Source organism: Beta vulgaris, chromosome 6, assembly GCF_026745355.1.
Source record: "Beta vulgaris subsp. vulgaris cultivar EL10 chromosome 6, EL10.2, whole genome shotgun sequence".
In the NCBI taxonomy this organism is placed as follows: domain Eukaryota; kingdom Viridiplantae; phylum Streptophyta; class Magnoliopsida; order Caryophyllales; family Amaranthaceae; genus Beta; species Beta vulgaris.
Window position 1 is genome coordinate 71,808,254 of NC_079207.1, and position 70,696 is coordinate 71,878,949.

The following is a 70,696-nucleotide window of genomic DNA, read 5'->3' on the forward strand; positions in this document are numbered from 1 at the left end:
TTAGTTTACCCGTATTTCTTTTGGAATGTCCCTTATTAGTTTACTTCTTTTTTTGTTTCTATTTTTGGAATGAAACTACTAATTTTTCATCACACATATATACAGCTTTAATATAAAATAATAATTTTTCTTTTATTTTAAGACCCACACCATTATTTCTCCTAAAACTCTACAAAAAAAAAAAAAAATTACGCTAATAAAGACCGGAGGGAGTATAACATCAGTATTTGCTTCGACCTTGCTCAAAATTTACTCTCTCTCTTTTTGGTCCTCTCACTTATTTTACCTTTAATTGGGTGAAAATTTACCATTTTGATTGTTGATCTTAACTTCTTATTTTGAATTATTAGTGTAATATTTGGCATCAATTTCTTCTCATATTGTGATCCCTAGCTCAATTCAAAGTTAAATCCACTTTGTACCAAAAGGGGACCAAATAATAGGTGAGGGACCGACAAAGACTTCATTGGGTCACCTATGAACTTAGCAACTTTAAATTAATACTCCCTTATATCCAAAATAATACTCCTTACCTATATTGATTATTGTTTTATTGAAACTCGTATTTTATTAGAAAATTATCCACCAAAATTACTTCTATTGAATTTTTTTTATTTTCGAGGGGTAGAACTTTTATATTTTAATATTTGAGGTTACCTTATAATTTTTTATGCATTAATTTGACTAACTTCTCCCTAGTTATCCTATACACCTAAATTCAAAATTTAGTTCCAGAGAATAGGATCTTAGTCTGTTTATTTAGCAAGAGTCACTAATTCAACACATATTTTCTTCGTTTTTTTAGTCACAATATTTTAATTTATGCCATTATTTATATAGATAATCTTAACATGAGTAATTAATCTTTGAGATACTTAAGATGTTTCATTAAACCAAGAGTACACTTTGAAAAATGATGACCTGTTTTTTATAATTTTTACTGATAGTAAATTTATAATATTTACGATCAAAATGTATGTTGGCAAAAATGTTGCACCTAAAAAGATCCGTTCACCACATATTGTTGAATAACACCTAAACGAAAATGATTAGAATAGGCAAATAGTAAAACTTAGATAGAATTTTATTTACTTCCTAAGACTTTAGACAAATTAAGTATCTCAAAGATTGTATTATCTATAATAATTCCATTTATATAGAATCTAATCATATAATTGTTATTACGTGTATATATTTAGTTCACTTATATGATTTTTTGTTCTTATTAACATAATAATACACTAACAACAGTAGTAACATAAATATAGAAAATACCGATACAATCCAATCATGTGATCCGCTTTCATCATGTACTTAATATTTATCAATTTACAGCCAGTCCATTTCACATGGCCTCTTCTCCAAATTCTGACTCAATTTTAAATTGTCCACCAACTCTAATACTTAATTACTTATTTTACATTTACAACAAATATTTATATTTCTCCCAATTAACAAACCAACCCTTTCTACCTAAAAACCTTAAATAAAGTATCCTCTCTATATATTTTATTTTACTTAAAATCTTAACATTATTCACTATTTAGGGAAAATCTTCTTAATTTTTCTCAATTCGTAAGAAAATTATAGTTTGGTCAGTTTCAATTATTAATTTATTAATATTCAATTATTATAATCTTTTACTAATATAAAAAAATTAAGTTAAAAAAACACACAAGACGCGCATAATAGAGTGATAACTAGTTATTAAGCTCGGCCGCTCGGGCTATTCTCCGGATAAGAAAAAATTTCATTTATTAATAAAATAAATTATAATAAAAACACTAAATACAACTTAGTCATGGATAAGACTATGGTATATGTACTTGAGGTCTCGAAATCAAACCCTATACTACGCAATTTCTAAATTTTTATTATTATAGAATATAGGTGGATTACACTTCATATGAAGAATGTTACATGGCATAGTTTCTTATTTATGCACGCCTTAATTATAAAGATGATAAAAAAAAAAAAACAAAGCAGTAAAATCTTTTTTTATTAAAAAAAACCAATTTTAAAACCCCATATTAATCAAAATTTGGAAACAAAACAAATAATTACCAAATATAGATAATCCCTAAACAAAATTTTCACAGAAAGCAAAGCATCAATATATCACCATCATTATTCATTTACCCCTTACCAAACATAAACTAAAACTTTCCAAATTCCAAAATTTAAAAAAAAAAGGCAAAACTTACCCAGAATCATCGGACACAATCCGCTCAATCTTCAACTTGCGCTTAGAACCTTTAAACAACTCCTCCAAACTACACGCCAACTTATTCTCCATAGGTGCTGCTTTTTTCTCCGACTTACGATTATTCTTCTCATTCACACTCTTACTCTTACTAAACTCACTACTCTTATTATTAAGATCATTAATCTTATCAACATTTCTATAATTAAAATTATCCGATTTCATAGGAGATCGACTCTTATCACTTCCAACATCATCAAAGAAACCATCAAAGATATCATCATGTACTCTAGATTTACTGTACTTAAAACTGCCACCTTTAGTGGCGGAGCCGCCATTTGCGGCGGCGTTTGCGGTGGCAGAAGGAGATGAGACGTTGTATTTTAAACCGTCTTCACCGTACAGATCGTAGATCTGACGTTTCTGAGTGTCGCTGAGAACATCGTAAGCTTCGCAGATCTGTTTGAATTTATCCTCGGCGAATCCCTTGGTGCCACTTGGGTGTTTGTCAGGGTGCCACCTCATGGCGAGCTTCTTGTATGCTCTTCTTAGCTCTTCTTCGTTTACTGTTGATGATACTTTTAGTATTGCGTAGTAGTCCATCCCCATTTTTTGTAGGAGAGAGAGAAAGAAAGGGAGAGTTTTTTTTTTTTTGAGAGGGATAAGAAGATGTTGGTGGTGGTTTTGAATGTTTTGATGAATGAGGGAGAGAAAATCTTAATTATATATGATATTATATCGGACATAAAAAAATAGAAAAAGAAAAGAAAAATTGAGAATAATTAACTGTTTTTTCATTTGAATGAAAGAAGGGAGAAAATAGGACATTTAAACTGAATATCTGAGAAAACAAAATGTTAATTTTATTTTCTACTTTATTTATTAACACACGTGATTATATGTATTGCGTCTATGTAAGACTAGTAATAAACCCACGTTATTAAATGTTTTATTCTTTTTTACACGGTCTCCAAGACGTAATTTTGACCATTACTCCCTCCGTCTTTTTTTATTTGCTACATTTTGCCATTTAGGGGTGTTTCAATTTATTTGCTACATTTGCAAATATTTCTATATATAGTACATAGGTCCCACACTTTATTTACAAATTTGCCATCACTCCCTTCTTGATTTTGTAAATGTTTTCATATATAATACATAGGTCCCACAATTTACCTATTTGCTTTTTTGTTAATTCCATTTATGTCAATGGTCCCCACTCCCTCCTTGGTCTTTGTGAAAAAGTGCTTGTAGCAAATAAAAAAAGACAGAGGGAGTAATATTTTCAATTCTGTATTATTAAAAGGGTTATGCTATATGCATCCCTTAGGATTGCATATAAGACATAAATACATTGCTTAAAATGTAATTTTGTTGTAAATTTATGACAAAAGTTTGCATTAATCTATGTAATATATGAACGGTTAATGTTTGTTTTTTCCATTTTTAGTTTCTTATATGCAGCCCTTAGGACTGCATTTAGCTTTTTCCCTAATAAAAAAATATAAAAAGTTGATATTATGAAACTACACACGGATCTAACAAGATCCCGTCGGAATATGTTTTTTTATATATACAAATGAGAATATTCGGTCAAAAATTTTAAAATTTGACCATCAAAACTAAAGTAAGCACTATATTATGGACGGGGTATTATACAGGTAGAGATGGGATTAATTACGTGTAATTTGGATTTTTTTTTTTAGGAAGGTGGGGTTTTCGAGGAAGACAGGGCGGTTATTTAGGGGAGAGAGAAGGAAGGAGGAGATTGGTTGAGGATTGACACGTGGGAGGGATTGATTGGGGGAAGAGAGAGGAAAGTAGGCTGTGAGATAGGAAAAGGTAGTTGGTTTTTTTAAAACATTTAGTTGAGAAAAAAAAAGGGAAATTGAAATAAATAAGGAGGAAGAATAGATTGAGATTGAGATTGAGAGAGAGGAGAACGTGCAGTGGAGTAATGAGTGGAGAGAGAGAAATAGAAGGGAGGAGAGAGAATCTTGAAGGTCAAGTGTGTCAAGAGAAGAGAGAGAGAGAGAGAGAGAGATTGCGCGTATAACAGAATCTGGTCTGGCGTCGCGGGGTGGCAAAAATAATAGAGAGCTTCTATAGGCTATATGGAGTACTATAATAACTGTTTAGTTAACCGTTAAAACAACTTAATTTGCAATTTCTGTACGACGTCGTGTTGGGGTTGTTTTTTTTTTTTTTTAAAGAGGTACATGAAGTAACTAGTGGAATTCTTATCTCAGGATATTACCACTAGAAACCTATATTTGATGGAATCCCTATCTCAGGGAGAGACCACCAGGAATTTAAACTACAAAAGAAAATAAAAAAACCAGAACCTAAAACTATATCTAGTTCCTAAAAGGAACAAACACAAGCTTCTTGATGAAGCTGGGCAACCACCGTATGATAGGTGGAAATTCGAGGACGGCGGCCTAATAAAAGTCGTTGTCTAGGCTTATAGGGATCTTTGATTTTTTTCGGAGATTTTAATGAAATCATGAGTTTGGAGGAGAAAGAGGGAGGGGTTCCCCGTAGTGAGCGTTTGATGGATGATTTTAGGGAGGCTATGGATGATTGCGAGATGAAAGATTTGGGTTATAAGGGGTGTCCTTTCACATGGCAGCGAGGTAACTCTCCTTCTACCTTACTTAGAGAGAGATTGGATCGAATGATGGCAAATGAAGAATGGTGCAATATATTTCCTTCTTGGGAGGTTCTTCACCTTCCCCGATATCGTTCGGATCATGCCCCACTGCTGTTGACAACGGGTGTGAATGATTCTTTTTGTAGGGGCCAAAAGTTGTTCAAGTTCGAGGCTCTTTGGCTATCCAAGGATGAATGTGGCAAGATTGTCGAGGATGCGTGGCGTGATGGAGTGGGTGATGAAATGGTAAACCGGCTTGAGCGTGTGTCACAACGACTATCTGAGTGGGCCTTGCTCACTTTCGGCCAGTTGAAAAAAAGGAAGAAAAAGGCGTTGCAATTGCTGAATACACTCCAGCAGAGGGTGCCTGACGCGAATACTATAGAGCAATGTAGGGGGGTGTCTAATGATTTAGATGAAATACACAAGCTGGAGGAGTCTTATTGGCATGCTAGGGCAAGGGCGAATGAACTGCGGGATGGTGATAAAAATACTAAATATTTCCATCACAAGGCTAGCCAGCGAAAGAAAAGAAACACAATTAATGGCTTGCTTGATGAAAATGGGGTGTGGAAGAAGGGAAAAGACGAGATTGGTGAAATCGTGACAGCATACTTCCAGAACCTATTCACTTCGAGTAATCCGGATGAAATGGAAGCTGCGCTTGAGGGGGTGCCATGTTGTGTTACGGACTTGATGAATGAGTCGCTGATGGCTCCTCCGACGGGAGATGATATTCGTGCGGCACTTTTTTCTATGCATCCTAATAAGGCCCCTGGCGTTGATGGGCTACATGCATTATTCTTCCAGAGGTTCTGGCATATTCTGGGGGGAGATATAATTTCCTTTGTGTTGAACTGGTGGAATGGTGATGTTGATTTGAGTTCGGTTAATAAAACATGTGTGGTGTTGATTCCCAAATGTGCTACGCCGCTTTCAATGAAAGATTTTCGCCCGATTAGTCTGTGCACGGTCTTGTATAAGGTTCTGTCGAAAACACTTGCAAACAAGCTCAAACTGTTTCTTCCTGAAATTATTTCTACCAACCAGAGTGCTTTTGTCCCACGTCGTCTGATAACGGACAATGCACTTGTGGCTTTCGAGATTTTTAATGCGATGAAACGGCGAGATGGTACAAATAATGGGGTGTGTGCTTTGAAGCTTGATATGAGTAAGGCATATGACCGAGTCGAGTGGTGTTTCTTGGAAAAGGTAATGCAAAGGATGGGTTTTTGTCCGGCATGGATTGTTAGAGTGATGGCCTGCATTTCAAGTGTTTCATTTACTTTTAAGATAAATGGTGCAGTTCAGGGTTTTCTGGCTCCTTCTCGTGGTCTGCGTCAAGGGGACCCTATTTCTCCTTATTTGTTTCTGTTGTGTGCTGATGCTTTTTCTACTCTTCTTACTAAGGCGGCAGAGGAAAAGAAGATACATGGTGCGCAAATCTGCAGGGGTGCGCCGAGGATCTCACATTTGTCTTTTGCAGATGATAGCATACTATTTACTAAAGCTTATGTGCAAGAATGCTCTGTGGTGGCTGATATTATCAGTAAATATGAGAGAGCATCGGGTCAACAAGTCAATCTAAGCAAAACAGAAGTGGTATTCAGTAGGAATGTGGATAGTGGTTGTAGGAGTGAGATTGTAAATGTCCTTGGTGTTACAGAAGTGGCGAAACAAGAGAAATATCTGGGTCTTCCCACCATCATTGGAAGGTCAAAGAAAGTGACGTTTGCGTGTATAAAGGAGAGAATTTGGAAGAAATTGCAGGGGTGGAAAGAGAAGCTACTATCTCGTCCGGGGAAGGAAGTTCTTATCAAAGCGGTGGTTCAAGCCATCCCTACATATATGATGAGTGTGTTTTGCTTACCTAGTGGGCTTGTTGATGAGATTCACTCATTAATTGCCCGATTTTGGTGGGGTTCTAAGGAGGGTGAGAGAAAAATGCATTGGTATAAGTGGGAGACGCTTTGTATGCCGAAATCGATGGGTGGACTTGGGTTTAGGGACCTTCACTGTTTTAATCAAGCTTTGCTAGCAAAACAGGCATGGCGCCTCGCGTTGGTGTTGAAAGCTAGATATCATAAAAAGGTGGAGTTTGTAGATGCGAGACGTGGCTATAACCCCAGCTTCACCTGGCGTAGCATATGGGGTTCCAAGTCATTGTTATTGGAGGGTTTAAAATGGTGCGTGGGTTCGGGGCGATCTATCCGGGTGTGGGAGGACGCGTGGTTATTGGGTGAGGGGGCTCATTTCACGCCCACTCCAAGTATGAATAGTGATATGGAGCTTCGGGAGAGTACATTATTGGACTATGATGAGGGCGGTTGGAATGTGGATATGGTGCAACAAACTTTTGTGGAGGAGGAATGGGATATGATCCTAAAAATTCCCCTATCTCGGTACTGGCCCGATGATCATTTGTATTGGTGGCCCACGAAGGATGGTATCTTTTCTGTGAGATCTTGTTATTGGCTCGCTCGACTCGGCCATATCCGTACATGGCAACTTTATCATGGTGAGCGTGAATTGGCGGTGTGGAGACGTGTATGGAGTATTAAGGGCCCACCGAAAATGGTGCATTTTATATGGAGAGCTTGTAAAGGGTGCCTTGGGGTTCAGGAGAGGCTCTTCTACCGTCATATCCGAGACTCCCCTAGCTGCTCCCTTTGTGGTGAACCACAAGAGACAATCTGCCATGCATTATACGATTGCACCCATGCCAAGGCTATATGGCAGGTTAGTGATTTTTCGCCTCTTATTGATGATGTTCCTCGAACCTCCTTTGTCGAAAGCTTTGAGTGGCTGGTTAGTAAAGTCTCAAATACTGAGTTGAGTAAGTTATGTGCATTGTTGTGGGCTGTTTGGTATTGTCGCAATATGAGTATTTTCGAGTCTCAAACTTTGCGGGGGTGGAGGTGGCTAGTAGCTTTGTGAAACTGGTGGAGGAATATGACACATATGCAGCGAGTGTATTTCGGTCAGTGAGGTGTGGTGATCCCAGCCCAACGTCCTGGAACCACCTTCTACGGGGTTCGTCAAAGCGAACTTTGACGCTCATGTGAGTGCAAACGGCGAAATAGGGATGGGTGTGGTGCTGCGGGACTGTCATGGGGTGGTGAAGTTGATGGCAACCAAACGTGTCGGGGCAAGATGGGATGCTGCTCTCGCTGAAGCTATGGCTGCGAGGTTTGCGGTGGAGGTGGCCTTACGGCTTGGGTTTGTGAATGTTCTGTTCGAAGGTGATGCGCTGGTTGTGGTAAATGTGGTGAAGAATCGTGCTGATGGTGTAGCCCCTATCTTTAGAGTGTTCAATGATATTCATAGATTATTAAATAGCTTTGAGTCCTTTTCTTTTATGCATGTGAAACGAGCGGGTAATGTTGTGGCCCATATGTTAGCTCGTTGGGACTGTCTGAGTAATTCTGAGATTGTATGGCTTGATGCCTTTCCCCAAAGTCTCATTACTTTGGCGGACATTGATTTAATATAAGCATCCAGCTTCCCACTCAAAAAAAAAAAAAAGGGATCTTTGACGGCGGCAAAATTCCACTGAAGTTGGGTATGAAGTCGTGTTGGTGTTTGTTCAATGTTGAGTTGGCTAATTTTGAGGGTTTATTTTTTTTGTAATTTTCGGGTTTGAAATTGGTATAAGACCTTCAAATTAAATAGTATTTGAAAACAAAGATTGAGAGCTTATTAGAAGATCTAAAACAGGTTTTTGTTAATTTAATTACAGAAAACATATTCCTATTACGTGGGGCTTTTCCGTAGAGTGTCTAACTCTATTTAGGTCTTCTTTTTGTTCAACTTATTTTACTTTTTAAGATCTTATAAAATCAGATAAGATAAGATGTTCTGTTAACTTATTTAAAAAACTAATATGAATCTGATGTACACTAACTTAGGTCATGTTTGGCAATAGCGTTTTAGGTAGCGGATAGCAGTTAGACAAGGCCAAAACGCTACTTAAGAAAATTATGAGTGTATTGTGAGGTAGTTGTTGTATTAGCGGGTAGCGGTTGTAGTAGATTATGGGTAGTCGGTTGTAGAACGTTAATACAAGTAACGTTTGAGATTTATAGGTAGCGGTTAGCGAATAAACACTATATAATGAATGTCATTTATTGTATTTTACAATCTCAACAGCTACTTTCATCAAACACTCCTAATTAAACAATTACTTTAAACGCTAATCTCTGACAGCTACTGCCTACTAGTAGACAACTAGCAGCTACCCCAACAGCTAACGCTACTGCAACAACTAACACCTACTAGATACGCTAGTTTTGTCAAATAGTCCCTTGTGCAGTCGATCCATCTCATGGGAGTCGTAATGATTACAACTCTCAGTTTTGTTGAGTTCAGTCTTTCACTATTTCTTCTCTCTCATTCTCTCTCCTCTGATAACTTTTTCTAACTTCGTTCTTTTATAACTTTTGCATTTTCTCTCTCATAATTAACTTCTTCCTTTTCTCTCTTATAAGTTATTCATTTTCTCTCTCATAACTTCTTCATTTTCTCTCTATTCAAGTTTGTACTGTGTCTTTCAGTTTTTTTGTTCATTTCTGTTCAATTTTGAAACAATATAGTGTATTTTGGAATAATATAGTGTATTATGAAATGATATAATGTATTTTGACATGATAGTATTATGTTGAGCTTTTTGGCGTGTGTTTTGCATGACATAGTGTATATTAACATGAGTTCTAAGGATTAGGGTTTATGGATTCGAAATCAAGAATTTGGTCTTCCTCGTCATCAATGCGTAGGTTAGATACGAAATTCGAAATCGCCTCGGCCATAAGCATAGGAGGGTGGCCGCCGCGGCGGAGATCAACCAAATGATAAGGTTCTCTTTTGTGGAGGGAAGCGAGAGTTTCCTTTCCTTCAGGGGAGTTTAATTGCCAGTTCTAAGTACATCGTTGATAATAAAGGAATGTACATAAGGTGAACAAAACAAGCTAGTCTCTTACCCAACACTTACTTTGTTAATTTATTTTTGCTCGTTTTCCTTTGACATTATATGCAGAAATTTCATATTCATTACTATATATCTCATTTTGAAAATTTTACGTGGCTCTACCTTTTTCTTTTCCCATTAAAATTAGTGCCAAATCCTGGTTTATATATTAGTAGGCACACATATAATTTTATTCATTTTAGTAGGTGTAAATGATCAAAATTCTATAGAAAAAACCACAAATGCACGTATTTTACAATAGAAAATACCAAAAGTTAAAATTAAGTGCGTACAAATGACTCCGGACTCTAAATTGTAGCTCTGGCTTTGCTTAAAATACCAGTTCTCTATCATAATACATGAATTTGTGGGGTTCTCTTTTTTTTCTCCTTTTCCTTAATTAACGTGACGCTCCTATAGTCAAAAGTTATAAATAGAGGTCAATTAATGAATTAATCGATAACGATTTATTGATAAGTCGTATATTTACAACCATAATAAAAAATATCTTCCAAGGATCATAAATAAAGATTTGATATAATAATATCGATATTAATTTATTTTATGATCCTGATATGCAAAACCACCCAAAAAAAAAAGTTGAGCCATTATTACATATGATAGGTGCCCGCTAAAAATATCAACGTCTCCAACAAAATCTTCAATGTAAAAATTGGTACCTCTTGAAAATGATTTCACATGCTAAAAATGCAGTCCCACAAATACGATTTAAATAACACCCAATAATTATATGCCATTTGGATGCTAAAAAGAGAGGTTATCTAATTTGTTACTTAACTAGTTGACTTTACGTTTAGGACTAAAACTAGTATGAAGCAGCTTAACCACTTCCATAATTCATGCACAATTTTTTAATTTAAACTAAGTTTGTTGGCCGACATTTAACTTACAAAAAAACAAAACACAGTAAAATACTATAGAATGGTGGGCGAAGGAAGGTAGGATATATAATACGATGAAACTTAATCAAAGACTATATATTATATAATCAAACTAAGGTGGTGGGAAACTCACCTTATAATTCAAGTCACAAGTTCGAACCTCACTACCTACTTATATTTGGGAGTAGGAATTTCCTTATATTTCCTACTCTCACGCATTGACCTGTGTAATTGGACTAACTAACTTGAGCGAGAACTGATCGAATAGGATCCTTCTTCTTATCGGGTCCCCAGTAGGACCCAAAAAAATTATATACAAATAATATACTTTAATATAATAGAGATAAAGTTAAATATATAGTGGGATTTGAGGGAATCAGTCAGGATTAAGTTTGGATATTCATCATACTAGAAAGCAAAAGTTTACAGCCTAGCTTATGAAGGAAAAAGGCGGTACTTTTATTTAATTTATTTTATGATAATGTTCTGTTTATGTTTGTGATCTCATAATCATCAGCTTTAATTTGCTTTGCTGTTAATGTTGTACCATGTTTGACTAAACTTACGAAGTTTCTTCCTATCCTACCTTTGCCTTCATTAGTCTTGAGCTTTTCTCCCTTCTTTCCTTTTGTTCTTTTCTTATGGGATTTTATCGTCTTCTAGTTCTTTGTTCACATTGTTTATTATCGTCTTCTACTACTTCACAATAGACACAAGTGCACTAATACATGTGTGATGTGTGATGTGCCTATGTCGGACATTATATATTACTTCCTTCCTCGACTTTAAAAAGAATGCAACACTTGTATTATTAGAACGAAACTATCAAAAATGAGTTATGAATTTCAACAACTATATAACATGGCCCAATTCTCTTCTTTCTTTTTTTGATATGATCTTATCGTTAAATTCATGTAAATGTATAGTTTTAAAATATATTTTTTAAATAATTTTTTCAATACGTAATTAAAGATATTTATGGTCATAATTGTGTGTATTAGATATCGTGAAAACTCAAATGTTGCATTCTTTTTAGAGCTGATGATCATTATCCAAAAGTATTTACTAATTAACTAATATTTGATGTAGTGGTAAGTGATTTTTTTTTTACTTTAATTTGTATTAGGGGTGTAAGTGGATTGGACTGGATTGGACTTTGCCAAATCCAAATCCAATCCAAAGTTTTTTGGACTCGAGAAATTGAGTCCAAGTCCGATCCAAATATTTTTTGAGTCCAGTCCAGTCCAGTCCGATAATTTTTTCTTGAATCCGAATCCAGTCCAGTCCGATTATTATATCTTTTTTCCCCGATTTAGATTCAATGATTCACAACTTTTTTGAGATGCTTGAGCATTTCACTTATTCAATTATCAATATCCACAAATTAGATTGAAAGCTTAAATTAAAGTAAAATACTATAAATAAAAAGTTGAATTAGATGCTTACCTTGATCTAAGTTGAGAGGAAGCAGAGAGAATGAGAATGAATCTGAGGGAGAAATAGAGAATGCGAGAGTCGAGACAATGATGTAGAAAGCAAATGAAGAGTAAGAGGAAGTGAGTAGTAAAGACTGAGGAATGAAGTGAGAAGAATTAGTCGGCTACTAGCCTACTACTGTAGTATTACTAGTATAATTTACTTATTTAACAAATAGAGCTAAGTGCAATAATCTGGCGCCAAGTAAAATTGTCTGGCGCCAGTTGAAATATTTAGAGAGGGAAGGTTGAAAACTCCAAAATTTTAAAAATTGTATATATTTTTTTTAATATATACATTATATATATATATTAAATATATATTATATATAAAAATATTTTTGGACTGGACTGGACTTATTGGACTCCAAAGGGATGAGTCCAAATCCAGTCCAAACGTATTTGGACTCGAAAATTTGAGTCTGAATCCAGTCCGAAAAATTTTCAGTCAAGTCGAGTCCGACAAGTTTGGATTGGACTAGATTGGACTCTGGACTTTTCGTAGTCCGCTTACACTCCTACTTTGTATCATGCAATTAGACTTCATTTGGAAACACTTTAAGAGTGGGACATTATATATTACTTCCATATGTTTTTGCGATATATTTGTAAACAGAAATCAATAGAGAAATAATATGGTACAATTCAGATGTAATAGTAAGTGTGTTTTTAACTCAAGCTCTAAATTAATATGATCTTCATTACTTACAAGTCATAACTAAGGCTATGTTTAGTTCACCTGAAATTTTCTGATCTGAACTTATCTGATCTGATCTGAACTTATTTTTTCTGATCTGATCTGATCTGATCTGAACTGATCTGATTACAAGATCTTATCTTTTAGATTTTTCTCAATATATAAGAAAAAATATATTCATGTGGGGTCTTGTTTGATTCGTCTCAATGAGTACTTTATTAATATTCAATTATTATAATTTTTACTAATCTGTAATGAAAGATATAATGATTTTTAAATATAAGCATGATCTGAACTGATCTGATCTGAACTTATTTTTTCTGATTTGATCTGATTAGATCTGAAATAAGTAAAAATAAGGTGAACTGAACATAGCTTAAACCTAGCTAGTTTCAAGATCAAAAAAAGTAATATTGATCACGAGCGCTGACCTCTTAAAGTGTTGTTGTGAGCACTAAATATGATCTTTGTATTGTTGCGAGTTCTAAATTTGATATTTGTATTATTGTGAGCTTTCTCTTTTTTGATATTGATCTAATTAAATTTCATTTGCAATTAATAATGTTGCTTATAAATTTCGGTTTAAAGTGCTTCCAATTTCTCCTTTCCGTAGTATTGTACTATCATTTGTTGTACTTTTATCCTTTGTATTAGAAGTAGCTATCAAATTATAGATGATTAACAAGTGGAGCAAACCATGCTGTTTACGTTATTCCTTTTGGTATGTAGATCAATTGATCAAGTTAGGCTATGTTCTTTTCAACTTATTTAAGCTTTCTACTGCTTATTTTAGATTTGATTAGATCAGATAAGAAACGTTCAAATGAGATCAAAAAAATTCAAATTTCAAAAAAAACAAATTAGATCATATCAAATTAGAAAAAATCATATCAGATCAGAAACGTTCAGACTAGATTAGATCAGAAAAAATCAAGCCTTATCTATCCTTAATTTTTTTTCTAATTAATATTATTATTATTATTATTATTATTATTATTATTATTATTATTATTATTATTATTATTATCATTATCATTATCATTATCATTATCATTATCATTATCATTATCATTATCATTAAGTAATTGCAGACTTTTTGTCAATATCATTAAAATTTATAACTCCAACATTTACAACAACTACTACAATCTATTGTAGCATTACCTACTTTTTACTACTAATAAAAGTAAATAATATCAAAAACAATTGTAACCAACAAAAAAAAAAACAATAATAAAATAATGCCTCCAAAGTTCCAAGTCTATGGACTTGTAGCACACAATAAACAAATGAAATTTTATAAGTTGTCTTTGAAGATAATTGAATAGACAATAATATATTCGTTCTTCTTTGAAGATAATTTTTTTTTTGGCATTTGAGTACCAAGATTAATCGCATTTAAAAAAGGAAAGAGAACATGCTTTAATCTTCTTTATTTATAAGTTGTCTTAATTTACACTAATTAAGATAAATAGTAGTGTTTGGTTAGGTAGTGAAAAAATAGCTTTTAGTAGTATAAGTAGTGTATAGTAGTGTTTGTCAAAAGATACAATATGTAGCTTTTGGGTGGCTTTAGTGGTGTATAAAATATATATTGAAGTTTCGTTTTATTTTTTAACTAGTTATTTGTAAATAACTACTTTGACAACTTGTTTTACAGAACATCAATGTCCTATACAACTACTTAGATAGCTAACAGGTACACACCAACCACTAACAACTATCAGCTTAGCTAACAACTATTCTCACAACTAAAAACTATTGTTGCCGAACACGCCTTAAATCTTTATATGGCTCGAAAAAGAGTAGCTAGATATTTCGAAAACAGTTTTACTATAAAATCAAAAAAGTAAAACACCACGTATTATCCATAGATGAAAATATAAAGTATTATGATGAAAACAAAAATGCAAGTTGAAAGAAACCAACGCAATAATTCATATACTTGAAAAGAATAGATTAGTATTTCAAGTAATGAATGACTTTAAATTGAGGATACATATCTTATCCAAAATAAAAATTGAGGATGCATGTAAATGTCTATGTTTCTTTAGCTGAAAACAATCACATTGAATTGAAGAGAGTAGATTGTATTATGGATTAGCAAAAGTAAAAACCAAATTGTCCAAGTACTAGAAATAAATAGGCAACTTGACCAAGTAGCCAAGGACCTTTGCTTAAGTTGAGGATTCATACTACAAGGTGGAGAACAAGATAAGTACTAAGATTATATCCACTATATATATATATATATATGGAATAAAAGTGATACACACTTGCAAAAAATGTAGCTTTATTGGCAAACCACTCAAAATAATCCAGAATACAAGCCGTAAGCAAAGTTGATAACGATAGACCAATCAAACCCATTTTTTCAAAGATTGACTTTAGGACTAACGTTTTGCCATTTTCACATACAAGCTCCCCAAAATTGAGGAGTTCTGGAGTTTTTTTGGACAATTATGTCAAGAACCCAGAATATAAGGTACCCAACACCCATCTTATGCATCATGTCATTTTCTTGGTTTTCTTCCTTCACTTGTTGTTTCTTGTCTCCTATAACTTGCTTAATTTATTCTTAAAGCTTAAGGTTACCATAGTAACGTGGCACAAATTAGGCAATGAAACTCTACCACTACCGTTTTCTAATAGTAATTAATTTCAAATTTCATTTTTTCCCCTAACAAAAACAAAATTTCAAATTTCATTTTGTGTTTTTAGTACATAGTTTTTCCATAATTTTAATTCTACATTAGGGGAAAAAAGCCTAACGGAATTGGACAAATTTTGGATCAGTAAGGGGCGGAGCAGTTAACGAAAGCCATCTGATCCAGTTCAAAATCGGATCTGTTAACCGTTAACTGATTCGCTTTTTAGGTGAAGATTGGATTTGCTAATGGACCGGATTAGTTAACCATTAATAAATCCGGTTTCACCTAAAAACCAGACTTGTTCATATAAATTAAAAAAAGTCCATCAAAAATTCATCATGATATAGACAAATAAATGGCTTAAAAGTGGCCCCCTAAATTGGATAACAGCATATATAGTACAAAATTCACTAGCCATTCTAACATTAAATCGAAAGTTGTTGTGATTTTAAGTTTGAATATATTTTGATGATGTTAATTAAACACTTTATGCTATAACTTGAATGTATGTAACAGTGATCTAAGAATGGTATCGAAGTTGGATGTGCATGAAAGCTCAATCACTTGAAGATATGGAAGCTTATTAGGTCTAGTTATATTAATTTCATGTGTATGCAATGTAATTAACGTATTGGAATTTTGTGCTAAATTAGAAATATGAAATTACGATGATTAACTATTTTCTTAGAGTTAAGAAAATAGGTAATTATATTAATTTCATGTTTCTATATTTAAAGAATATAAAAGGGGATCGGAGTTTTTAATTTTGAAAATATTTTTTATAAAGATTTTCGAAAAAGAGTTTTTTAAAAATCGATTTTTAAATAAAATGTTTTTTATAAAACTTTTTGAAAAAGAGTTCTGGAAAAAAAGATTTTTAAATAAACGTTCTTGATAAAGATTATCGGAAATATTGGTTTATGAAATCTGATTTTTCTAGTTGGTAAAATATAGGGAGGAATCTTTATCTTTTAAAGAAAGCAAAAATAAGTTTTTATTAAATAAACGATAATCCTTGATTTGGAAAAGAAAAGATTTTATCCCTTAGTTTTAGGAATAAAATTATTTAAGAAGATAATCATATCTTTGAGAATAATTCTTATTCAGTTGATAGGCTATATAAGGGATAAAGATCAGAAGAACAATTCACGCTTTCAAATTCAGTTTTGATAAATTTTGAGAGCAGAAAACGGATCCCCATAGCACAGTGTATAGCATAGAGTTCCATTGAGTTAAAAGTTCTATATAACGATTGTATAGTAAGGTTCCTCGATTTGCTTATGTAAGAATCACACTTGTGAGGACTTAATCTTTCGGTGTAGTTTCATTATTATAGAGAGTAGTAACACTTAAGGTTAAGTGTTGGGAGCACTACTAGAGTTAATAGTGGGGGAATCATATTGTATCAAAAGTTTGGTATTTTAAGATTCAACTAATAAAAGTTGGATAGCTAATACTTCTACAATTGTGATTTTATCTCATTTTGAAACATAAGATGAGACAACGAATGAAACACAGAATTCTACCGTTTATCTTTCGAAGACTGTGTGAAAGTTGGATAGCTAATACTTCTTCATAATGTAATCGTTGTATTGGACAGTTTCCTAGTGGGGTACTAAGATTAGCCAGCCTTTGCTTGAGATCTAAGGGAGTAGGAAATGGCAAATACTATGTACACTTCGGTTGCGGAGAAAAGAGGAAATTTACAAAACCTAATTATGCTACGGCCCACTGTAATTGATCTGTTTGATATGATCAAGTTGAAGTTATGAACTTAATGATTTTCCAACTTCTGAAGCATGCATGAGTTAGGTATTTAGGTCTATTCTGGATTAATCATTAGATTTACTAGCTAGCCATCATCATGGTTACACTCCTTGAGGGTTTTATCATTCTTACTTATGCTTTGTTGTTGATGAAAGTGAGGAAGTACTTAGTAATTTTGTTGAGGGAAAGGACCCATAGCGTAGAATTTTTTATATAACTAATTAAAGAAGATTATCATTGAAAATTATCAGGCAACATTTACAATATGTAATAATTTGCTCTAATGAAAGTACATCAAAGTATCTAGCATGCATATCATAAAATTATCATTTTATTGTTGGTTTTGTTAATGTGCGACTAAGGATGGTATGCGTTTTGGACCTGGTTCAGATCGTGGATCTGGACCTTTCAAATCTTGTGAGTCAAATTAAATTTGGAGGCAGAGTATGGCAAATTGAACCTAGATCTCATTTTTGAGATCCATGTCCGACCAACAAATCCGTTTTATATTTTTAAATATATCAACATATATATAATTAAGTGATTATATAATTTCATGGTAATTAAAATAGTCTCATTAATTTTATTAAAATAAACTAAGTGATTGATGATTCTTTTCTAATAATAATTATTTTAAGTACTTTATTTTTTTAAGTAAAGTAAAGAATTTTGTGGACATGAATTTGACTCTTTTGGATTTAGCGGATTCGGGTTAGATTTTGGATCCATGTCTAAAAATACGGATCTGAATCCACTAGGATCCGGTCCGAATTCGATTCGGATTCGACCCGAACCTAGTTCATATCCGATGTGTTGGCATCACTATATATGACTCATATACCATATAACCATCTTGATACTTCTTTTTACATCAATATCAAAAAAAATTCTAATGAAGACCAGATAAGTTTAATCTTAGAAAATTTTCCTCATATACTCCTAAGGTTGACATAATTTTCAAATTACCTCTCAAATTTGGAAAATGCCTCAAGTACCCCTAATCATCCACAAATTTATTGTTGAAAAAAGAACTGCTTCTTGGGGGTGGGAATGCTAAATCTGCTCGAATCTTCATCTGTGTATCTCACATTTATATGTTTTGAGAACTTGATTAGGGTAATTTGTAAGTTTCTATATGTTTTAGATGATAATGGTGGTTGTCATTTACATAGTTTTGCAAGAACTATCAAAAGATTCAGAATATGTCTTGACATCCAGACGCTGATTGGCATCCGAAAATTAAGCGAAATCAAAGCACAAATCCCTGTTGTAGTGTGACCGAAGTCCAAGGATGAGTCGACTCAGTCATGATGTTGAGGATCAACAGCCACATTAATGAAGTCGATCCAATTAAGCAGATGTTGATTGAGATGACGCAAAGACCTTATTTATCGTTGACTTCGTGAACTTCCCGACTTCATGACGAAATAGGTAACAAAGTTTTATTTATTAATTTCTAATTGTCTTGCTTTTTCTCGTGGATATGCAACAAGTATCGATCCTAATGTCATGACCAACAAGCATGCATTTACCATGGTGTAAGCATATGTCAGTGACTTTTTCGAAAAGTCAAAGTCGTTGTGACAATCAAAAGTCTGTCACGACCAAATGAAGAAAGTCGTCTTGTCGTTGCGTCAAAATGAAGAAGGTCGTCGTAACAGATGAATAAGTCCGTCGCGACCAGAAAGTCCATCTAGACAAATGAAGTCGTCGCGACAAACAGACGTCGACCTAACAGTGACATCATCTTAGTGCCAGTCTTTAACCAAAGACGTCTTCTCTGTCACGAGCCGTCACCCGTATGTGCAACACATTAGTAAGCTCTTTTTACTTGGCGTGACAGTAAGGTAATTCTCTTTAAAATTACTTACATTTGTTTTGGTAAAACTCTAATTTAACATCATGGTATCGATTTAATATGTTTCGAATTCGGACATGACTAACTGCATCAATCTATTTGTTTTGAGATAAGACAAGTTTGTCAGGCAAATGGAGAATAGATTATAGCATCAAGGTTCTACACTATCAGCTACCGCCCAAGGACAATACTAAAGTCACATATGTCATCTAATTTTGTGGCTAACTTCAGTCCAAAACTAAGTTCGATGTGTGAAAACCTTTGTTTTATCCTAAAGTCGCCACAGGGGACATGATAGTAGATTTAATTGTTGTGACTTAGATTGTAACTTATGATATTTTTTGTCATGACTTTGAAAGTGATTAACAATCATGCATGCTTATAGAATTTGAGTACAAGGTACAATGTTAGTCAACGACATAAGTGTCATGGGGGATCGACATCAACTATGATTATGCACTGTCACTCAAAGAAGTCTAAAGATCTTAAGCAGATAAAGACGCTAGAAACTTCCGGTGTCATCATGACATGAAAGACATCCAAAAAAATCAGGCAAAAACCACATTGGGGGTTGATACCAGGATGACAACATTTGACATTGAAATGTCTTTGACCATTAACGTCGTCAAGTAAGTTGCAACTTGTGATCATTGTCGATATCACATAAGTATGCTACAAAACTCTTTCAATGTCATTGTTTTCTATGCTATGGTTTAGATGAATGTGATGAAGACTTATTACGTAAATTATTCGTCACACCTTTTTTTTTGACAGGAAGAAAAATAATTTCATTGATAAGGGATAGCCAAACGGCACTTACAATCAATTGCTGAAAAATCGAAAATTCCAACATAGGTATATAACACCATAGAAAAATAGCCTTAATAAAAAACTTCATCTGAAGCAATACAATCTGTGAGTTCGCCCTGATTCGGCTTAACTTCCGCTGATGCATAGTCATTAGGGTGAAAATACTTCCTTTGTCTTCTAGATTCTTACAGAGAATAGTGATTGTTAGATCTTCCTTCTTCATTAGACGAACAAAAAAAGAAATGGAACATCCTAAAATAAATACCATCTTAATGATGGGATATACTTATTGGAAGCAATTAAAATGGTTTTTGGGGCTTACCACCGGTACGAACACCAGTGGAAGCCCCTACAAAGATTCACAATTGAGACCAAGAAGAAAATTGATGAAAAAATAAAGAGAGAGAAGAAAGAATGAAGGAAAAACCTTCAAAAAAGAAGAAAAACCTAGCGACGGAGGCTAGGAAAAAAACCCTCCCAAGGAGAAACCCTAGAGGGAACCCAACAAAAGGTATCTAAACAATATTCGTCACACCTTACCATAACGTAATTACACTATCATTTACTCTTGTTTTGTTTAGTACCCCAATGACAACTCTTCTGTGTTGAAAAGTGACAAAGAGGTTATCATTTTCGCTTGAACTAACGTCAATTGCATGACTCCATTCTTTCACCAAGATTGCTTATCAACGATAAGACATTCAAAGCTAACATCAAAATGTAGATTGAAAATCGTTTGACACAATGATGACAAGTTCAACGACAACGACGCTATGGTCAGGATAGTGATGACAAGAATCAATTGACGAACGGGACTGACACCCATACTCAGCACTGTGACGATCCATGCACATATCAAAACATCATCAATGAGTACTCAATCCTAAAGTCACTCAATCTTATAGTACTTTCGTTCCTCCTTCATTACTGATTTTATTCGTTTCACTTTATTTTTTGCAATTGTTTGTCTCAGTTACTTATACCTTTATGATTCTCACCATCTCGATCTTACATATCATTAATCTCGTTGTTATCATTATAAATGTCATTGTTATCATTATTTTAAGTAATTTTGTTTTTATTAAATATTAGAAAATTAAAAGCCACGTGTTAAGAACATAAGATTGGCGCAAAAATAAGAAATATATAAAATATGATAGCTCAAATTCATGACAATGAAACTACTAAGTTCGGATTACATTTCAAAAAAAGCTAAGTGCGAGATTCAAATTATAAATTTAGATTTGGTATACCTCTTCCTACCGAATTTCAAATCTCTATAGCTATTTGAAGTTGCACCCTATCCATTTCTTTTTTGCGCAAGTCATTAAACATATCACAATCTGCTCTACTTGGTCAATATATCATTGAAATCGGTATATCCAACTCATACAATCGGATGAAATTTTGGAGTGTGAATGCAGAAACCAATAGCCAATTGATATAGGACATCCATGTTGGCATGTTTGACAATATTTTCCATCTCCTTTTAAGGGTTCCAAAACATCTTTCAATTGTAGTATAGAGAGATGAGTGATGATAATTTTAGAAGTGCTCTTATAAATAAATGACTTGGGTTATATAATTATTTTTAGTAATAATTATTATTATTATGATTATAATCATTGTTGTTGTTATTATAACAATGATAATAATAATAATTATTATTAAAAGTTATATAAAAGTAGTGATAGAAATAAAATGATAATAATAGTAATACTATAAATAAGATCTCATAATGTATTGCATAATACTAAATTACAAACGAATAATATAATAGTAATGATATATTTTATAAAAGATAAGATCTTGTAAATTAGATCAGATCAGAAAAAATAAATTTAAATCAGATCAAAAAAATAAGTTCAGATCAAATTAGAAAAAATGAGTTTAAATCAGAAAAAATAAGTTAAGATCATAAAATTTCAGGTGAACTAAACATGTAAAAGAAATTATGAAATTTCGTTTACACAATTACACTAGCTAGGTCAGTCAAATACTCCATAGTCCATACATTTTATCGTTTCACTCACACTGTCACACACGCCAATTTCAATCTGAAATTTCGTATTATCGCTCCTCTACCTCGTGCTCGAATTGCGCAGAAGCTCGTTCCAGCCTTCCAGGTTCTTCTTTTGTTCCTTAAATTAATCTACTTGTTCAGACGATTTTTGTTATTTGTTGCGAATTTTGGTGTCAAATTACGATTTTTAGATCTACTTCATGTGATTATTCATGCCATTGTTTGTTTTTATGCGGTTGTTATTGTTTGTTTCATGAATTCAACCTATTTTTTCTTTATCTCAGATACTTGGTTATTTCATGTTTTTATGATTCGAATTTCTGGGTATAACTTGTTAATTCATGTTTGTTTGTTTCATGGAACTAAATGGTAAACTAATTTATGATACAATTTGTAAATGGGCATATTTTCATGCCATTGTTCACTTGATTAAATCATCAGATTAAGTTTTCAAGTGTTGTGATCCCTGGGCCCTGGGTGGCTGCCCCTCTTACCCTCGGTGAGGGACGGGCCTGTAGGTATTGGAGGAGAGAGAGAGACAGAAGGTTAAGGGCTTAGTGGAGATGGCGGCACCTCGAGGTTCAACATGACTGTTGAGGATGGCTTGCTGGGAAGGGCTGGTACTTAATGTGTCATTGAGTAGAGGTGGAAATGTTGGTAGATGGAAAAAATCAATAGAATGCTATAAACTGGCTAGTTTTTTAGAGAGAGTTTGTTCCCTCTAGGTTTTTCCTTGGGAGGGTTTCTTCCTAGCCTCCGCGGTTAGGGTTTTCACTTTTTTAAAGCTTTCTCCTTCTTTCTTTCTTCCTCTTCTTCTTCCTTCATCCTTTTCTTAGGGGCTACCACTTAACCAGTGGTAAGCCCCGAAAAATCCTATTTATTTGCTTTCAATAAAAGTTCCCATCTTTTAGATGGTGATTTTTTCTAGTATGTTGATTGTGTTGGTTTTTGAAGAATTAGGGTTTCACAACTTCTGTAAAATTATGGAAGACTATTGGAGTACGTTCATCCCAAAATTTCCGCATCTGCAGATCGTATGCCGAACCAGAGCGAACTCACAGATTGCATTGCTTCAGATGAAGATTTTTATTAAGGCAAAATTAAGTCAAATCTGCGATGTTTACATTTTTAGGGTGATATGTATTTCTATTAGAATTTTATGTTTTTCAGAAATGGCTTGTAAGTGCCGTTTGGCGAAATATTAATGAAATCCCTTTTCTTTCCGTCAAAAAAAAGAATGCTATAAACTGTGACTTTCTACAAGATTTTGATTCAATGGTTATATTTGCATAATTTTGAGATTGTATTGGATTTGAAATATTTCGATACCTTGGTGCAGGAAACTTTTTGGTTCGTTCTTGTTATCTAAGTTTGTCAATCAAAATACATAATGAATTTCGCTGCATCATTGTGCAAAAGAGTAAACCTCAGGGAGCTGATCTCAAATGTTCCTGTTTATGCTAATGTTACTGGTACTGCCCTTTCATTGTAGTTAAGTGATCATCTGCCCTTCTTTGTTCTGCGGATCGAAGTATTTGGCTTTTAATGTTGGTTTTTGGTGATTATGGATGTAGATGCTTCTGGGGCAGGCTTGGCTTTAGTATTTAGAAGGTGGGCCACTAAGAAGTCAGCTGGATCATCAAAGAATGGAAGAGATTCCAAGCCTAAAAATCTTGGAGTGAAGAAATTTGGAGGCGAGGTATAGCACATCTTCCCATCTAATAGAACTAATAATTTGGTGCATTTCTTTGATGTAGTATTTCTGTTTCTTATATTCCCATATACTTCTATATACGAACTGCTGTTAAGTACTCGTATTTAATAATGAACTGTATGGAAAGTGAATGCAGGGGCTTGCCATAGTAAAAGTAGCAAATGAAGCACTTATCTTTTCTTGTTTTAAGGGCACTCTTGCTATGTTGTTCCCTTATATATCTCTTACTACTGCAGAAGTTCTATTAAACCAATTTCATATACATAATTTAGTTAAATAATATTCATGTTTTCGTTACTTTCACTTATTTCAATCATCGGATATCATTTTTCTTGAATAAGTTTTATGCTAGATAATGAATTTTCTGGTTTAATGTGTGCTATGTTAACTTTTGCACTCCTCCATGTGGGTATACCTGTTATAGAGTGTGAATCTTTTTGGCAACACAAGTGTGTGCAACTGATGAGTACTTTTCTTTGTTTGCTCAGTTGTATGATTTGTAAGTAACTTGGTAAATCTTTCCTTTAAAAAAAAGATAAAAAAGATAATTTGGTACTTGTTATATCTCGTATTATGAGCACTAATGGCAACCCTATCTTTGTAGTTGTGGACTTCTCCCAATTGCCTTCACGTTTTGTATTGTTATCATATCTTTTGGTTGCTTCCCCCCCCCCCCCCCTGTTCCCTTTCTCTTTTCTTTTTCTTCTTGAATTAGGTTGCTTCACTGACATATTTTTACTCAAATTGCCGTGGTCTTTTTAATACCTCTTGATGCAGAATTGACAAAATAGTTGATCAACTAGTGAAGACTTCTGAACCAAACAATAGATATTATTGCTGAAGAAATGTACATTTTGGTGCTGAAAGAAAATAGATCACTGAAAATGATCTTCAAGAACTTTGGGAGTGACCTTTAGCTCCATGTAGAGTTGGCAATCTTTGAACCAACTCGATATCCCTACTGACCTGTAGTTATTGAGAGAATTCCGAACACAACCAACTTAAGTTCGACCCAAATGTCATTATTTGTAACCATATGAAGTTCAACTATATATATGATATAATTTGAGCACTGAACTTGACCGGAAACCATGATCTTTTGATCCAAATTGCCAACTCTAGCTCCCTTGAACTGATAATGTCTTTTGGTGTTTGCCTGCAGAGAGTTATACCTGGTAACATCATTGTTCGGCAGAGGGGAACCCGATTTCATCCTGGAAATTATGTTGGGATTGGAAAGGACCACACTCTATATGCACTGAAAGAAGGGAATGTTAAGTTCGAGACTCATAAATTGAGTGGTCGTAAGTGGGTACATGTTGAGCCCAAGCATGGACATGTGCTTCATCCTGTTTATGCTGGCGTGCAGAACCCTCAACTAAAGACTGCAGCTTAAGATTAGATTACCTTACTTTTTAACATTCATCAATCTGTAAGCTCTGTCGAGTTATATTAGAAGTCCTTGTTTTAGCCTGCTGCATCCCGTTTCGATCTTAGTTTGTTTGCAGATTTTATGCCTGGAATAAACTTTAAACAAGGAAGCTAATTTAATGATGGCCTTAAGTGTTCTTTTGTTCCTTTCCATTAGCTTCCTTCGGAGATTGATTTCATATAATCTTTTCTATTCTATGATGCAGCTGCATAAAGCAGCATCATTTCAATTATCTAATTTGTATTAGTATCTTAGAACTTTACCCAACATGCTTTTATGGTAACTAAGAATTCTGAATCCTGTTAGGAGTTGGCAAATTACATAGTTACAAATAGAGGAGGAGAATGGTTTCATAGTGAAAAGTTAATCATTACTAGTCTACCACCCAAAAATGGATTTCGTTTCTCGTGGATTCTGTTAATTGACGGGGAACAAATTGAGGGAGTTAATTACATGATGGTAACATAATTTGGGGGGATCATACCAAATAAGAAAAAAGGAAGTAGGTAATTCAGTATTTGATTCTGTGTCTTGACACCTAAAATGTAAAATTTAGAGAGATCACACCAAATAAGAAAGGAAGTAAGTAATTCACTATATGATTATGTGTCTTGATACCTAAAATGTTGAACTAAACATGCCCTAGAGTGGAGAAATGATGTATGCCTTGTTGGGGAGCTTCTCCTTTTTTGGTATAAAGGACAATTTTTTTTAAGCTAGATGACTTTGCTTACCGCTCATTATTTTTAAATTCATATAGTTATTACAACTTCTGTACGAAAATGCTTCTTTCTAGAAAGTTTATATAGTCATAAATAACAAATATATTATTTGGTCTTATATCACAAAAGAATCTCAATCATTTATTCATACCATAGGCCGCGACGAAAACTCCGAAAAATGCTGCCTTGAGGCTTTACATACACAAATAATCTCATCCCAAAGAAAAAGAGAAGAATGGAGCAAAACACGAGCATTGTGGGAATTCCGAAATCCCAAATCCAACTCACTGATTCTTGAATATACACCAGAGTTGTAGAGGGGGAAATTGAGAATCTCTTCTTGTCAGAGGCGAGATGTCAACACCACTAGGCTATCACTCGCTGCTCAAATTGTATAATACCGATTGGAATCCATACCCATCGGGTAACATAACAAATTTAATAATGTAGAGGAATGCTTGGTAAAGCTCCATCCCAACACCAAATTTCAAAATGCTGATAGCCTCCACAACCAGCCTGCCGTCCGCCCACACTCTCTGTTCCTCCGCCATTACCACCGCCACCAACAACCACAATCATGCCCATCTTCTCTCTCTCCTCAACCACTGCTCTTCCATGACAGAACTCAAGCAAATACACGCCCAAATTCTCCGCACAACACCATCCCACCACCCCAAACACCTCCATTTTCTTTACAGCAGACTCCTTCATTTTACATCTTCTTCTGACATTCACTATTCTCTTAAACTTTTCTCCCATATTCAACACCCCAATTCCTTCATTTGGAACACCCTTATTAGAGCTTGTGCTCAAAGTCATACCCACAAAAATCTTGGGTTTCAACTTTACTATCACATGTTGAGTGAAGGAAGTGTGAACCCAGATAAACACACTTTTCCATTTGTTCTTAAAGCTTGTGCTTACTTGTTTGATGAATTTGCAGGCAAGCAAGCTCATGCCCATGTTTTCAAATTTGGGTTTGATGCTGATGTTTATGTTAATAACAGTCTTATCCATTTCTATGCATCTTGTGGGTTTTTAGACTGTGCACGCCAGGTGTTCGACGAAATGCCTGAAAGAAGTCTTGTATCGTGGAATACGATCATTGATGGTTTGGTTCAGTCTGGGGAGTATGATATGGCGTTGAGGTTGTTTAGAGAGATGCAGGGTTCGTTTGAGCCAGATGGGTATACATTACAGAGTATCATATCTGCTTGTGCTGGTTTAGGTGCTTTGTCTTTAGGGATTTGGGCTCATGCCTATGTTTTGAGGGCTTGTGATGCTAAGCTGGGTGCTGATGTTCTGCTGAACAACGCATTGGTGGAAATGTATTGTAAATGTGGGATGCTGGATTTGGCCAAGCAGGTCTTTGATGGGATGATAAAGCGCGATATTAATACTTGGAATTCCATGATTCTAGGACTTGCTATGCACGGGAAATCTGAGTTGGCGCTCGAACATTTTGATGAAATGATAAATGGGGAAGGCCTTATGCCGAATGCAATCACATTTGTAGGAATTTTGAGTGCATGTAATCATGGCGGCATGGTTGAATTAGGTCGCGAGTGTTTTGATAAGATGGTGAAAGATTACTCCATAGAACCTCGACTAGAACACTATGGATGTTTGGTTGATCTTCTTGCTCGTGCTGGATTGATTGATGAAGCATTGCATCTCGTGTCAAACATGCCCATAAAACCCGATGTTGTTATATGGAGAAGTCTTCTTGATGCTTGTTGCAAGAAAAATATAGGTATTGAATTGAGCGAACAAGTTGCTAAGAAGATCCTTGAATCAGAGGGAGTTGCCTCCAGTGGTGTTTATGTGCTTTTGTCCAGAGTTTATGCCTCGGCTACTCGATGGAACGAAGTTGGTCTAATAAGAATGTTGATGACAGAGAAAGGCATAAGAAAAGAACCCGGTTGCAGTTCCATGGAAATCAATGGCGTCAACCATGAATTTTTCGCAGGGGATACTTCACACTCTCAATCAAAGGATATATATCGAGTTCTAGATGTGATAAATAAGAGACTGTACTCAGCAGGATATCGGGCAGACATATCACAAGCACCCTTGGTGGATGGTGAATATGAGGATCAAAAGCAAGATGCTCTTAAGCTACATAGTGAAAGACTTGCCATTGCTTATGGACTTTTAAATCTAAAACCCGGTGTTCCCATTCGTGTATTCAAGAACCTTCGTGTCTGCAATGACTGTCATGAAGTTACCAAACTGATCTCTAAGATCTTCGCTGTTGAGATTGTTGTGAGAGATCGAACTCGATTCCATCACTTTAAAGACGGCACCTGTTCCTGTGGGGATTACTGGTAGCATGTGGTGTATATAATGCACTTTGTATATTTCGTTATACTTCATCCGTTCTAAAATAAATGAAACATTTACCATATTAGACTGTTTGTTTTCACTTCTCCCTATCCCTCTTCTCATCATATGAGTCCTTTTTCTTTCTATCTCTCTCCTGTCATAGATCCCCATTCCAAGGCCATACGTTTCATTTAAAACAGAACGAAGGAAGTATATCAGTTAAACAATCCGAAAAGTTTCGGAGAGACGAGTTTGGAGATACTGTGTAATACATGCTAATTCCTTTACTCATTGACTAAAAATATACACAAGGGGAATGAAAAACAACCAACCCAGACTAGAAATATATATTTACAGAAAGCACCATGAAACTGCCAGTACAATACAGCTTTGACAAAAATCAGGCAAGTCCAGAAGGCCAGAATATATGAAAGAATTAAGGGACAAACACTACTTCTAAACACTTGACAGCTTTGATATTCAAACCTAATTCTAGTATCATCAATTGCAATGACAATATATAGTTTCCCATTCATTAAACATTACAAGGAAAACCCTACATAAAAACTGTACAAAACTCGGTTTCTTTTGTGTTCCATGATGAGATATGCCAACCACCATTACCAAATCAAACTTGGCTCATCATAATATTCCAACTTTTGCAAATTCTTCTGCCACTGGAGTATCAACAAACCATCATCAATTTAGTTCAAGGATTCGTAGAAATTGCTCAAGAGAAACATTGAAATCGAAAATAAAATAAAATGAAACACACAAAAATTACAAAAATAAATGTTGAACTGGCATAAATGCACATAACCAACATTAGTGACTTAATATACAACGATTTGCGATTCCTTACTACCTCCACAATCGGCCACACTTGGGGGTGTTCTATTGAAGTGATTTTGATTCATATGAACTTAGCTCAAGAACTTATTGGAATTTATTTTTTCACAAACAAGTCCAAGTAGGTCGAACATACTAATACCTCGTGCATTTTGTACAGTGTTGTTTAATTCGCCAAAGCCCTAGTGATATAAAAATGACAAGTTGTAGATACAATTGCAGCATGCTTTGGGGACAATTTAACCAAACTAATTTAACCAAACTAGTGAATTGTGTTGCAGTAAATTCTTATGCCACAAAATACGCAACAAACAGGTATTATAATCATGAGAAATCATAATGTCACCTTTGCAAGTCTAGCTGGTTTTTAAGAAATACAAACATATAAGAAGAGCATGAAATGAAGGATAGTAAAACTAGGTGCAAAACAGTTACTCATCAAACCTAACAAACCAAAGAATTTCTATCCAGTATTGAGAATGCTCTGAATGATAGGCAACTCACAAGTTTGAAGTCTAGATCAGAAAACAACTGACCATAAGTAAGGTGAATGGAGATCTCAACCCACAAGGAAAATAGCCAACTAAGCCAATAACTACGGATTTTACTCACAAGGAAACCATGACGATACCCCAACCTAGGGGTCATGACTGATGAATATCGAACCACCAACCTCAAGGTTGAGGTGGGAGCTGTACCATTGAGCTCCCATTTATGTCTACCAATAGTTGATACTTGATAGCATCAACACAGAAGGTCGACAAGGGGTGTAAGGTGAAATGTACGTAATCAACAATGCAAACTTAAAACTGTAAAGTATTAACGAGGTAGAAAAGAAATACATACATCTGGAAGTAGACGGAACCACAACAATGTGCATGGTTGCATTGTTTGGGGGAAGCTGCAAGCGTAGAGGATACAACTTCCCATTCAGAGGGCTACGTGTGCATACTATAATATCTTCAAGGCCTGTCTCTTCCTCCAATTTCAATGTCAGCTCAACAACACTGTGGCCTTTAAAAGTAAAGGAGTTACCCTCACCTTCATCATCAACACCACCATAATCATCAGCTATATGGTAGTAGATCAGCCTACCATCATGCTTAGGCGGCGAGTACGTCCCAGAGACATTTGACTGTTTCATATCAAAATCCATGAACAAATCAGCATTTTTGCACTAAACAATCATATCTAATCATATTCCATATATACCGAATCAACAATCATGTCAGATACCCTTTTCCTAGAGTAGATAATAGAGATGCTCAACCAAAGACTTCCTGATCAGCAATTCAGGTTACTAAATACTTTAATCTCTTGGGTAGTGTCGTGTTCGACTTACTTTGACTTGTTTTAGAGAAACAAATAAGATCATCACTAATACTTCCTTCGTTTCATAATACTCGTATCAAAATCCAGGAACAAATCAGCTTTTTTGCACTAAACAATCATATTAAACCATATTCCATATCTACCAAATCAACAATCATGACAGATACCCTTTTCTTAGAGTAGAGATGCTCAACCAAAGACTGCCTAATCAGCAATTCAGGTTACTATATACTTTAATCTCTTGGGTAGTGTCCTGTTCGACTTACTTTGACTTGTTTTAGGGAAAAAAAATAAGATCACTAGTACTTCTTCCATTTCATATTACTCGCTACACTTTTTTTTTAAGCAATAAACTCTCTATATTTCTCTCCTCTCACATTATATTATTAAAAATTATATTTTGAAACCTTACCTTAAGATTAACCAAACAAAAATTAAGATCAAGACATTTATCTTAACAATATTTATCTTTACACAATAATAATTCAATATGGTCAAAGTTGAACTTTAAATAATATAAAAGCCAATATAATGCAAGATCATGACATCTATCTTTACAAAATACTTAGTATTTACCTATACAAACATAAAATATTAACCATCAAAGTAGTGCATTCGATAACGTACCTCTTGTTTCTTAAACTTATCCGACCCAAAAGAATCCAAATCCTCAACCTTCTCCGGCCCACGACCCGGAACAAACACGGGCTTATTTTCTTCCTCAAACTTGGGCTCAAATTTCTCATGATCATTTTTCTTATCATCATAATCCGAAATCTCAAGAATATCAACATCCCAAAGTACCCAATCTCTAGTAGCCGTACGATGAGGAACATCATGAGTAATAGAATTTCGCCACGGTGGCAAACCACCATTGGCCCGAAGGTAATTTCCATACCTAGTTTTTAACTTAACGTGGGACCCATCTCTAGTGGGTTCCCACTCAACTGAAGAATCAAGCCTAGTTGGCAAACTTTGAACCACTTTCCTACCTGTCATCCCAAGTAAAAAAGGTAGATTTGATGCTGTTAAGTATTTTCCATAACAGCTTTTTAAACGGATTGCGTTACCCGAACCTTGAACAAATTCAAGTACCCATCTAGCGTTTCGGGCTGACCCGTTTCTGTCTTGTGTAACGGATTCTTCGTCTTCTTCTGCGATTAAGTATTTGTCGTGGTGGCTTTTTAAACGGACTGATTTTGCGTTGTAGAATAGATCCATACCTGATCTCTGTATGTTCAAAGTAAATATTGTTTTAGTTAAAATTACAGTTTAATTAATTTATAAATTAATTAAAAATAGATGGATTGATTTTGAGTGATTTGGAGGGAAACCCAGTTGAGAGAAGGGAGTTTTGTGAAATGGGTTGGTGTTAGAATTTGAGATGAGTTTGTGAGGAGAGAGAAAATGTGGAGGCGGTGAGGTGACGGTGGGGAAGGAGATAGAAATTAAGATGTGTATTATATTGAGTAAGAAAGTGGTGAAAAAATTGACAATTTTGACCGAAGAAAGACAAAGACAGAAGTTTTAGCATGCAATATTGAGGAAGACAGACTGTTTTATTTTATGTTATTACTCGTTTTTGTTCATGTCGTAATCTTACATCTAAATGGACCAAGTCTATCCAAGTTGTTTTGGTTTTTTTTTTTTTTGGTTTTTTGGTGAACAACCAAGGTATTCACTGCCGATAGCAGTGACTAATCCCCTCGTCCCGGGTGCTCCACTTAAGGGTAAAGGGCTGGCCAAGAATCTCTTTCCATTCCCAAAGGTTGAGGATCGAACCCCCGACCAATTGGTTAAGGGACAAAGTGAACAACCACTATGTCAAGACCACTTGATTCGTTGTTTTGGTTGTTCATTTACCTTTCTTCTTTTCTTTACAGCTATGGCCTATGAGTAGTAACTGTGATGAGCGTGTCTTGATTGTGAGTTGTGACGACTGTTATTGTTTTTATCTTCTCTGGAAATTATTTATTGTGTTCATGTACACTATGCAGTGTACAGTTTGCAGACTGTACATGTTTACCTGGTAATAAGTTATCAAGTTTGTTTTGTATTTTGACAAGATACTATAAATTTCACCGTGAATACATTCACAATCTTACCATTATTCAAAAATGAGTCAAAATATGTTTTTTTATATACTTATTTTCATCTAAGTTTTTCGTAGTTTAAGCTTACTCTCAATTCAGTTTAAGCTTACTCTCAATTCAATTTAGTTTCTCTCAATCCAAACGAACAGGACCTAAAAACATTACATGTTATATTTAAATTAATAATATTGTTATAGTAATATTTACTCCTACTCCTACTTCTACTAGGTGTTTGTTTCTATTTGATACTAGTTACTAGGCCTAGAATATACCCCTGATAAGGAAAATTTTCATTTATTAATATTATACATTAAGATGATAAAACTTGTGGGATTAAACTCTATATTATGCAATTTTTATTTTTTATTGTATGTGGATCGCATGGAGTAAAACGCCTTTAGTGAGAGCATCACGTACGTGATATGATTTTTCATTACGAACGTCTTTTAATGTATTAGTATAGATAGATGACTGAAATTAATTAATGGTTGAAATTTAATTTGACATGTGAAGGCAACAATCATTGAAAAATAGATAGAGTAAAGTTTAAGGTCACATTTGTGATTAAGAGTTAAATACTAAACTTTGTCGAGCTAGCTCTAGCCTAAAGTATTTGCTATATTTTCATTAACTAATTGTTTCTTTTTTATTGTCACATTTTCTTATTTAAGTACTTGACCAATGAATGAATTATTTTTTTTCGCTTATTTAGAGTAATACTTTTTTCTTTTTTCACTATTTCCACCAAAAAAAAAATTAATGTTTTTCCGCCAAAAAAAAAATCTTTTTCCAACTTTCCCCCTTATTTTACATTAAATGAAATTTAAAAAGGTTAAAAGTGACATTGTCTAAAATCTTGTGTAAAACGCGCAAGTAAAAAGAAGGAGGGAATACTTTTCAATATATATGGTTTGTTTTGTTTATCTAGCTTATATTTCATGATAACAAAAAAATAAGTTTAGAATTTAGATAATAAGGTTTAATAAGTTCAAATAAGTCAAAGTTCAATGCATCAAAAACAAAGGTCAAAGTCAAATAAGTTTAGATGAGTTAAAAAGAACAAATCCATAGTTTTTTTTTTTCACTTGCTTATATGCATGTAGAATTGGACCATTGATATATTATAATTATCAATAAGTTAAAATTATAAAACTTAATATTTAAATATATAATATGCAAACTAATTAAATAAAATAGAATTTCACATAATTCTATATTCCTTACATGTAAATAATCATATGCAATGATTAATACAAAATATCAAAATAAGGAAAAGTACTAATCGAATGGATTAAGACAAATATGTCGGCTAATAACTTGACCTAGACTTATACGTACCAATTTATTACTTATCAAGTTAAATTTAATCTAGTGGTAATAATTGTATTTTCTATCTTAATGTTGGGAGTTTTATTTTCATTAAAAGCACTTGGAGGGCTAAGCTCCCTAGCTTTGGTTGGAAACCTATTGAAAATTCCAACCTATATCACTATATGAACCGTTTGTCTTTAGAGTTTGTCTTGTAAGAGACCGCCTACTTTTAAATTAAAATTAGGCAATGGTAAGCCCAATATTAAAAAAAAGATTAGCACAATAATAATTAAGTTAATTTCTTTCAATAACTAGTTTAATTCATTTAGTAACTATGTCTAATTTTATATTAAAATTAGACTGTTTCTTGTAATAATTTTTGTTGTCTTTAAAAAGAAGTCAATTTTATAATTTCATAAAATAAAATCAATGGCTAACTTTGTACTACTCTAGATACCCACGGCCCACGGCCAAGTAGCACCAAAGGCGGGGTATCAGAGCACATGCTTTTTTAATAATTGATTATTTGAAGTGTTCAATTTCACAATCATATTAAATTGTCGATTATATATAAGAACATTAGGTTATATGATTGATTGAGAGATTCCTTTTAATAATGTAATGATCAAATTAAACTAGTGCTAAATTTGGACTTTTAGTAGACCCCCCATTGTTTTTGTTTACTTGTCTTCTGCACTTTGATTCTAATTGGATATTTGATTCCTTCCTAGTATCCAATTACAAAGTTTTTCACTAAGCTATATAATTTGAACTTATATAGGTGCATTGGAAGTAGTTGTGAAGTAAACTTCGATGGAAAGTGTTCACATAAGTTTTTAGATAAATTTTACAAGGGGTGTGTTAATTAAGATCAAAATTGTTAAAATGATGGAGGAGAGAAAAGTCAAGTTTTTCAGAGTGTATTATGCAAAGTAATAAAGTAGAAATTAGTCTGAGAAAATACGATAAATAAAAAAAATCAACAAATTCATTCAAAAAAAAATTCCCAATTATATATTATCTTACGACGCGATAATCAAATTTAGATTTAATGCTTTGTCTGTAACCCACTAGAGGCTCGAAAAACAAAGAGATAATGTGTATGGACGAGATATCCAGCAACAAGATTTGACTTTTACATTTTTTTAAGTACAACTTTGACCGCTTGTATATTTAATTATTGGTTGTTCACGGTAGTACAAAAATTGATATTTTGAAAACATACATTAAAATAAATCCATTAATATATATTTTCATATACTATAAGGTAAAATTACGATTAAAGTGAATTATGTAAAAGTGAAATCGAACCATTATAAAGATGGGTTAGAACTATAGTGATATTCGCGGACCGTGATGGTAAAAGAAGCTATGCAAATGAGGGGACAACAAAGCGGTACTATTAAGCAACTTATCATTTCAGGGCAAAAAAAAGGGGACAAATTTCCAATTATTAAGCACAGTATTACTGTATTAGTACTAGATCCATTTATTTAGGCAAAGAGTACTGTAAAAAAATGTTGAGATGGTATACAAGAACACGCAAATTCGTCAAAACCAAATAAGAGACGCGAAAGTCACTACTTCCTCTGTTTCTTTTTACTTGCAACAGTTTGACTTTCACGCTTGCCAATGTATAATTTAAACCATCAATAAGTTTAATTACCGATAAATAAAAATTATAAAAAGTATATATTCGGAAAATATACATTCAGACGAATCTAACAAGATTCCACATGAATATGTTTTTCCTTACCTATAAATCACCAAACATAAACGAAATAGAGTTGGTGAATAGTGTAAAAGTCAAACCGTTGCAAGTAAAAAGAAACGGAGGAAGTATATTGCAATATGCATTGAAAGGTCCGCAAAACAAAGCAGCAAGAAGCTAACAAAGTCATCCATTTTAAAGTGATGAAATTATATGACACTACATTACTCCATCAGCCAAGAGACGTCACATGGAACCTCTAATTTCTTAGTCCTATTTTAACATTTGCCAGTTGAAAAAATCAATGTCATGCTTAGATTAACCTTTAAAGTTGCTAATCTCATTTTTACATTTAATGAAAATTAGGGAAATGTTTATATGTAACTAATAAATTGTATAATACTATGTTTTATTTAGGGATCTTTCGGACTAAGAAAATATGAACTGGACTGAATTGAACTAAGAGAAATTAAATTGAACTGAAAATAAGTCTAAAAAAATACGGACTTGATCAATTTCTACATTGTTGTATCTTGTGAATATTTTTAGGGAAGTACAAACATGTAGTGGGGAGCATAATTTTATGAAAGTTCATGACAAATATTTAGGAGCTATAATAGGTGGTAAGATGACAAAAATAAATGAAAAATTATACGATCTATATTTAACTCATAAACATTTAATTTGAAGAAGGATCAACTCTTAAAACATACCATAAAAACCTTTCAAAGCATGATGAGCTCACATTTGAAAGTTGAAATTATACAATTACTTTAACTCTTTTTTTGTATGTTCAAGTTGATACCCTTCCATATTTTAATAGTTGTTTCATTTTATGTTTGTCAACGCTCAATTTTGTCTTATAATTATTATAGTGCCTTTTACTAAAAGAAAATTAATATTTGTTACTTTAAATTTGAACATAAAGACAATCCAATTTACATAAGCACATTTGTTAAAAATATTAGTAAAATATAACATGTGCATAGTAAAAAAGTGAAACTAAATACAAATACTACTTTCTTGGAAAAGGTAGGGATAGCCTTTTATGTATCAAATTACACAATAACAAATCACCATCATTTGCTGATTAGTTCTAGTCTTCTAGAGTTATTGCTAGATTTTTTTTTTTTAATAATCAAGGTATCTATTGCCGATAGCAGTGACTAATCTTCTCGGCCCAGGTGCTCCACTTAAGGGTAAAGGGCTGGCCAATAATCTCTTTCCATTCCCAAAGGTTGAGGATCGAACCCCGACCAATTGGTTAAGGGACAAAATGAGCAACTACTATGCCAAAACCACTTGATTGTTATAACTAGACTTTAAGTGTTCAATACTTCAATTTCAATCTCATCCTCCATCCAAAACAAAAATCCACCCTATTACATTTACCAATATAACCTGTAAATTTCTTATTAATTCAATTAATTGTCTTGAATATTCTTATTTATCCTTTCACTCATATTCAAACTTTTCTAAGTGCAACTAAAACAAAGTCAACCAAACACCATTCGTACAACTCATGCTAACACATAACTGAAATAGACACTTTTAGAAAAAAACATACCTTCTTGGTAAGTAACCGTGGCGACATAGTAGATATCACAGACAATGGGGAATTCGGGTAAGACTCGCCCAAATCATCCGAATAAACCGAATTGAAACTCGAAAACGTCGAAAGGGCATCCGTATTCGACCCGAGATCCGGAAGTGAAACGGGTTCAACGTCCCAAAATGTCCAATTATGTGTACCACCCGTAAGGGGCGTATCATACGTAACAGAGTTCCTCCAAGGCGGAGTCCCACCATTTGCGCGCAAATACTTGCCTTCTATAGCACTTCTAAATTTTATTTGGAACCCATCACATATGGGCTCCCACTCGACTCGAGTTGGATCGACTATCGATAATTGAACGACTTGTTTACCCGTCATTCCTAAAAGAAATGGGGTATCTGATGCGGTTAAGTAGAGGCCCGAGCTCAAATTCTTGAGCCGAATCGTATCCCGATTGTGGGAACACAATTCCACGATCCATATGGCTCGTCGAGATGACCCATTTCGACTTTGACGTACAGTTTCATTGTTTTCATCTCCTACTAAGAACTTCTCTAGGTGGCTTCGGAGTTTCACTGCTCCAGTCTTGATTAGAAGGTCCATGAATATGGCAAGAAATAATGTTTGTTGAGAATGAAGGTTGTCGTAGTGCTATGCTAACTTGCTAAGTGTTGTTATATGGTGGAGTTTTTTTTGTGGGTGGGTGTTGATACAAAAAGGCGTGATTGTGGAAGATATTGCTTGTTGTGTTGTGTTGTGATTTGTTAATTGTAATACTAGTATATGTCTGTATGCGTGTCTTTTTTTATTTACCAATTGACGTAAAAAATATGTTCAAACGAGATGACTTTCATGGGGGATGGGTTGACTCAGAAATTTCGACGTTGGATCATAGTAGTTGCCTAGATCATGTTTATCTCTAGTCCAATGTTTCGAGATGGCCCCCATGAGGCTATGGTCCCAATCTCCATCAATTATTGAAATGAATATTAAATTAGATTGGCCAAAAACAAAGTGCGAGATGTTCCAATAGTTTATTGTAATTATGTTTAGTTCACCTTATATAGTTATATATTGATTTAAGTTTTTATTTAACCCAATGCAAACTTATTTGACTAAGGTTTTTTTTTATTTGATATGATTTGAACTTAGTAAAGGTTAAAAAAATATATGGACTTAATCCACGTTAAATTAGAGTGAACCTATTATTAATACATGTGATTTATGAAATAAATGGTCACTATATAAAAAAAATAGATTTAAGTGATGAGTAGATATAAATTGTAAGAGAACGTATTGGATTCGTCCGACCATAATCTTGGTCGGACGACTTTCAGGTGGTTCCAATTTTTTTTCAGGTAGTCTTCATTTTTTTTCAGGTGGTTCCAATTTTTTTTCAGGTAGTCTTCATTTTTGTTTTCAGTTAGTCTTCTTTGTTTTTCAGTGGGTTTTTGTGCTTCAGTTAGACTTACTTGGGTTTCAGTTGGTCTTTATTCTTTTTCAGGTAGTCTATATTTTTCTTCAGGTAGTCTTCATTTTGTTTCAGTTAGTCCATTATTTCTTTCAGTTGGCCCATTATTTCTTTCAGTTGGTCCAACTGAAAGAAAAGAAAGTCCAACTGAAAGAAAAGAAAGTCCAACTGAAAGAAAACAAAGACCAACTGAAAAGAAAACAAAACACTGACCTCTGCTTTTTCTCACTTTCTCCTTCTTCTTCATTCCTCTTAGCTGATTTTTTTCTTCTTTGTTAGATTATGAAATTATTGCAGCTCACTTCAACTTCAAGTTAAACAATTTTTTTTTTGATAAAGTAGTAACTATCTTAACAGAGAAAGACAATTGTAACACAAAACTCTGATGACATGCTGAAATGCAAACTTAAGCTTCTGTGTTTGCCTCCAGCAACATGGCGTAAATCCAACTGAAGTTCATCAAAATTCCTTGAAACAGACAATAAAGTTAATCTTCTTGCGCTGCACAAGCTTAATGGTCACATCATCGTCTACAATTCGAACATCGACTTGTGTGTCCTTACACTTCCTTTGGATCCATGAGCTTCGGAGTTGGTTAGCAGCTAACCCATCGAAGTCCCCATCTGGGTCGGGTTTTACCACGGCCAGCCATCGTTACAGTTACTGCCACTGAGTATAGTATCCTGTAGTACTCTTATGAAGAAGAATAAGAAAGAGGAGAGAGAATGTGACCTAAAAAGTGAAACAGAGAGAAGATGTATTGGGCTCAGCCCGTCTGACAGTAAACAATACGTCAGACGGTCTGACCCAATACTTTCACAAATTGTAAAGTTTGACTATGTGAAAAAAAAAGTTTAATATGTCACAAAGTGAAAATTTCATTATGTATGATATACTACTATGACAAAGAGTGACTAAATTGACACATTAAAATTTAATTTCAGTCAGGAGTATTTAATAGAAGCAATATACTTCCTCCGTTTCATAATACTCGCTACATTTTATGATGAAATTGTTCATCTAACAATATGAACACAGTAAAATAACTTTGAATGTTGCATCAATATGCGTAAAGAGAATACATCAAGAAGTTTTGAGAGAATATAACTCTCTGAATTTTTAGAGAGAGAGTTGTATGTATTATGAATATTATTCTGCAATTATTACATCCTTAACTATATATACACAGCAATATAAGCTAAAGGAAGAAACAAACTAAAATAACTAACTCAAGATGAGCTGTACAAGTTTGTTATTTACAAGTAACATAATAAGCTGAGCTGGCACAGTTTGTTAGAGCTGGATGAACTGCTAGCTTATGTAGTGTTGCTGATGCTTTGCCTTTATCTTCAGTAACTTCAACATTATACATTGTGGAAAGTTTCACATTACTTGTTACATTTCTTTTTTGGACAATAAACTCTTTCTATTTTCCTCTCACATAAGTCCCTTTTCTTTTACTCGCTACCTCTCTTCTTCGAAAATTGCCTAAAAATCCTGTGAATTGAAAAGTGTAATTAGTAATATGAAACGGATGAATATTCAATAATAAATCAATGCTAATATAGCATTCGCTCAAACCACTGTCCACTAGTGCAATGAACTCGGCACCCTAGGTAATACTCCTCTAAAAAAAGGTAATATATATTCACCCCTCTAAAAAAAAAGTTAATATATATTCATTTTAAATATCAATCATTATGTTAGATGCGAATGACTATACTGACACATTAAAATTTAATTTTAGTCAGGAGTATTCAATAAAAGTAATATACTTCATCCGTTTCATAATACTCGCTACACTTTACATTGTGGAAAGTTTCACATTATTTGTTACACTTCTTTTTTGACAGACGAATGAATAGTCAATAATACATCAATGCTAATATAGCATTCGCTCAAACCACTAGTGCAATGGACTCGGCACCCTAGGTAATACTCCTCTAAAAAAAGGTAATATATATTCACCCCTCTAAAAAAAAGTTAATATATATTCACTTTGAATATCAATCATTATGTTAGATGCGATAGGGGAAAAGTAAGAAACACATGGTGAAATTCACTATTTTATTTGGCAATTAGATTATTTAGACTTTAGTAATGAACAAAATGAAGCTACACCTAACAGGCTAACAACACAAGGCACAAGCAAAGCGTGGATAGTGATTAAACAGGTGCACGGAGAGCACCATGGTCTGATTCTCTGGTCCACCTACATATTTGCGCCTTCCATAGCCTCTCACCTTCTAGGAATTTTACATGCTTTGTTGATTCTCATTAGACGGACCTTCCACTGTTTGTAAGTGAACAAAAAAGTAACCGGAATATGACTGACGGAGCCAATGGTTTCCAGAACAAACACAAGCTTTGTAAACCAACTAACACCGTGGTGTTTCGTGAAACCCATTGATAACATTACAGTTTGTAAATCACAATTGGTGTAGTACGTATTTTGAAATATACGGATATTCATTATATACCTGGGTGGTCACTACAAGAATTATTATTAAAGAGGGTAATATATCTTAACTAAATAGGACAACTAAAAATATGCTCTAATTGAAATGATAAAAAAAGGCAACTATAAATTACGAGTCCGGATCCTCTAGAGTTATTAGAGAACTCTAGAGGTAGAGTTAGTGTAATCTCATCCCTCCATCTAAATCTACGGTTATTAATTTAAAACAAATCATTTTATTTAAGGAAATAAAATAAACATCTAAAACTTAAGGAAATATGCAAAGGAGACGTAGTTTTTCCGCCATACACATTCACAAACTCCATTGATGGACTATGAAAGAGTTTGAGAAACTTATAATCTATATCTTGCCACTACCGTACCAATCAGAATTTTTTCAAAAAAAAATCTGCATCACACGACTAAACTACCGAAGAAGATTATTGATTATATAATTTGAGTGGTGTGGATTCTGTTTCCTTGAAGCCATGTAAGTTTAATAAAAACTCCATTTATGTTTAATTTGTATTTTTTTATTGCAAATAGAAGAGCATCTTAGGAGTAAAGTGCAACCAACTCAATCTGGCTTTAACATAAACCAACTTTGTGTAGTGTTGGCTTATCGAGATTGTAAGCTCGCAGGACATTAAGGATGCAGAATGCTCATTAGATATGTAGCTTACTAGTGACAATGATTTTAAGCTGAAGTGATATTGCAATAACATTTTGGGATTAACAGTAGGTTTGGCATCATTGAGTGACAACAAAACTTTCATAGTGTATAAAACACACCCAATATTGACGAAACCATCCAAATCTTTGCAAAGCACTACACAGGATATTGAAGGACTTGAGACAAAAAAAAAAGAGTTCAGCTACACTGTTATACATATCTACTCCATCTGCAATGCTTATGATCAATGAAAAGAGCACAATCACACAATGCAACAGGTACTAGAGCCACGCTATGAATTCATCTATCTAGTTTACAACTAAATTCATAATTTCATATAAACTCTTTTAAGATGAACCATATGCAATATGCAAATAATTGTCCTCTCACATCTAAAAAAAAGATGAACAGTATGTAAAAGGCAAAAACACAACATTAAAATCAAAATTGAAGCTTTCATTAAAACACAACTATAATTTGATAACAAGATAAAAATTAAACTCTACCTAAATTATTATGATACTAAAATAATCACAAATTTTTTTAAAAAATAAATCAGAGGAGTTGACCCCGGAATTCAAACCAAAGAAATGAAAAATTAAATCGCAAACCATCGATAAGGATTGGCGATTTTGACGCCGAAATAATCGCCGCCGACGGAATCATCACGGCGAGAAGACGGATACTGCAATGCGGAAGCCATGGAAGAGGTGGAGAAGGTAGGAGGAGAAGGAGGAGAGAGAAAATGAGAGGAGTTGAGAAGTTCAGTTGTGGAAGTAATGTTTGAAGTATTAGAGAGAAATTTTTTTAAAAATCACAAATTCTAGGTTGAATTTGGTGGTTTAGGAGAAGGATTGGAGGGAGATGGGTGGAAGAGAAAGAAACAGTAAAGGGGTAGGAGAGAGAAATGAGGGAGATGGGTTGAAGGGAAAGAAACAGTAGAGTAAGGGGTAGGACCGTAGGAGAGAGAAATCAAATAGATTTGGGTATCATTTTTATTTTTTTTAAATGGACAACTGAGATGAATAGATTTAGATGGAGGGATAAGATTACACTAACTCTACCTCTAGAGTTCTCTAATAACTCTAGAGGATCCGGACTCTCTTAAAATTATCAAAAAGGACATTTGAATTAATTGTCTTATTAGACGATGGCTAAAAGGGCAAATCTCAAAAATTTTGCCCTCTCCACACTACTAGATAATAAAACTAGGCAAAATATATGAAATTGTCCTTTTAGGATTATTTTTTTAAAAAAAACCCAAAAAATTCACACCTTTATTATTTTTGGTGACAACTGAAAACTCTTTGCTCCTTTTTTTTGTGAAAACTCTTCACTCGTATTTCAAAGGCAAAACTCTTCGGGTTTTTTCTAGAAATCATCAATCATCATCGCAACACTTTTCCAGAAAGTAAAGAGTGTCGAATTCCTCACATCGCCATTATCAAGAGTTAGAACTTGCCGCATCTTCAAGAGCAACATAAATCTCACTCTGATTTCACATCGCCATTATCAAAAGTCTGGTAACTTTCAATATTTCAATAAACCGTGAAAATCAAGAGTTGGAGCTCGTTGGTTATACATTTGTTTGAATTCCTTATGTTTTTCTTTTGATTTATGTTATTTATAATGAAGAGTTCGCGAGATAATTAAATAGATTATACATTTCGTTGTTAAATGTCATATGCTCGTTGCATTTGATTGGCAAATTGCGTGGCCATGTATGTTTTTACTGATTTTTCTTTTTTGTTTATTGATTTGAATTTTGTTTGTTTATTTTATTGCCATAGTTGTGCGTAAAATAAAAAAAGTTATATAGGTTGCCCTATTTGCATAGCTAAGAGGGCAAGAACAATTGTCATATTTGGTAAAATCAAATAGCACGAATCTAAGTTGCCTTCCCTAAATTTTACAAAGAGAGTGATTTGTCCTATAAGGCTAATACAACGGTCCTACCGTGGCAATCTTGAAGGCAATTTTTTTCCCCTTTTAAACAAATAGGGAAATTTTTGGATGTCAGAATGCAATTTCACTTGTCCTCTTTGATCTTATTTGTTGTAGTGGGCTGGGTGTATCAATGTTGTGTATATGGTCAACGCAAGGCTATTGAGCAAGCATACAGGCTTGGGTGAATTTTTCAATATTTTGCTCCAGCAAGTACAGAATGTATTAGAGAGTGAGGGGTATCCTAGTGGTTAGAGTTTCTCTCTCGGTATCAGGAGATCTTGAAATCTATTTTTACTCTTGACAAGCTTGGATTTTATTCACGCAAACTTGTCAAGATTTCTCCTTACCTTCAAAAAAAAGGTTACGGAATGTGCTAAAAATGTTTCATTGTTGTAATCAATAGTTCAATACCTTAGCTTCAACTTAGTAAATCTCCAATACAAACATTCAAACAAATTGGGCCTTGATTAGTTATCTCAATGAGTTTATAGACCTATTCGCTTCTCGCCTTCTCGGACATTTCTTTCTCAAATACGCCCTTGCATCTTTGCAAGCCTGCAAGAAGTTTCTTCTGTTCCACATAAAAACATAACATGTACCATCAAGGCATCAATAGATGTGTTAAAGAATAAGAGTTATTCTTGTGTAGTGGATGTATATACTCCCTCTTTTTTTATTTATTATACTTTCTAATTTTATTTGTTCTTGTTTTTTAATAATTACACTTGTACTTATGCTATTTTTCAAAAAAAATTAGTTACTCTATCTGTCTCATAACACTTTTTATATTTGATTTTCCTATATTAACCGCAACACTTTTATTTTATGCATGTACCCACTATTTTATTTTTCATTTTTCAATCTACAAGCTGACCTCACACCTAACTAAAAAAAACACCCCACATCTTTTATTGAAAATGATGAAATTAAACAACAACAAAATAATACTCATTCCATCCTCGAACAAATACCCACATAATTTACAATTGATGTGAAAATATCCATTTTCTTTTATAAAATCAACTTGAAAAACAAAAAAAAAATAGAAGTCCATGTCAACGCACTTTATCTACTTTCAATTCAATTAGTAGATCATGGACCAAGGTGTAGGATGAGCATCCTACACCAACTCCAATACGCAAGGCAATAAGAATAAAACACACCATTCAACATGCAAAAAAGTAATTGATTTCACAGCTAATGTACATTCTCATTACATCCAGTGTACATGCCAAAAATACAAAAAGTAACTGATTTGACAGTTACTGTTCACCATTTAATAACTGATTTGATGCCCCCCATATACTATTCACCACTTCTCTCTTTTCCACACTCAACCTCTCCTTGTACATTCTCGGCTTCGTGGTTGTTCATTAACAAAATCAAAATGTACAATGACAGCCCCCCAGCTGAAAGTAACCCAATTCATGAAGTTGATGTCAAGTGAGTAATTTGCAATCTTTGTACACTGGGTGTGTTTATGTTTGTTCATTAATGAAATTCAATATGTACAATTACAGTCTCATACCGAAATATGTCAAGTGAGTAATTTCCATTCTTTGTACACTGGTGTGTTTGATGTTTGTTCACTAATGAAATTCAATATGTACAATTACAATCTCATACCGAAATTCAATAAAATCACAATGTACATTGATGGTCATTGCTTTGATCACTGAAAATCCCCAAATGTACACTCGTAGATTATTGTACACCAAACCATATGCATTTGTACATTAAAAAAATTATTTCACGTGATGAGAGAGAAAGAGCTGGCCCACTTTCAAAAATACTGCCAAAAGTCAGCCACATGGGCAAGGTGTAGGATGCTCATCCTACACCTCGGTGTAGGATCTAATTTGCGCTTTCAATTAACCTTGTGAAAAAAAAATATATAAGGGCATGTTGTAATAAACATGAAACAGAGGGAGTATTATCTATCTATATAAATATGATAAAATGCATTCTTATTAAAGGAATGGTGACATGTGACACTCTTCTCAAGCTTCTAATACACATGTTTATAATCCTAATAAAAAATATTAATGATGTGTAGTTATTAGGATTCCAACACATGACCTTTAAGTGACATGTGAGAGTTTAACCACTAATCCATTATAATTTTCATGCTTAGTATTTCAAAGTGAAACATAATAAAGTGATAAAGTCTTATAGTTGTATGCAATTATAAAAACATGTAGACAAGAGTTTTGATCTTTAACCCTTTTATTAAATAATAGCATTCTCTTACCCAAAGTACATTTAAATTATTATTCTCACCCCCAATTTCTTTAAAGTTTATTTTAAACAAATTATCATGCCATAACGTCTATTTTTCACTTTCACACAAAACAAAATATTACGAAAAGTTAATAGAATCAATTATGAAATTTATGAGTAATAATATATTTGACGATTGTATTTGTAACTGATCCGTAGCATCGCCCAAATCAAAATACTAGTTTTCTAATATAAAAAAAGAGCTCCAAGATGCGATCATTTAATTAACCTCTCAAATCAAACTCTAGGAGAAGGCAGTTCATGGAGAACATCTGAAAATGTGGTTGTGCAATGGAAATGTGAATCCAATTCCTCCATATACAACCAAATAATTCCAATGTCAAAAAAGCAAAAATTTGGTGCGCTCGATGGCCACTTTTTTCAACTGATTTTGTTCGCTCCTTTTTGACAAATATAGCTTATGTGAGCTCGTGCAACCACCCCACTATTGAGATAAATCATTAGACACATCCATAATAACTATATTATGTGCATCGTGCAACCTAAATTATCTATTAAAATAACACTTAATAATATGATCAATCATCTAACTATATTGTACAGAGTATTATAATGCACCATTGCGTTTTTCCGGAACAAAGTTTTATTTCTTTGATACATAAGGAAAAATTTACTTCTCATAATCTTTTAGTAATGCATAATTAGAAATTATAGTGGTTTTAAAATGCATTTTGAAAAATTCACCAAACAAAAAAAAGTATTTTGAAGAGTGAAGACCATAACAGATCAAATAAAGCATATAATTCTTATGTTTATTAATAGATGCATCATATTAACTTACTATACTTGTCGATGCACAACTTTGACCATTAATATTTTCAATAATAGATTATTAAAAATCATAATGAAATAATATATTTGCACTATTAATATATCTCATATCCTAGCTAGATGTAAAAATTATAAAAAGTTGATATTGTGAAAGTATATATCGAGAGAAATCTAATAAGATCTCACATTATTATATTTTTCCGTACGTAAAAATCACAAAACACGGTCAAAGGAAAGTATGAATAGTGCAAAGGTCAAATTATATCATCTATTTAGAAACCGATGTAGTATATGAGTTTATTTATATATCACATTAATACTTTCGACAAATGTGTAACTAAGCTAAGAATCACTTAGATCCTTAAAAAAAAGAATATTCCTTCATAGGAGTATTTTCTAAATACTTCCTCCGTTTTTTTTTTTATGTTACACTTTTTATTTTAGGAAATTTTAAATTAGATGTTACATTTTTATTTTGGGTAATAACTTCTCTCTATCTCTCTCCTATCACATGTTTACATGGGACCCTTTTGTTTTTCATTCTCTCTATCTCTCTTCTCTCCGAAAATCACCTAGGAGTCCGTGATTTCAAGAGTGTAACATCTAATAAAAAAGGAGGAAGTAAGTATTTTTATAAACCGTCTTCATAAAAAGATAAAAAGAAAATATAGGCTATGTTCAGTTCACCTTATTTTTGCTTATTTCAGATCTAATCAGATCAGAAAAAATAAGTTCAGATCAGTTCACATCATGCTTATATTTAAAAATCATTTTATCTTTCATTACATATTAGTAAAAATTATAATAATTGAATATTAATAAAGTACTCATTGAGACGAATCAAACAAGACCCCACATGACTATATTTTTTCTTATATATTGAGCAAAATCTAAAAGATAAGATCTTGTAATCAGAAAAAATAAGTTCAGATCAGATCAGATCAGAAAAAATAAGTTCAGATCAGATCAGAAAATTTCAGGTGAACTAAACATAGCCATAGTGTCTTCTATTGACCTTAAAAATCCTACACTAATTTGAATTTACTGGACTTGATTCAACTTATTAGAATTGATTTAACCTGATAGGACCTGATTTAGACCTTACTGATCATTTAAGATTTGGACCTTATTGAAGTTTATTGTATTTGTTTAGACCAGATTAGAACTAACTGGACCCGATTAGACCTTATTGAAACTTATCTAAATTTATTGGACCTGAATTTTTTTTTAAGTGAAGAGATCGCACCTTTAGTGGCCTTAGTACTTCACACTTCATTAAACAAAGACTTATCTTAAATAAACTCAAAAAATCCAAGTAAGGCTCTATTTAGAGGTGGGCACGGGCCGTGCCGGGACGGCCCACGTGCCTCGTGCCACAACGTGCCGTGCCAAAACGGCCCAAGAAATGCTTGTGTCGTGCCGGGCTCGTGCCAAGTTGTAAAATCTAAGGCCCATGCACGACCCGGCCCACGTGCCGTGCCGGGCCGGCTCGTGCCGTGCCATCGTGCCTTATACAAATTTTAAATATCATGAAATTTTAACCAAAATAAGCGTGCCAACTTGTGGGCCGGCCCGTCGTGCTCGTGTCGGGTTCGTGCCAAACTTTTAGAATGTTGTTCATGCATGGCCCACGACCCACCACTTGTGCCGGCGTGCCGTGCCGTGCTCATAGCGGGCTCGTGCTGGGCCGGGCTCAAATCGTGTCGTGCCGTGCCAGCTCTAGCTCTATTCTTAGAATTAATTTTCATTTTTTTATATTTAATTTAGATAATATCTATTCAATGTATTCAACTATTCATCAACTCATTTTTATGTTCAATTAGCCAAATTTAATTCAGAGACCCCATCCTAAGTTTCAAAATTCGCAACGAACTTAAACTCTAGTAAGATTCACCCTAGTAATGCTGAAATATTTAGGGCATGTTCTTTTCGGCATAAAACAACTGAACTGAATTGAACTGAACCGAATTGAACTAAACTGAAACGAATAGTGATATGTGAGAGTAAAAGTATTGTCAAGCGCTGAACTAAAAATAAGCTGAAAAGAACATGCCCTTAGGACCTCTTCTGCCCAATTTATTTTCAGTTCAATCATTTCAATTCAATTCAATTCCAATTATTTCAGTTCAGTTCTTTATTTATTTATTACTCAATTTATTATTAGTTATAGTTTAATTCAATTCAAATCAGTTTAATTCAATGCAATTCAAATTAAGTTATTTTATGTCAACCTTACAAGATCTGATATAACTTAAATAATCCACCCGAGCATAAAAAAAGGAAGTGAGATTCACCATCTTCAAAACTCACCAACCCCAAGACTCAAAAGTGTACAGTCCTACTCCTTGGGAAAAATAATAAAACAAAAAGACTACTCATCTACTCCTCTGTTACTCTGTAAACTGTACATTAACCCATTAAACAAAGACTACACATTACAATTTTACACATTCAACATCAAAGCTAAAGTGAAATAAAAGCCAAAGTGCTCACTTTTCCACATATTTGTCCCCTCTTTTCTCCCCATTTCACCTTCACGTGAGTTTCCAATTCTTCCCTCTTCTTTCTCTCTCTCTCTCACCTCACTCTATCTATCTAGTAACCAAAATTACTAGATCAGATCTTATTCCTCCGTTGATGACCACATTGTAAACCTCAAAAACACTCTCTCTCGTTCCACCTCCATGCCTTTCTCGACCACATTCTAAACTTAAAATTTTATCGCTCTCTCGTTCCACCTCCATGCCTTTCTCTCTTCGTTTATGACCACATTCTAAACTTAAAACTTTTTTTTTATAGCTCGCTCTCTCGTTCCACCTCCATGCCTTTCTCTCTCCTCTCGATCTTTATAGTTATCTTCCTCTACATAACTCCGTCAATCTCCCACTTACCTTGTTCTTCTTCGCTCACTAGATCTTGCCCTCCTTTCAACACCACCCCACCTTACCCTTTCTCCACTTCCCCAGGTTGTGGCCACCCTTCTTTCAAACTCCATTGTTCTTCTACTTTCTCTCTCCTCAAAATCAATAACCTCTCTTTCTCTCTTCTCCACTATGACCCTATCTTCTCCTCTCTCCTCCTCTCCCCTATTTCTCTCTCCTCCATTTCTAACAAATCCAAATCCAAATCCAAATCTTGCCCTTCTATCTCTCACTTCCCTTCAATCCCTTCTCACCCCATTAACCTCTCTAACACTCCCTTCAAAATCTCTGATTCTTCTTGCTCACGTTTCTCTCTCCTCAAACCTTGTTCTGGGCCCACTCTCTCTCTCCCTAACTGTAGTATCTGTTCTTGGCATTGCTCTCTTGTGAAAAACCCGCTTCGTCTGCTCCATGGGTGTGGGCCCGCTCCAAGGCCCGTTTCTGATCAGGGTTGTCAAAGTGATGTTCTGGGTTACTTGGATAAGATACTTAAAGTTGGTATTCAAGTTGAGTATCAACAAGATGATGATGTTTTGTTTCAGAAATGTAATGATTGTCGCTCTAGTAATAATGGAGTTTGTGGGTTTAATGAATCTGATCCCAATAAATCCTTTTTGTGTTTTCGTGAATCAGTGTTGTTTCCGCCATTGTTGATGCACCATAAGAAGAAGATTACTGCATTGTACTCTGTTTTTGTTATCTTATGTTTGTTATGTGTATTTGGGGTTACTTATTTCGCTTTCAGAAATTGGAAAATTGGTGGGAATAATATGAGTGTAGAAGATCCGATGACTGTTTTTCTACAGAATCATCGTTCTACTTCTTTGCTTCCTCCAGTTTTTACCTACGAAGAGCTTGAGTCGTCGACGAATAGATTCGATTCGAAGAGAAAAATCGGTGATGGCGGATTTGGTTCGGTTTATTTGGGGAAATTGTTTGATGGTCGAACTGTTGCTGTTAAATATTTACATAGACATGGTGGGAAAGCTGTGCCAACTAAGTCTTTTTGTAATGAAATATTGATATTGTCATCAATTGATCATCCTAATTTGGTTAAACTACATGGGTATTGTAGTGATCCAAGAGGGTTATTATTGGTTTATGATTATATCCCAAATGGGACTTTAGCTGATCATCTACACGGTCCGAATCGGAATATTTCGGGTTCGTTGAGTTGGGTGACTCGAGTCGATATTGCATTGCAGATCGCAATTGCAATTGAATACCTCCATTTTGCAGTCCAACCACCGGTTGTTCACCGCGATATTACGACATCGAATATATTTGTAGACCAGCATTTGCGGGTTCGAGTTGGGGATTTCGGGTTGTCAAGGTTATTGGTTTGTGCAGAACAACAAAGGAATTTGTCTGGGGAATTAACAGGGTCGTCTACAGGTTGTGTTTGGACTGGACCACAAGGGACACCGGGTTACTTAGACCCGGATTATCATAAATCATTTCGGTTAACAGAAAAGAGTGATGTATATAGTTTTGGGGTTGTCCTTTTAGAGTTGATAACCGGGTTGAAGGCAGTTGATCAAAGGAGGGAAAAGAGGGAGGTGGGGTTGGTGGATATGGTAGTTGCAAGGATTCAAATAGGGTTGTTGGAACAAGTTGTGGATTCCACATTGGCAGCTCAAGGACCTGCTGTGGCTGAGAGTGTTGCTGCTGTTGCTGAGCTTGCTTTCCAGTGTGTAGCTGCCGATAAGGATGATCGGCCTGATGCTCGAGAAGTTGTGGCAGAGCTGCGGCGGATATGGAGCCGCATTCGTGGCGTTAAAGGGTCTAACTCCAACGTTGTGGTGGTTCCGGCGTCAGCTGAGCCTGATCCCTGAGGGATGTGAATAGAGTGTCTCTTCTTGGGTTTTGGATGTCAAAATGTAATCTTGTACCACTACTAGTTACTAGTTACTAGTTACTACTACTGTTATTGTTGGTGATATTGGTGGGAGGTTTATGGAGGGTTAGATAATCATAATGGTTTATGTCATTGTAATATAATTCCATAGATCATCATTATCACCCAATGAAGTGTATTCATATGATCATTTAAATATGATGAATAGAAAAACTTTTACTTATAGTAATAATGGGTATTTGATTTGCTATTTTTATCTTACCTTTTTGTTATTGTATCATGGCATGAACTAATGCCTAAGATACCCGAAAATCTTCTTCCGTTGCAAAGAACATGCTTTTTGGTCAAAAGCTTACATTTTAAACTAAAATCTAGTTTCTAGTATTATCCTGTTGAATTTTGAAGATCCTTCCTTAATCCAGAAGTAACATTAGTCTTAATTATATTTCATGATACTCGGAAGTTGGATCAAATACTAACTATTCATTTTAGTAAGCGATGTATTATTGATATTTGTGTTCATCACAGTACAAACTTTCATCTTCGAATTCTCATTGCCTTAATATATTCCTGTGTTCCTTTCAAAAAAAATATATATTCCTGTGTATGCAAAAACAACTAGCAATGAGTGAGCAACAGAACTCTAAGTTTTATGCGTGAACATCGATTCAACAACATTGATTGTTCAACTCGATCTCTTTGCATAGCTTGTTCGCTCTTATTTGCCTTATCAGCTGGCAGTACAATCACCATTTAACTATCGAAAATAGGCACTTTCGAGATGGTTTGCCTTATCAGCTGCTCTTACAGCTTCCTCCCTTCCCATCATCAAGTAACCTTTCTCCTGAAATATAATTATTAGAAACAAAATTCAAAATACAATTCATATCTGTTAACAGTTTATTTGAATAACAATGGTAAATGGAGGAAAGGACGAGAGAAATGGAGGAAGAAAGATTCGGCTAGCATTTTGGGCTCATATCATTCAGACATATGATAAAACAATTTGGCTTGAAAATGAAAAACCATACCAATAGACGCCATAAAAAGGGCACGCCATCCCTCGACTCAAATCGTCTCTCGATCACCTCTATCACTAAATTAAACATCAAATAGATAAGGAAACCAGAATAATCTAATAATCCATTATGAAACAGGTCCAATGCTCTATGCACTAAAGTCATACCTTTGGTAGCTTGGCCAGTATTCAGTAACAAGCTATACCAAACTTCATTAAAGACATCGAGTTGCTCATCAGACGCCCCTATCACCTGAGGAGACACGTAACATTGTTTTATTTAATCAACCAATATGAAGCTAATAGCAAAAGGGTGAGTTAGATTGATAACCCATTCAGAACTTTCAGGCCTTGAATGGTATGTTAAACAGTAGATAATATTCTGAGAAGATGGATACCAAAATTGAAAGATAGATTGCAAAATACCTTATAATCACAAGCATTAAAATCTAAACCCAGAAGCTGTAAGGCATGTTCATCGTTACCCCTACCATACTCATATACTGCTTCTGCAAGCTGAACATAAAATAGATAAAATTGAACTTGTGAAATCATGTTCAGGCCTCAAACCATATGAACATGTTAACAATGGAATCCCGAAATAGCAATGGACATACAGAGACTCCCCTTTGCATCAGCTTTTGCTTCTTATCATTCATTTTTGACACTCTACATGAAAAATTGAAATCACAACATGATGTTAGTCTTATAGAAGTAACTAATAAGAAGAGCAGAAAATGAGATATTCTAGAGTGTCCATCGCTATAAGTCAATGCATGAAGAGAAGGAAAAGCTTCAACGATTGATAAATCTGACCTCAACTTCAAGCCTTCAAGTAATTCTTGCGCGTCAGAAAGCTTGTTTCTACTTGTTAACGCCCACAGCATTAACAAATCAAGCTGCCATTCCAAGTACCAAAGTGCCTAGACACAACCAGGAAACATAGAACATTAGTTAGTTCAGTTCTTTTGTGACATATACAGATATACCATAGCGCGAGCTTGGTCTTAATTACTGAAACAATTACCTAGTAGTTTCACTAGTAAAAGTGACATTCTTCATTGAATGGAAACAAGGGAATATATACAAGTATGTTGAGTAATAGTTGATACACAAATAATTGAAACAACCGACAACGCATAATCTTATATGAGGACACAAAATACGTTACTGTAAGACTCAGGAAACTTTACTATTTTAAGGAATGATCCCTTATATTAGTAGATAAAACTTCTAGAACTTTCACATTAAGTGTAAATATGCCTCACCTATGACTTCTTGTTGAAACAATAACATGAATTTAGCCAAATGAGACACTATAAACGTTAAGCAATATTGAAATGAGTATGACAGCAAACAATTATTGGCTTATTGCTGCTTTAGGTTTATAATATATTGAAACTGCGCAGCAGAAAACTGGGAACTTTACTCACTTTATCAGTCAAAAGTTCAGCTAAATTCTTCAAACGGTCCTCAAAGAGACTTATTTCACCTCGTATATGTAATCTCAACAGCAATCCTAATGCATTTAAATAAACCTGAAACACACAAACTAAACTAAAAAGAGAGAACTCAATAAATATACCGTATAATAGAAGGGGACATGGCTAGCCCTTGATAAACACACAAACCTCTGGACGAGTAGCATCATCTTTATCTAGTTCCTTCATGATACAATGATCATACACATCCAAGACCTTTACGACAGGAGAATGACCTTCCAGGTAACAAAGAGCAACATGCCACCAATTATGCGTGTACCTGGAGACCAATTACTAGCCCTTAGCATAGGATGTGCAATGTTGCATGAACTAAAGAAAACACATGACATAAAATGTAGCGTTAACTAAAGAGTACTTCATATACACACATGAATGAAGAACAAGAACTCCAGGAAGGTGAGCATTCCTCCATAAACTGTACAGCTTCAGGGAACCGACATTCATATTGAAGAACATGGCACAGCTGCATGGACAACATATGTGTTAACCGATAGTCCAACACCATAGTATATACACACACGCAGACACAACGTAGCCTCCAAAAAAGAAATCTATTGGCACAGGCAGAAAGTGGAAGTTCCTCATTTACTACATAGCGCCTCTACCAAAAGACGACTTCTCTAAGGGCCTTCTAGAATGGGACAGCAGAAATGAAGATACGAACCCAAATTCTGATACATGGGTGAAATTTCTGACTTCTAGTACCAGCAAGCTAAGGTTTTGGCTAGATTAAGTACTCATAACAAAATGAAAATGATGAATGAGTCAAGCACAAACTACATAATACAGAAAAGCCTAAAAGGTATTTATAAAAATCTCACAAGGGTGCTAAAAAGGTTTAACTCACACAATGTTGTGCCCAAACATCATGCTCATTGATCTCGAGTGCCTTTCTTGCAGCTCTTTCAGCATCCTCCATGCGGCCAAGCTCCAGCAGAGGAAAAGAAAGCATGCCATGAATGTAAGCTTCTTCTTCATTCTCACGCAGTACCTGAATGGATCAAAGATATTCGTACAAAATTTCCGAAGCCAATAACAGGCATATACAATAACTAGACTAAGACTGGTCTGTTATATCAAAAGCAATTTAGAGACTACACTGTCAGTAATCTTACAAAACAGAACCTGCTGAACTAAATCAAGAGAAGGATTTGGCTGCCCCATATAGAAGCAAAGTATTTGAGCCCTCTTCAAGGAGAGCAGGTCCCTTGGAAAAGCGCTTAATAACTGTCAACAAAAGATATGTAAAAAGACGAAAGTCAGGTGTCATTAACCATATGATTCTTACATAATCATAAAACTCAAGATCTTTACTACTGTACCAGTTGAAATTTTAAAAATCAGAAACTCTTGCTCTATTCAAGTGGTAAAAAGTTTAACGGCCATAACTCATATCGACTTTTTCTCTCTACTTTTTCACTCTCCACAATCTCTGCGCAAAAAGTAGATGCTAACTTAATTTTGGGATGCAGAGAATACTATCAACAATTTGGAGGTAGTGATTCCAAAGATGTAATGCACTTTACTTTACAAAGAGGACTTCTAAGTCCAACTCAAATACCTATTTTTACAAAGATGCTACACCTTGCTAAGGCACGACACTTAGATATTTCAACATAGAACAAAAGTACAACAAAAATCTTTAAGATAAGCCACTTAAACATGATTGCACACTTGTATAGTTGTATACAATCTCCAATTTTTTATACCCAATTCGAAGCACAATATTTTTGATTCAATGTGTAGAAAAAGTACAACCCAATCACAATCTACATAACATACTCCATAATTAATCTTTTTGATTCAGCATAAGAGTTTAATACTAAATCCCAACAAAAAATTAAGGGTCCATTCGTTATCGTTTTTTGTTTTCAGTTTTCAGTTTTTTAAAAAACTAAAAACCAAAAACAGGAAACCAGAAAAAGTGGTTTTCACTTTTTAGTTGTCAGTTTTTAAAATCATCATATTCTCAATAAATTTGACTAACTTTTTATTCATGATAGGACATATATCATATGACTTTGAAAATCAAAAAACCAAAAAACAGAAAACCACATTAATACCGAACGAGCCCTAAGGTTTTTTTTATTGGTTATTTCTTTCTCTTCTTCTGGGCTAGTTATTGCTGAACCTATAATAACATGCAGGACATAATCAATTAAAGTATTAACTAATTTGAAAAGAAAAAATCTCAACAATCAGTAAATAAAATTAGAACCTTAAAATGCAATTGAAGAGCATCATCATCATCCCTGTCTTCAGAGATCAAACAAGAGACAGCATCAAAAATTGCTTTCTCATAATCAGTTGATTCATCCTGCACAAAATCATGATTAGAAGTCTAATCCCAAAAATTAATAGTTAATTAACACTTAATTACATGGCACATAAAAGATGGAATTTTTACATAGTGGGATTTAGCAGATTGAATAAAGGAAAGAGCTTCAGAAGGATGAGTAGAAGAGGAGAAATAAGCAGCCAAAGTATTGGCTAAAACACAACTTCCATCATGAACTGGAGCTTCCAATATAATTGACCTCTTTCTCCCATAATTCAACACCTTCAATTAAACAAAAAGCTAATTAATTAACAATATGACTTCAAATTTCACCCAAAAAAGAGAGAGATAGAGAGTAAAACCTGGTCATAGAAGTCATTAATGGCAGAAATGCACTTATCAGAAAAGGTCTTCACTTGGTAACCCCATTTGTCAAATTTTACCCCTTTTTCACCCATAAAGTTTTTTTTTTCTTGCTTTGTATTTTGCTTTGGTATTTCTTATGTTCCTGGGAAAAATTGTTGTTTTAAGATTTGGGAAAAAAATTGGGTGGATTGCTTTAACTTATGGGGCACTAACCAGTAATCAGTAATCACTAATGCATATCTTCTGGCGTTCTTGTTAGTTGTTAGTGTTTTTTTAGGGGATATCCTGGCGTTTAGCTTTGTTGCCATCTGGTAGATTGGTACCTTGCACTTGATCATGTAGTATAAAATATGAATACCTCATCCGTGCTGTTTTAAATAAAACGTCTTTTTTTTATGATTTACAACATGTTTATTTTTATATATACGTAAAATAGAGAATATTTAATTTAAATACATATATATGCATAATAAGTTGTAAAAGTAGATTGTATATGAAACTTATTTCAAAGCATATTTCGAGCACACTCCGATGGTTACAAAAAAACAAAATTGATCTCAACACCCTGAACTATAGTGCGGGTGCACCAAACAGCTCCAACTATGACTTATAACTAGAACACCCCAGAGTATGAACCTGAGTGCAGTATGTACCATAAATCAGGTTGATGGTCGAAATTCTCACCGGCTATAAGTTGAGTGCTAGATATTGGAAAGCCATAGAAGCATTTTCCTTGATTGTGGTTGAACTTCCAAGTAGGTTGGACTACTGCAGGCAATCAATGTCGACTATAAATCCTACCATTACCTAAATTGCTATTTGAATTCTTCTTGAAACTTGAAGATGAAGCTGAGCTCATTATTGTTATGCGAATTTCACTCTTTCATAATTTAGGTTTCATTTGGGAAGAATGAGGGAATTTGGGAAGAAATTCTTTATGCTTAGTTGAGGAAGGATTAAATGAAGGCATTCACCTTTTGTTTTTGTTTAAGCAAAAAAAAATTAGGGTTAAAAAAGAAGAAAATAAGAAAGGGGAGAGAATCTGGTGAGAATTATAGGCGACGACCTCATTTATAGTACGGACTGCACCTAGGTCCGTACTTTGGGGTGTTGTGGCTATAAGCCGTAGTTGGGGATGTTTGGTGTATCCGCGCTATTATAGTTTAGGGTGTTGAGGCCAATTTTACTTTCTTTCTTTTGTCTTTTTGGTTTATGTTTCAAAAACCGGAACTGTTCATCTAATGTTGGTTTGCCACTTGCAAGTAGCAGTAGCGGAGAAAGTGAATCACTTTCTAACAACTCTAGTCCCAAATAATGGTCGAAACTCTTTGTTGTGGATGTACACTTATGTTCTGAACAAATCCCCCCCTGTGCAATTCTTCACCTGAAATGTCGAGGGCTGAGCAGGAACTGTATGTGCAAATTATCTATTGTGCTAAATTGGCGTTGTCAAGCTACAATCAAAAGAATAAGGTCCCTTATCTTTTGTTATCTTAAGAGTCCTTTCCCCCGAGTTTCATTTTCATCATTCTTGTATCCTTTTTACAAGTATGAATCTTTTCGCTTTGTTTGCCTGACTTTAGGGTGCTGAATATGAGCTTGTCGCGCCTCTGCTGAGCAATACTTTGTATCACAGGGAGTACCATTACGTTGATCATGCTAAGTTCCTAGCTAAGCCCAAGAATACGGATTCTCCTCTAGAGCTCTTCTTTGTCGAGCCGGTGACATGTAGTCATGGAATCTATGGAACTACTAAATGGATTAAACTATATATTCACCGAAAGAAATTAACCTAGTTACTATTGGGATATTTCTCTTTTTAATATTAAATTTATCATTGCCTAATTTTAATTTATAAATAGGCGGTTTCTTACAAGACAAACTCTCTGTTCAATTAGAGACTAAAAGAATTGAATATGCCTTCTTATAATCATTTTATTCATTTTTCGTTCGCGTGACGTTGGGCTACATATCAGTCCATAAGTCAATTCTTGTAGTTGATGCTAACATCGTCTTTAAGGAAACATATCAAGAAGTTTATTGCTTTAGAACTCTGAATAAAGGTCTTATTGGATAGTCTTTTTACTTTGATACAATAGTAAAATATTTAGCCGACTAAAACTAGCTCATACAGAAGTACAAATCATCAACCATTTGCAATACAAAACCTATAATAATCATTTAACTTTGATTGGCAGCTTCTGCTTGGAACTTAGCCTTCATAATTTCAGCAAACTCCAAAAGCTTCTCAATTTCAGGCATAACATCCTTGACAGCATCATCAGCACAAAATTTCTCCGCCCAAGCAAGGAGATTTGGTGTCTTCTCCTGGTTGAGCCACACCACATTGAACATCCTTCCGGTGGCGTGCAACCACCCGACAATGCATCCAAAGGCGATGTCAAGGTAGCCGATTGTGTCACCGTTAAAGAAGGGCTTACCTTTGCTACATTTTTCAAAGGCATCCTCCAACAATACCAACCCTTCTTTTACTTCCTCTATTGCTGCTGCCCTTGTTTCCTCACTTTGTGTTTGGACTACGTCATGGAATCTAGGGAACCACTGCATTTGTTTCAACATAAATATTTAGTTTGCTTATATTTGATTAATCACAAATCTTTGGGAGTGACAGTTAGTTTGTCACCATAGTTTATGATGTAAAAATTCATAAACTATCGCTTTGTTGTAAAAAGAACTAAAATGACATGAAATAAATGTCATACTAATATGAAATTCATGTCATTATCTTGTATAGTACATGTCATTCTTGTTGGAGATTATATTATTATACATATTACACAAAAAGTTATAATGTAATCTTTTACACCTACTCCCTCCGTCCCATAATATAGTGCTTGTTTCTTTTTTCACGGTCTCCAAAACGTAACTTTGACCTTTAATATCTTCAATTCCTTATTAATAAAAAAATATAAAAAGTTGATATTATAAAACTACACATTGAGACGAATCTAACAAGATCCTACATGAATATGTTTTTTTATATATACAAATGAGAATATTCGGTCAAAGATTTTAAAGTTTGACCACCAAAAATGAAATACGCACTATATTATGGGACGGAGGGAGTAACATATACTTAAGGGTGTGCAACCAAGGACCCTTGGATCCAATGGTATAGCTTTCTATCTCCCACATGGGAGATCAAGGTTTAAATCTTGGTGGAAGCAAATTTCAATATTGTTGGGGAGGGGGGTTGGAGCTTGTTGGGCATCTAGGTGAGTGGCCCTGTGCGAGGGCAGCCCAAAGGTATTCATCTTACCACGAATCCCCGAATGGGGGCCAAAAAAAAAACTTTTTAAGGGTGTGCAAAGGGCAGTAAACAGACTAAAACAAAAAAAAATCGTGTAATTTACACGGATCTCAAAGCTAGTAATTAAACGGACTAAAACAAAAAAAAAAGGAGGTCTATATTATATAGGGAACGAAAGGAATATTAACAAATTGTACTTCCTTATTTAATCAATGTACGTTTTCTCGATGTAAAAAAAAAAAAAAAAAATTACTGAACCAATATTCAACCAACTACAATAAATGAATGAATAATACCTTATCATCAATGTAAGAAGCCCAGAAGCGTTGGATGGCACGATCATGAGGATCAGTTGGTAGAATGGATGGACCAGATGGAAACGCCTCATCAATGTACTCAACAATAATGAGTGACTCACAAACAGGCTTATCATTGTGAATAATTACTGGTATTTTTTTGTAAACAGGGTTTGATTTTAGCAAAAGCTCACTTTTTGGATTCAAGTTTTCTTCAATCATTTCATATTCTACTGATTTTATGTTAAGTGCAATTCTTGGCCTCATCACAAATGGACTTGGCCATAACCCCAACACCTTCACTTCTTTCCCCATTTTTTTTCTTCCCCCTTTTTTCTTTCTACTTGAAAACAAAAGCAAAGTGAAAATTTTCTTTGTATCAATAATATGAGGTGAGTAGGTATATATATAGGAGAATATGTATATAAAGCTTCAAGGAAAATTCATACCATTTTTTTTTTCCTCCGGCGATGTATCACTCTCACAAGTCATTCCTGTCATATTTGACTTGTAAGCATAAACAATAATCAAGACCTAAGCTCATCAAGACCCTAGTTGTAATAATAATCATTAATATTATGGCCCGTTAGTTATCGTTTTGTGTTTTCAGTTTTTTTTTAAAAAAAATTAAAAATCAAAAACTGGGAACCAGAAAAAGTGACATTCACTTTTTAGTTGTCAGTTTTCAAAATCATGTTCCCAATAAATTTGACTGATTTTTTATTCATTACAAGACATATATCATATGACTTTGAAAATCGAAAAACCAAAAAACAAAAAACCACAATAATACCGAACGTGACTTTAGTTTTTAGGTTAATGTACACGATAAATCTCATTTCTCTTTAAATTACAAAGTTTCATCTCTCTAGCTCCTCGCGAGAGTTTGGAGTCCATTTTCTTTTTCTTCTTATTGTCTACTACAAATTGTTTTAAGATACGAGGCAGTAGAAAATAGAGATAATAGGAAAATATATCAGTGATGTGGTATTTAGTAAAAACAGACAACAATTAGTTTCACCCTAAAAAATTAAGGAAAAATTATTCTTAATAAGTTAACCTTTGCACATTCTTCTTAAAATAAGTTTACCTTTCGATTAACTATATATGAATAAGTTAACTTTGTATTTACTTTTGCTGTAAATGAGTTAAATCCCAATACCATCCTATTAAAATGTGTCATATATCATAATTTCAAAGTCATTAACTCGTTTACAGCAGAAGTAGATACAAAATTAACTTATTCTACGATAATCAAAAGATTGACTTATTTTGAGAAGATTAACCAAATGTTGACTTATTAAAAACAATTTTTCCAAAAATTAAAGTAAAACATCTATACTGCTTTTGATATTATTATGGATAATTTGTTGTGATATAATTCTAATTAGCAAAAATAAGTAGGTGATCTACCATGTATGGGGAGTATTATCAAACCATAATGACTAATAAACTTTTGAATAAGTTTACAACTTACAAGAATAAGAAAGAACATAGCCTAAGAGGCTAAGACCACCCGAGGAACGGCCTAAACCTACTTATCCAATTGTCTTTTTTTCCTATTGCAATAAAGAAAGAAATTAAATAAAAAGAACCTTGCTGTGTAGTAATAATTCGGTCAAATATGGATTTCTACAAACTATTCTAATAAGGTGTGCTCACATTTATTCCAAATCCCAAATAAAAGGGTGTTTTGTTTTCTCACGGTTGAATTGTCATTTAAGGCTAGGATGCGCACCTTTTTGAATATGAGGTTAGGATTGGTTCGAGGAGTCAAACACCAAATTCTAACCATATTGTATTGATTTTGGTGCAAATGCCGACAGTCAACGAGATTATTTTTACGTGATTATACGCTATAATTTGCGGTAGGTGATGACTGGTGAATGTAGACAGATAAAGATTTGAGACCTAAATTATTTGTTAATAACCAATGAGACGAAATTCTATATTTAATCTAATATATTTCCTCCACTTTTTATTAGTTTACACGTTTCCGTTTTCATGGTCTCCATTATGTTTATTTGACCGTCGATATCTTCAATTATATACTAATAAAAGGCAAAATTAGTTTTCAATAATACCAACTATTGCCGATATGTTTTGAATAATATGCACTCAACTATTTGCTATTATAGCACTAACTATCAATATATGTTTGCTATTACCCCTCCTGATCCGAACTCCCTTGTATGATTTCCTCCCCCAGCTCATTATTTAAAATGGAATGCAGATGCTTCACTTCACCCCTCCTTTAACAAAGCTTCAATTAGCAGTGTTCTCAGGGACTCTAAGGGGAACTTCCTATGCCTCTTCTCCTCTCCCATTCCTCCAATATGGAGATTAGTTCAGCCGAAATTTTCGCCATTCATAGAGCACTAAAGATCTCCCTACACTCCGAAATTTTCGCCATTCACTAAGCTCTTGGGTGATAAATTACTGCTCTACTAGTTTATGTAGATTATCCCTTGGCGGGAAATTGTAAGCACAAAATCAATGAGGCAAAAGCTATGCTATCATCTGAATTTGCAATGAAAGATATGAGAGAACTCACATACTTCCTTGACATTGCAATTGTTGGTGCAAAATCAGTTGATTGACTTTGCAAATAAGTCAACACATACCCAATAGTTAGATACTGAATGTCACAAGAGTCTTAGTCCTTGCAGGGTTAATTCTTTTATGTCTTTTATAAATTTCAGTACTACCTCCGTCCCAGAAAGATCTCAACACTTGAATGTTATACGTAATCTAAGGTGATAAGTTGTGATGTGCTTATCAAATGTTTTTTTAATTAAAAAAAAAATAGATGTGATAGGAGTTAGTGGAATTTATAACTTTATACTGATATGGGTATTAGATTGTGGGCTAAAAGGGTGTAAAATAAAATAAAATAGTAATATAATAGTGGGACTATGCAACAAATGAAAGTGTTCGAACTAATTCAGAATAAGCATAAAAGAAAAGTATTCTGACTATATATTCTGAGACGGAGAAAGTATTACTCTCTTGTTTTCAATACAAGGATAACGATAATTCCTTGACACGGGATCCCCTGATTCTCCGGCCAACCTTATTATTACTTCTCTTTTCTAGCATCAATAGGGTGTACTAGGTTGCTTATTCACCAATTAGGAAATAAGGAATGTGCTTTGTATTGTCTTATCTAGGCTATAATATCTGAAGATTAGGTTGTAATATCATTAATTCATTATGATGGAATGAAAAGAACAACCACCTTATCTTGCAAACCTTTATTCCTTGCATTCTAAGTATCTTGCTCACATTGAATCTGTCATCACCCAACATGTTCACTCGCACACTCATCATCTAAGACTAGCATAAACTACGAATGCAAAAGCAATTATAACAACCATGCTATCTAAATTTAACTGGAAGCAGCTGCTTTAGACCTGGCCAGCATAGCCTTCGCACACTCAATAAGTTTATCTGTCTCGGGCATATAATCCTTCACAGCATGATCAGCACAAAACCTCTCTGCCCAAGCAAGGAGGTTCGGCGTCTTCTCCTGGTTGAGCAGCGGAACTGTGTTCATTTTTTCAACAACGCGTAACCACCCTAAGTAGCACCCAAGAGCAATGTCGAGGTACCCAATATTATCGCCGCTAAAAAAGGGCTTCCCTTTGCTGCATTTTTCAAAGGCATCCTCAAGCAGTGATAACCCTTCTTTAACTTGCTCCAATGCTGCTGCTTTTGCATCCTCGTTTTCCGCTTGAGCTATTTTTTGCAAACTTGGGAACCACTGCATTTGTAAAGAGTATTAATGAAATCAATCACATATATTGATAAAAGTTAGACAATATAATAATTACGAAAGTAGTTTCTATAGCAAATAATGAATATTAAAGTATTTTTTGTAGCAAATAATAATTATGAAAATATTTTTTATAGAAAATAAAAATACATAATGGTATAATATTTTTTTATCATATTATAATAGATATTTATAATTGAAGTATATTTTCAAGTGCATATTTTATATTTACAAACAAAAAGTATGTTGCGAAACTTCGTATAAATGGAGTATTTATTTAGCAATAATGGAGTATTTATTTAGCAATGGAGGACTCCTTCAAGTTGTGCAATGTAGAGATATAAATGATATAGCAAACCAACTGACAATAATAAGAGTAATTCAACATGTTTTTATAAGAATAATTCAACCTGTTCTGATAGAATATGAAATAAGTCTGGGCAATCAACCAAGGAAGAGAAGAGACAGCTAAAATATATTTTATGTTAAAATTAATTGACAATAAGTTATCTCTCATTTTTCTTCATTGTGAGGCAACTCACAAACAGATAAATAATAACTTGGTCTCTATACAAACGTAAGGTAAGGGTGCTAATTGAACGAGTTGATTATGAGTTGAGGGTGCTCGCCTCGTGCTTGTAAAGGCTTTGAGTCGAATCGGACCGTCCATTTAAAATTCCAATCCTCTTGAAGGTTAAAGACTCTTTTTATTATATTGTCTTTCTTTACATTACCTTTTGTCATACTGTATTAATTTACTTTTGTTAGTGTCAGCTAAGATAACTTTTTTTTATTTCAAAATACATTAATAGAAAATTTATTGAGTTGCTGACAAACTTATCAAATTTCAAGTCTATTCGAGCCAACTCAAGCCAATTTAAATCGAGTTTTGACCAAATTGAATTGCTTGCTAGTTGTTCAACTATTTTATCCCTAAACTCGAGTATTTTGAATTAAGGTTTTGTGACTATAAAGTATTTATTGGGATATTATTATGATATCTTTAGAATATTCTGTATTGTGAATATATCTACAGAATATTCTAAAGATATCACAATAATATCCCAATAGTATTAAATTAAATAATGTTGTAAGTTGCAAAGAATAAGCTTCAAATACCATAAATAGACTAATCAACTTAATTCAAACCCATCAAATATGAACTTCTCCATATCTTGGAGGGACAGCTTCATGCCTTAATCAATAATCCTAATCATGAATTAAATTCTACTTAAATCAAGACAAAATGATTAAAATATATTAAGAAAAAGAAGATACCTTTTCATCAATATAAGCAGCCCAGAATCGTTGGATAGCACGATCATAAGGATCAGAAGGGAGAATAGAGGCCGGAGCAGATGAAAAGGCTTCATCAATGTACTGAACAATGATGAGTGACTCACAAACAGGCTTATCATTGTGAATAAGAACTGGGATTTTCTTATAAACAGGATTTGATTTTAACAAAAGCTCACTTTTGGGATACATAGTTTCTTCAATAAATTCATGATCTACTGATTTTAAGGAGAGTGCGATTCTTGGCCTCATCACAAAGGGGCTTTGCCATAATCCCAAAACCTTCACCTCTTCCGCCATTTTATTTTGGATGCTTGGATAACACTATAAGAGTAGGTGGTGACCTGATCTATATGAATAGCGAACAATACTTTGGTGAAGTACGCGCAACCGTCATTGATCTTTTATTTTAATGAAAGTGGTACACGTAGTTTTGATGAAAACGATACACGTATTTCGTAGTTCTCAGCTATGTTATTTAAACTCCGATAAAACCAAGCTATGTGGTAACGGATCGGATTTGGACTAGATTATACATGATTCGATTTTGAACTTTTAAAAAGTCGGATCTTGAATCTGAGTTCGACTCCGACATCCAACTCTGAAAAACTGAATCTAATTCGACTTAAAATCCTAATATTTGACTCCGACCCGACTTAAAATTCTAAAATCCGACCCCGATTCGATCCGACATTTCCCCCCGTCCTATTTAGTTAATAGAAAAATCTTCTACAATACAAATAATCTAATTATTATAATTTTTTTAATAATCATATGAAAATCATATATAGTGCACATAATTTAAGTATCATTATATTCTTAACAATTATTTTTTCAATGGAAAAATCTTAATTAAACAATACAATTGCCTTAAAGTCAAAGTTGGATTATACATACATAATGCATTACTATAAATAATAAAAGGATTAATTGCCTTAGAAAAGTCGGAGTCGGATTCGAATGTTGGATTATTTTACGAGATCTGACACCGACCCTCCTCCGACTCAGAGTTGGACTTTTTAAACGAAGTCAGATTCGGATTATTTTTTGTTGGAGTCGAATCGGATTTTTTCCTTTGAATCGGAGCAGGATAGGGTCGAATCCGGATTGGATTGTCATCCCTAGTGGTAAGGAAAGAACCTTCCAACTTCAAAGTTAGGTGTTCGACCTCACTAGGGGTAATTTGGGATAGGGTATCCCCTTATCACTCCCCACTCCAAATGTCCCCTTGCAAACTCAGGCCGGATTACCCTACAACAATATCCGTTTTGGTAAGGCCCTTTATCTTACAATGGGGTTCCTAGTGGGGCCCAAAAAACTTAAACTCGGATAAAGTGTCTATTATGGATACATGTTTTCTGGTGTTGCACTCTTCCATTTCGTAGAAAAATTTCAAGCTTTCGATTTGAAGTGAAGTATCAACAGCTCGTCTGGTTAGTGGTCAAATGGTGGTAATGATAATACATTTTACGGTTTTTTCACCAAGTACCCCCGAGTTTTCAAAAAATTCACCTGGTACCCTCCATGTTTTCAAAATTCACCAGGTACCCCTAAGTATCAAACTAATACACGGGGTACCCTTAAATGCCCTTAATGACTAACGGCGTTAACCGCCGTTAGTCATTAACCCTAATTACATCTAATTAGCCCTAATTAACCTAACTAAATCTAAACCTAACCCTTAATTTCCAAATTTAATCCTAATTCCTAATTTTAAACCCTAACCCTAACCCCACTACCACCCAACCACCACCCCCTCCCCTCCACCCACCCCACCCTACCCCTGCAGCCCCAACCCCCACTGCAACCACCACCCCTACTGTAGCCCCACCCTCCCTCCCCCACCCCCGCAACCTTGCTAGCCCCTCCCCCACCCATTCGATTTCTCACCCTTCCACTACGCCTCCACACCACCATCACAGCGTCCCCACACCACCACAACTGTGCGCACCACCTCCAGTGCATCGCCGCCCTTCGAACACTAGGAACCAACACACGCCTCTTTCCTTCACTCTCTTCTCGGCTTCGAAACGTCATGCTCTGCTTCTCTCTCCCCTATTTTCTGCTCGCGCGCTGATGTTGTCGACCTACGGTCCGGCGCCATTGTCGGAGCTCAGTTCTCCCCCTTCCCTGCTATGCGTTTTTTCCCTAAAAATCGAATGGGTGGGCGGCCTGCTGGGCGGCGCGGGGTAGGGGGGTTCGCGGGGGTGGGCGTGGGGGAGGGGGGCATCGCGAGGGTGGTGAGGGGGGATGCGACAGGTGGGGGAGGATGGGGGAGGGAAGGTGGGGCTGCGGTAGGGGTGGTGGTTGCAGTGGGGGTTGGGGCTGCAGGGGTAGGTGGGGTGGGTGGAGGGGAGGGGTGTGGTTGGGTGGTAGTGGGTTAGGGTTAGGGTTTGAAATTAGGAATTAGGATTAAATTTTGAAATTAAGGGTTAGGGTTAGATTTAGTTAGGTTAATTAGAGCTAATTAGATGTAATTAGGGTTAATGACTAACGGCGGTTAACGCCGTTAGTCATTAAGGCATTTAAGGTACCCGTGTATTAGTTTGATACTTAGGGGTACCTGGTGAATTTTGAAAACATGGAGGGTACCAGGTGAATTTTTTGAAAACTCGGGGGTACTTGGTGAAAAAACCGTACATTTTACTATTAATTTGTAAAGAAAATTTCATGTCATTACCCATGGTAATGCTATCTCATCCCCAAATATCCATTTTTTTCCTAAAATTTCAATACCATACATTAATACTTAGGAAGATGGTATTGGATAGTAATGGAAATTTATAAAAAAAAACTCATTTTATGTGATGAAATTTGATAACCATGGGTATTGATTTTAGAATTTTTTTACCAATTTACACTAAATTTGTTTTACCACTCTCACCATTTAGTTTCACTAACCAAACGAAATGCTAGTGGTATGTTGTACACAAAACGAATCGACACACTACACCAGAGTAAATGAGAGTGTCGAAGCAACATAGGCTCATAGTAAAATTATAGATGCATAAAACTCAGGGTAACATAGATTAAACAATCCAAAGCACAAACGTAGAACCAACATGCTCGCTCGCACGCTAACCATCTGAGACTTAATACATAAACTTCGAATCCAAAAGACATTATCCAAGTTACATTCATATAATCATCAACTGGTACAACAACATACTACTATCTTAACAACCCTTTATTTCCATGAGAACAATCATGCCATCTAAGTTTAACTGGAAGCAGCTGCCTTAGCCCTAGCCATCAGAAACTTGGCAAACTCAATAAGTTTATCAGTCTCAGGCATATAATCCTTGACAGCATCATCAGCACAAAACCTCTCCGCCCAAGCAAGGAGGTTTGGTGTCTTCTCCTGGTTGAGCAACAGAACGTTGTTCATTTTTTCAACAACGCGCAACCATCCTAAGTGGCTTCCGAAAGCAATGTCAAGATATCCAATTTTGTCGCCGCTGAAAAACGGCATCCCTTTGCTGCATTTGTCAAAGGCATCCTCAAGCAGTGACAACCCTTCTTTCACTTGCTCCAATATTGTTGCTTTTGCATCCTCACTTTCTGCTCTAGCTATTGATTGCAAAGTTGGGAACCACTGCATTTTTAGAGAATAATTAATGAAACCAATCACAAGTATTGGACTCTGAAGTTCAATGGTATCACATTATCCTACTTATTGTCTTAATAATCCCTCTTGCCTTGATAACACATATTAATTAATACCATAACATAACCTATGGACTTTGTTAAATTCAGATTCTTCACTTTGATTCATTGATATATACTCGAAAGGGCCATATCGTAAGATAGTTGAGTCAGATACTTGAACGCTGACTATATAGGATCGTACACGAATACTCAAATTTTGAGTAATTCGAGTAATTAGTACATGAATACACGAGTACTCTATAAGTCTATACCACATTCCATATATTTAAGGAGTATCGAAAGGTTTTGTTTGCTGAACATTTTGCCTTTAACTAACGGTAGTGAAATATAATTTCTCCAATGAGTTGCCTGAATGTAATTGTAGCATACATATGTGGTCTATGTTTCCCATGTACTAGACATAGGGTAGGTACTACTCCATCTTCCTAAATTTATTTGCTACATTTATTTTTCACGAATTTACCATGGTTAAATAAGGGTCAATTATCACTAAATCCAAGGCCCAACCATCAAATCCGGAATTTCTAATGAAACTGAGTCCCAATTATTAAATAACTTAAACATTCTAGAAAAGTTTTTAAATTAATTCATAAAGTACTCTAGATCCAAGACTCATTTCTTTGTGTACGCGGCAATATACTATGTTTAAGGACGAACTTCGAACGATAATTACTCTCAATTTAGATTGATAAATATTATAAGAGAATAATGCTCCATAAAAGTTATTTTAAAAATGACAAATCTAATAATATAAAATTATAATATATACTTGTCATATTATAAGATATATTTGTGTTCAAAGCATTAAAGGCGAGAAGTGATGCGTTGTACTTAGTTCAAAAGGGAGGGACTGTATTCCACAACTACTAATAGAGTAATGCAGTTATACTACCAATAATGATCAACATGCAGTATTTTAGCAAAATATAACCATGCACCCATCCACATCCAGAGGTGAGTCATCGAGAATATATTTTTGGCTTTGTGATTATTGGTCAACTATCCTAAGTATGTGCAAACCAAAAAAAAAAAAAAAACAATGGATTAATCTGCGCAAAACTGCAAATTATATAGAGATAAAACTGCTAATAAATCTAAATAATTGCAAAAGACCCAGGTATTTTAATAGGTTTTGTGATATCATCATTTAAATTAAATCATTAAAAAAGTTCAAAGTTGCAAAGAATAGACTTCAAATGCTATTAGATTAATTAGCATAATCAAAATCCATCAAATATGAACTTTCTACTCTATATCTTGGGGACAGTTTCACCGTTTGGACTTGAAGTGTGGAAGCAATACAGGCTCCTTTATATTTGGGACTAAATATTCAACTAAGAAAGGAGGGGAGGATGAGATTCGAAACCGTGACTTTTTTGTCACGCTGGCTTTGATACTATGTCAAACGACCAATTCAACCAAAAGCTTAAGCTGATGGTTGAGACCTTAGGAATAGATTTATACTCTATCAACAACCACTAATCATGAATTAAATTTTACTTAAATCAAGAGGAAATGAAAACATATTAAACAAAATACAGTAGAAGAGGAAAAAAAAGATTATACCTTCTCATCAATGTAAGCAGCCCAAAAGCGTTGAATGGCACGATCATAAGGATCAGAAGGAAGAATAGAGTGACCAGATGAAAAGGTCTCATCAATATATTGAACAATGATGAGTGACTCACAAACAGGCTTATCATTGTGTATAAGAACTGGGATTTTTTTGTGAATAGGGTTTGATTTAAGCAAAAGCTCACTTTTGGGTTGCATAGTTTC

At 34.4% G+C, this 70,696-nt stretch overlaps 9 protein-coding genes and 1 long non-coding RNA gene across 12 annotated transcripts in view; 4 read left to right on the forward strand and 6 right to left on the reverse strand.

The window, feature by feature from the left end:
• Positions 1-2,898, reverse strand: part of LOC104897999 (uncharacterized) — a 5,326-nt gene extending 2,428 nt beyond the window's left edge. The window contains exon 1 of the mRNA XM_010684989.4: positions 2,205-2,898. Coding sequence (XP_010683291.2) covers positions 2,205-2,812 — 608 coding nt within the window. The 5' untranslated portion in view covers positions 2,813-2,898. The remainder of the gene's footprint in view (positions 1-2,204) is intronic.
• Positions 2,899-15,145: 12,247 nt separating this feature from the next.
• On the forward strand, positions 15,146-21,045 carry LOC109135388 (uncharacterized). Its single transcript, XR_007275334.2, has 3 exons — positions 15,146-15,378; positions 18,484-19,798; positions 20,704-21,045. It is a non-coding gene; the product is annotated as an uncharacterized LOC109135388 (long non-coding RNA).
• Positions 21,046-21,780: 735 nt separating this feature from the next.
• LOC104898000 (uncharacterized) lies at positions 21,781-25,294 on the forward strand. Of its 2 annotated transcripts, none has more exons than XM_010684990.4 (4): positions 21,781-22,105; positions 23,342-23,474; positions 23,577-23,701; positions 24,879-25,294. In XM_010684990.4, exons 2-4 carry the CDS (start codon positions 23,393-23,395, stop codon positions 25,110-25,112), a joined length of 441 nt encoding a protein of 146 aa, XP_010683292.2. In that variant the 5' UTR covers positions 21,781-22,105; positions 23,342-23,392; the 3' UTR covers positions 25,113-25,294. The 2 variants fall into 2 exon arrangements, with proteins under 2 accessions (XP_010683292.2, XP_048502481.1); XM_048646524.2 differs by lacking the exon at positions 21,781-22,105 and adding an exon at positions 22,623-22,647.
• Positions 25,295-25,991: 697 nt separating this feature from the next.
• On the forward strand, positions 25,992-28,295 carry LOC104898001 (pentatricopeptide repeat-containing protein At1g59720, chloroplastic/mitochondrial). Its single transcript, XM_010684991.3, has one exon. The coding sequence runs from the start codon at positions 26,363-26,365 to the stop codon at positions 28,199-28,201; it is 1,839 nt and encodes a 612-aa protein (XP_010683293.1). The 5' UTR covers positions 25,992-26,362; the 3' UTR covers positions 28,202-28,295.
• A 217-nt stretch (positions 28,296-28,512) lies between these two features.
• LOC104898002 (uncharacterized) lies at positions 28,513-37,811 on the reverse strand. Its single transcript, XM_010684993.4, has 4 exons — positions 37,059-37,811; positions 31,004-31,606; positions 29,891-30,179; positions 28,513-28,872 (listed from the first exon to the last, which is right to left on the reverse strand). The coding sequence occupies exons 1-4, from the start codon at positions 37,647-37,649 to the stop codon at positions 28,838-28,840; spliced, it is 1,518 nt and encodes a 505-aa protein (XP_010683295.1). The 5' UTR covers positions 37,650-37,811; the 3' UTR covers positions 28,513-28,837.
• An 11,316-nt stretch (positions 37,812-49,127) lies between these two features.
• LOC104898003 (LEAF RUST 10 DISEASE-RESISTANCE LOCUS RECEPTOR-LIKE PROTEIN KINASE-like 1.5) lies at positions 49,128-51,705 on the forward strand. Its single transcript, XM_010684994.3, has one exon. It carries the CDS (start codon positions 49,489-49,491, stop codon positions 51,421-51,423), a length of 1,935 nt encoding a protein of 644 aa, XP_010683296.1. The 5' UTR covers positions 49,128-49,488; the 3' UTR covers positions 51,424-51,705.
• Positions 51,706-51,909: 204 nt separating this feature from the next.
• LOC104898004 (uncharacterized) lies at positions 51,910-56,929 on the reverse strand. Of its 2 annotated transcripts, XM_010684995.4 has the most exons (14): positions 56,607-56,928; positions 56,374-56,526; positions 56,185-56,283; positions 55,092-55,193; positions 54,814-54,957; positions 54,335-54,429; positions 54,096-54,225; positions 53,898-54,002; positions 53,281-53,387; positions 53,082-53,133; positions 52,891-52,980; positions 52,633-52,717; positions 52,478-52,542; positions 51,910-52,290 (listed from the first exon to the last, which is right to left on the reverse strand). In XM_010684995.4, the coding sequence occupies exons 1-14, from the start codon at positions 56,700-56,702 to the stop codon at positions 52,204-52,206; spliced, it is 1,410 nt and encodes a 469-aa protein (XP_010683297.1). In that variant the 5' UTR covers positions 56,703-56,928; the 3' UTR covers positions 51,910-52,203. The 2 variants fall into 2 exon arrangements, with proteins under 2 accessions (XP_010683297.1, XP_048501892.1); XM_048645935.2 differs by lacking the exon at positions 55,092-55,193 and having other exon boundaries at positions 56,607-56,929.
• A 1,583-nt stretch (positions 56,930-58,512) lies between these two features.
• Positions 58,513-60,584, reverse strand: LOC104898005 (glutathione S-transferase U17). Its single transcript, XM_010684996.4, has 2 exons — positions 60,178-60,584; positions 58,513-59,172 (listed from the first exon to the last, which is right to left on the reverse strand). Exons 1-2 carry the CDS (start codon positions 60,490-60,492, stop codon positions 58,792-58,794), a joined length of 696 nt encoding a protein of 231 aa, XP_010683298.1. The 5' UTR covers positions 60,493-60,584; the 3' UTR covers positions 58,513-58,791.
• Positions 60,585-63,364: 2,780 nt separating this feature from the next.
• LOC104898007 (glutathione S-transferase U17) lies at positions 63,365-65,614 on the reverse strand. The gene is made up of 2 exons (XM_010684997.4): positions 65,231-65,614; positions 63,365-63,940 (listed from the first exon to the last, which is right to left on the reverse strand). Exons 1-2 carry the CDS (start codon positions 65,546-65,548, stop codon positions 63,566-63,568), a joined length of 693 nt encoding a protein of 230 aa, XP_010683299.1. The 5' UTR covers positions 65,549-65,614; the 3' UTR covers positions 63,365-63,565.
• A 2,623-nt stretch (positions 65,615-68,237) lies between these two features.
• LOC104898008 (glutathione S-transferase U17) overlaps positions 68,238-70,696 on the reverse strand; it is a 2,826-nt gene continuing 367 nt past the window's right edge. The window contains exons 1-2 of the mRNA XM_010684998.4: positions 70,484-70,696; positions 68,238-68,843 (exon numbers count right to left, since the gene is read on the reverse strand). The exon at positions 70,484-70,696 is cut by the window's right edge and continues 367 nt beyond it. Of these exons, the coding sequence (XP_010683300.1) occupies positions 68,469-68,843; positions 70,484-70,696 (588 nt within the window). The 3' untranslated portion in view covers positions 68,238-68,468. The remainder of the gene's footprint in view (positions 68,844-70,483) is intronic.

What these genes read in the sequence shown, in the direction of transcription:
- LOC104898000 (XM_010684990.4), top strand. Translation starts at nt 23,393, where the DNA reads ATGAATTTCGCTGCATCATTGTGCAAAAGAGTAAACCTCAGGGAGCTG. An exon ending in TGTTTATGCTAATGTTACTG is followed by an intron (nt 23,475 to 23,576) that starts GTACTGCCCTTT and finishes TTATGGATGTAG; the next exon opens with ATGCTTCTGGGGCAGGCTTG. An exon ending in TGAAGAAATTTGGAGGCGAG is followed by an intron (nt 23,702 to 24,878) that starts GTATAGCACATC and finishes GTTTGCCTGCAG; the next exon opens with AGAGTTATACCTGGTAACAT.
- LOC104898001 (XM_010684991.3), top strand. Translation starts at nt 26,363, where the DNA reads ATGCTGATAGCCTCCACAACCAGCCTGCCGTCCGCCCACACTCTCTGT.
- LOC104898002 (XM_010684993.4), bottom strand. Translation starts at nt 37,649, where the DNA reads ATGGACCTTCTAATCAAGACTGGAGCAGTGAAACTCCGAAGCCACCTA. An exon ending in CACGGTTACTTACCAAGAAG is followed by an intron (nt 31,607 to 37,058) that starts GTATGTTTTTTT and finishes TTGAACATACAG; the next exon opens with AGATCAGGTATGGATCTATT. An exon ending in GGTTCCGTCTACTTCCAGAT is followed by an intron (nt 28,873 to 29,890) that starts GTATGTATTTCT and finishes TTGATACTCCAG; the next exon opens with TGGCAGAAGAATTTGCAAAA.
- LOC104898003 (XM_010684994.3), top strand. Translation starts at nt 49,489, where the DNA reads ATGCCTTTCTCTCTCCTCTCGATCTTTATAGTTATCTTCCTCTACATA.
- LOC104898004 (XM_010684995.4), bottom strand. Translation starts at nt 56,702, where the DNA reads ATGGGTGAAAAAGGGGTAAAATTTGACAAATGGGGTTACCAAGTGAAG. An exon ending in TTAATGACTTCTATGACCAG is followed by an intron (nt 56,527 to 56,606) that starts GTTTTACTCTCT and finishes GTTTAATTGAAG; the next exon opens with GTGTTGAATTATGGGAGAAA. An exon ending in TTAATGCTTGTGATTATAAG is followed by an intron (nt 52,718 to 52,890) that starts GTATTTTGCAAT and finishes GTGTCTCCTCAG; the next exon opens with GTGATAGGGGCGTCTGATGA.
- LOC104898005 (XM_010684996.4), bottom strand. Translation starts at nt 60,492, where the DNA reads ATGGGGAAAGAAGTGAAGGTGTTGGGGTTATGGCCAAGTCCATTTGTG. An exon ending in CTTCTTACATTGATGATAAG is followed by an intron (nt 59,173 to 60,177) that starts GTATTATTCATT and finishes AAACAAATGCAG; the next exon opens with TGGTTCCCTAGATTCCATGA.
- LOC104898007 (XM_010684997.4), bottom strand. Translation starts at nt 65,548, where the DNA reads ATGGCGGAAGAGGTGAAGGTTTTGGGATTATGGCAAAGCCCCTTTGTG. An exon ending in CTGCTTATATTGATGAAAAG is followed by an intron (nt 63,941 to 65,230) that starts GTATCTTCTTTT and finishes TTACAAATGCAG; the next exon opens with TGGTTCCCAAGTTTGCAAAA.